The 72,089-nt window shown below is 37.7% G+C and overlaps 1 non-coding gene and 2 pseudogenes across 1 annotated transcript; 1 reads left to right on the forward strand and 2 right to left on the reverse strand.

Annotated features, from left to right (window-relative positions):
* The first annotated feature begins 29,211 nt into the window (after nt 1-29,211).
* On the forward strand, nt 29,212-29,318 carry LOC146954640 (small nucleolar RNA R71). Its single transcript, XR_015025158.1, has one exon. It is a non-coding gene; the product is annotated as a small nucleolar RNA R71 (small nucleolar RNA).
* A 1,756-nt stretch (nt 29,319-31,074) lies between these two features.
* LOC146954641 (uncharacterized) lies at nt 31,075-32,742 on the reverse strand (annotated as a pseudogene).
* Nucleotides 32,743-41,510: 8,768 nt separating this feature from the next.
* On the reverse strand, nt 41,511-43,282 carry LOC146954642 (cell division cycle 20.2, cofactor of APC complex-like; annotated as a pseudogene).
* Nucleotides 43,283-72,089: the final 28,807 nt, after the last annotated feature.

A 72,089-nucleotide genomic window follows, 5' to 3' on the forward strand; every position in this document is an offset into this window, starting at 1 on the left:
GGTTGTGATGACACCTTGTCATTACGTAATTTTCTATGTATTTTCATCACAAAATGGTTTAAGTTTGGGGTTTGTGTATGTTTTATTACCTCTAATGATTATGTTATTTGTAAACACTATTATGAGTAGCTAAATCCATTAGAGGTTAGGTCTGAGATGATTCGTTGTAACTCTAAGTGATACCTTATGCTGTGAAACTCTATTTATTGTGAATGATATTCTAGTCTTTATTCAATTCAATTGTTCTTAACGCTTTTTATATCTTGATCAAATATAAACATGATTTTGTGAGAACGAATGACTACTGACCATAGCTTTCGACTTAGACCTATTGAATTGTTCTGATAAACATGGTTAGTCTAGGAATAGATAATCGTTTGTTAGTGATATTAGGTTAACGTGCTTAAACCTTCAAAGAGTATTAGACCACCTAAGGGATTAGGGGCTATAGTTTGAGAAGAGGGTCCTAACTCAAAGGATTGATTAGGACTATTTTGTTAACTATCGTGGGATTAGAAGATCATTCATAAGAATAGGTGCAGCATAACAATTAGGGGAACATCGATGATTCGAAAGACCTAAACTCATCTCTCTCTTATTCTTAAAGACCAATTTTATTTTCAGCAATTACTTTTATGCAATCAAACTAACCTACTGCCTAGTGGCAAAATAAAACAACTTTTACACATCCTAAAGTACAACGTAATTGAATTATTGAGATTAAAAACAGTCCTCGTGGGATCGATATTTTACTACTTCGATAGTATTTGGTGCACTTGCCAGATTTCTATCAAGTTTTTGGCGCCGTTGCCGGGGACTGTTGATTTATTTCAACAAGGCAATTACGTTATAATTTAGGATTTCTGCAATTTAATTTTCTGTTTTTAATTTTTCTTTGTTTTAGTATTCATTAAGTATTTTGAATTGTGCAGTGCTACTAAGGTATTTTGCTGTTTATGCAAGGTAAACAGAGCGCCGACGATTTAGAATACGATCCAGAGATCGAAAGGACTGCTAGAGCACTTCAGAAAGCTGTCCGGTTACAAAGGTTATCTCAGTCCGTTCCACCGGGTGTACGAGAACCAATACCGGAGCCGGTTATTACTGAATCTGAAACTATGGAAGAAGCTGTACCACCAAGACCAAAATTGGGAGACTATGGGTTAGCTACTCACCGCGGTCAACTGACCCACACTTTTCAACCAGCTAACCTCGTTGCTTTCGACATCAAGACCACCGTCCTGAATGGGTTGAGAGACAAACAGTTTGACGGGACCGAAGCCATGAGCCCACATGAACATTTGAGCCGCTTTGCTGAAGCATGTGAGTTTTGTGTACAACCAACCACTATGACTGATGCACAAAAGAAGCTTAGGCTATTTCCTTTCACCTTGACGGGAAGAGCCAAAGATTGGTTGTTAATAATACCAAATGGGACTGTCCAAACATGGGAGGAGCTAGAGCTTAAGTTCCTCGAGAAGTACTTCCCTATGTCCAAATATTGGGAGAAGAAGATGGAGATTTCAAACTTCAAGCAAGGGGAGAATGAGTCACTATATGATGCATGGGAGCGATTTAATTTGCTTCTTAAGAGATGTCCTAACCATGAGTTCACCGAGAAACAATACCTCCAAATCTTTACTGAGGGGGTGACACCAAACACTAGGATGTTCTTAGATGCTTCCACGAGAGGTAGTCTTAAGAGTAAAACTGATCTTGAAGTTCAAGCTCTAATCGAGAACATGGCCAGCAACGAATATCGTGCTGAAGCGAAAAAGAAAGAAAGGGGAGTGTTTGGGGTGAGTGAACAAACAGCAATTTTAACTAATCAAGCAGCCATGAACAAACAAATTGAAGCTCTAACTAAGGAGTTTCAAGGTTTCACTTTGGCTCATAAGCAACAACAAGTGGCTGCAATCAAGTGTGACTTGTGTGGTGAAGGACATGCTAACGGAGAATGTGTTCCCGAAGGATCTAGTGAGGAAGCCAACTATATGGGGAACTACCAAAGGCAAAATCAGTACTACACTCATGGCATCAACAAGCATCCCAACTTGAGCTACTCGAGTAACAATGCTTTGAACTCTCAGATGCTTACTCCTCCACAACAACAACCAAGAAAGCCTTCAGCTCTCGAGGAAACTATGATAAACTTTATGAAGATGATTCAAGGCAACTTTGAAGAGATGAAGAAGAGTCAAGAGGCCGAGAGAAAGAACAATGAAGCCTCTAGGAAGATGCTTGAAACTCAACTAGGGCAATTAGCTAAGCAATTGGCTGAACAAAACAAAGACGGATTCTCAGGTAACACTAAAGAGAACCCTAATAACGAATCTTGTAATGCTATTGAGTTGAGGAGTAAAAAGGTTTTGACACCTTTAGTTCCAAAGAAGGTTGATGAAGTAGTAGTGGAGGTGGAAAAAGATGGTGAAGTTGAAAAAGAAAGTGAAAATGGTGTAGTTGAAAAGGAGAATGATCAAGGAGTAATTGAAAATGAAAAGAAGAAAAAAATAGAGGGAGAAAAAAGTGAGAAATTGATAGATGAAGATTCAATCTTGAGGAAGGATAATTCAATCATATGTGAAGCTTCCTTACCCTCATCTAGAGAAGAAGAAAAAGAAAGAGGAAGGATAATTCAAGAAGTTCATGCAACTTATCTCACAACTTCAGGTGAATATTCCCTTCAGTGAAGCTCTTGATCAAATTCCTTTGTATGCCAAATTCATGAAAGATTTGTTAACGGGAAGAAGAAAGCCTAAAGATGATGAAAACATTTCTCTTTCCAAGAATTGTAGTGCTATTCTCCAAAAGAAGCTACCACCTAAGCTGAAAGATCCTGGAGCTTTTACTATCCCTTGTTCTATTGGACCGGTAAACGTTGGAAGAGCTTTATGTGATCTAGGGGCAAGCATAAACTTGATGCCCCTTTCAATGATTAAGAAGCTTGGATGTGGGGAGCCAAAGCCAACAAGAATGACCATTACTCTAGCTGATCGATCAATCTCTTATCCTTTCGGTGTGCTTGAAGATGTGCTGGTCAAGGTAAATGATCTAGTGTTTCCAACAGATTTTGTGATCTTAGATATGGCTGAAGATGAAGATATGCCACTAATTCTAGGAAGACCTTTCCTTGCTACTGGTCGTGCTTTGATAGATGTTGAGATGGGAGAGCTAATGTTTAGATTCCATAATGAGCAAGTGGTGTTTAATATCTTTGAAGCAATGAAACACCGAGAGGAAAACCCCAAGTGCTACCAGATTGATGTTGAAGAAATAGTAGAAGACAACTCGCATGAACCTCAACCTCAACAGCCTCTTGAAAGGGCAATGGAAAAGTCTATAGAGAGTTGCGAGCTTGATGGAGATCATAAGATGAGTGATTGTGTTAAGAACCTTGAAGCAAGCAAAGAACAAATGCAACAACCAACACCTGGAGACATCCTTGGCAACAAGTATGGGGGAATGGAAACTTTGAATAAAGAAAAAGAAAAGACTACTGGCAATGGTCCATTTGGTATGTTTGCTTACAGAAGGATGCCCTTTGGGCTGCGTAATGCGCCGGCGACCTTTCAGTGGTGTATGCTCTCCATCTTCTCTGACACGATAGAGAAAGTTAGGAGATATTATGACAAGGGGTTAATAAGGAACAATTCTACTTATGAAGCTATGGAGCTGAGGAAGCTTGGTGAACAAGAGACTTTCAAGGGTAATGCACAAAGGCTGAAACCATATCTTGGAAGTGATCTCCCAAAGAATGGAGCGGGAGCGGTGTTGAATGATCCTTAGGGGGTCATCATAAGTCAAGCTAGTGACGGTTGTTTTATCTTGGTTTTCGGGTGTCAAACATTGATTACGTTTGAACCTTTTTAACCGGTGATATCTCATTTTTTCTTGGGAAGGGAAAAAATAAGCAAAACCCTTGAGAATCGAGGTCCGGGAGTTGTTTTCGCTACGGGAAGGTGTTATAGTAACCTATAGGAACCGTCTTTACTTTCTACGCGCGCGCTTTGTTTTTAAATGCTATTTGAAAAGAGATATTTACACCTAAAGTTTGCTAAGTGAAGAATTGGAGGGAGAAGGAAGTGTTTGAAATTTTATTTTATTTGAATTGAAGGAATTTTGATTCCTTGCCTACGTACCCTTTTAAGGGATCAAATCCACCGTAGTTCTCTTCCAAAAAATGTTTTGTTTTTTTGTTGGTTGATTTTAAGTTTGAAAAATTGGAATTTTGAAGAGTGGAGATTGAGAGGCCTTAAAGGCATGAGACCTTAAGAAAAGGTGAGGTTTGATTAGTTATTTTGCAAAAGAAAGTCTAAGTATGATTAAGATTCATTGAAATTTGATTAAGAAAATAATAGGGAAATCAATGGGATTTTGGATCCCAAAGTTTATTAGGAAAAAGATTTCAGTGATGTTGTTCATGTTTTTTTTGGGAAATTGATTTTTCTAAGTGTGAATCTTAAGCATTCATCTAAAACATTCAATCCTAAACATACATCTAAACATGCATATCCTAGCCATACATCTAAAATATCTATGTGATGTGTGTGCATGTGTTGGTGCTTGTGTCGGTGTACATCATTAGAGTCCATTGTCCTTTACATCATTGGCCTAGATACATTCTATGGTCTTGCAAGAATTTTAAAATGCATAAGAAAAATATTACAAAAATTCCTAAGTTTTACATTCTAGCTTTTGCATGAAATTTAAAGTGTAAGAAATAAAAGGATGGGAATGTGAGATGGAGGATGAAATGCTCATGATGTATGAAACATGAAGTAGAGTGGTTAGTGAAAATAAGGCATAAAATGATAGAAAAATAGGCAAGGAAACACTAAACAAAGAATAGTAAAAAAAATGACAAGAATAAAGTGTTAAAATGTAGTAAAAATTCACCATAACCTCTCAATAAGTACATGACCTATAATCCTCCCATCATAAGCAATTTTTCAAAGACTTCATTGTATTATGAGTGTGAGAATTATAGGGCATATTCAAGTCAAGGATCATGACATATTTTTAGGTACACTTAGCACTTTATATTCACATACACACATTTACATGACTTGTAAAACAAGAAACTAATTACACATATTCACATGCAGCAAGAAACACATACAAACAGTAGCTAAAACTTCCCAAAATCATATGGTATAAGTCACAAACATTTATCAAGAAATTGGAACTAGAATCAAGCAAATTTTCACAAATTTTTAATACAAAATATCACAAAATAGCAAGAAAATCATCTCATTATTATTTCTAAGTTTTAGTATGCAAAAATCATCACAAAAATACCACAAAACTATCAAGAAATGTGTATGAAAATTTTTAGAATTTTTAAAGAATTTTTGGACACAAGAACTTCACAAATTTTAACAAACATAATAAACAATTAACTAGAAAATACCACATATTTTTTAATCAAGGTTTAACACATAACAACCTCCCAAAAATATCAAGAAAAAGATCAAGAACACATAGGAATTTTTTAGGAATTTTTATGAAGAGTTTTGGACAGGTAAGGGTGCAAATAGCAAGAAAACAGTAAGAACATGCAGGAAAGGGGGGGCGCATAGCAAATCATGGAAATTGGGCCTAAAAAGCGGGTTAGGGTTTGGAGGCGGGTTGAACCGGTTCAGTGGCCTATATAAGGCCATGAACCAGTTTTTGGTTCATTTTCACTCTCTATTTCTCTCTCTAGGTCAAAAACTCTCTACTCCCTCTCACTCTAGAAATCTGGAACGTGAATGAACAGACAGAAGATCTTCATCTTCTTCGCATGGCTTCTGGAAACGAAACAATAATTTCAACAAAAGTTCCGGCGGCGGTTAGGCTTCCGGTGACGGAGCCGCCGCGCCGGTACCTTTAACTCATCTTTTTCGAAAACTTTTTAGACTGAAACGAAGCTCTCTTCGTTCTTGTTTCGAATCCAGTAATGTTTTTTCAAAATGGACTGAATATAGGTGTAGATCTATTTAGAACCGAATTGACCAAAAAATCCAGAAACAAGGAGATTCGAAAGGATGAGGCATACCTTTCGTTTCTGTGTTCAGATTCGTCCAGATCCAAGAGATTGTGATGATATCGGTTCAATTCCGTTCAGGTGAGACACGAATTCGTCTTTGAAGCGTTGTGCTTCCTCGACTTGTTCTGGATTCACTTTGTATCACCCTTGTTCTTGCTTGCGAATCTGTAGTGTTGAACCTTGAATCAGTTGAATTTGTTACAATCTTGTGACAACTTCGAGTGGTGATTACGGTTCGAATTTGTGTTCTGATGACTCTTTGATGAATTGACGGTTGGATCTTGTGGATTTGCGTTGGAAGTTGATTGAATTAGTGATGAATTTGGTGGAATTGTGTTGGTTTTGGACGATTCTGGAATTGGTTAGGGTTTTTGGATGATGATTCTGTTATGAACATTTAAGAACATTGGCCTCTTTGGTGGAGTTTGATCGAAAATTCAGAGAGAGAGAGAAAAGAAAATCTGTTTGTGATGATGTGTACTGAAAATGATTGGTCAGAGAATTTGACTGCATTGACTGCATTTATAGGCCTGTTGACTGGACCTTTGGACTAATAGCATTTGGACACGTGGCACTTGGACAAAATATCTGCAAGATGAACAAACAAGGACCAAAATGCAAATATAAAACTAAAAAGGACTGAAATGTAATTAAAATAAAATTGGTAAAAAAAATGTAATTTGAAAATAACGTAAAGTGAAACGATTAAAAATGACAAAACGGACTAAAACAAACCAATTACTTAAATGAGGTACTTTAAAGTAACCTCTCTCTGCCGAAATTTCGTGTGAAATGACCAAAATGCCCCTGGGGACGAAACGACTCAAAAACGACTCAGATGCAATTTTAACATGGGTTTTGTCATGAAATTAAAGCAAGAGTTTATTTAAACCAATTGAAAAGACTCAGAGACAATTTTTAGAATTTAAACAGAGTTTTAACACATGAAAAGACTAAAATGCCCCTAGGGGCTAAACTGACTCAATAATGACTTCAAATGCAATTTTTGAAATGGATTTTGACATGGAATTAAAACAAAGACCTATTCAAACCAATTGAAAAGACTTAAACAATTTTTCAAAGATTGAAAGAAATTTTAACATAGGAAATGACTAAAATGCCCCTAGGGGCTAAACTGACTCAAAATGACTTAAGATGTAATTTTTTGACATAGATTTTAACATGAGAATGAAGCAAGGACTTTATACAAATCAAATGAAAAGACACAAACAATTTTCAAGGATTAAAATGAATTTGAATGCAGGAAATGACTAAAATACCCTTTTTCATGAATTTTGCAAACAATATTGAAATAAGATGCAGAGAAAGGTGCAATTGATCAGAGACAATTTCAAATGACTTAAAATGCAAGAAAAGAAAATTTGAGCTAGTATTTTTAGGTCCAAAATTAGGGTATAAAAGCTGCCCCTATTTAAGTTTCTTTGTCCGACGAGTCAAGAGACGAAGTCTTTGATTTGACGGGACGAAGATACTTAAATATTAACATTTGCACTGTTTTTGGACGTAAAAATACGCTCTCAGATTTTTTTTAAAATATGAATGCCATGCAACATTTTGATTATGAATGCAAGACAAACGAACTGGAGTCTACAAAGCATGTCATATCACTGGGGATTTAGGTAGACATTGTCAAGGTAGACAAACCAGGGGACAAAAGATAGGTACAAGCTGTTCTTTGGATCGAACTCGACACTTAACCATGAAATACAAACAAGAGATGGGTACAAGCTGTTCTTTGGATCGAACTTACTGCTTGACTGGAGAATAGAAACACAAGATAGGCACAAGCTGTTCTTAGGATCGAACTTGTCACTTGACCGGAAACATAGACATATAGGAAGATACAAGCTGTTCTTTGGATCGAACTTGTCGCTTGATTGAGAATACAAACAGGTAGGCAGGTACAAACTGTTCTTTAAATCGAACTTGCCATTTGACCTGGAGGTATAGACAAAAGGATGATACAAGCTGTTCTTTGGATCGAATTTGCTGCTTGATCAATTATCAATCATGTAAGTTGGTGCAAACTGTTCTTTGGATCGAACTTGTCGTTTGACCGATAACAAAACATAAGCAGAGTACAAACTGTTCTTCGGATCGAACCTGCCGTTTGACCGAAAACATAGGCATATAAGCAGGTACAAGCTGTTCTTTGGATCGAACTAGCCACTTGACTGATAGTAAGGCTTAAATTGGAAGCTTGATTTAGAAAGATACAAATTGAGAGTAAGTTGATGTTGACTTGACTTGGAAATAGACATGACCATTTTGTTGGCCCAAAAGCAAATTGAGAGTGAATTAACATTGACAAAGACATTGAATTGAAAGTTTGAGATTGAAAATTGGGATTGAAAATTGAAATTGATCAGAGACATAGACATAGACATTGAATTGAGGGTTGAAATTGAATTGAGAGTTTCACAGAGACATAGACATTGAATTGGAGAGTTGAAATTGAGTTGGAAGTTTCACAAAGACATAGACATTGAATTGGAGAGTTGATACTGAGTTAAATTGACATTGAGATTGGATTGAAAGTTGAGATTGAATTGAATTGGAATTGAGATTGGATCGAAATTGGAGATTGAGTCGAATTTGAAAGTGAAGATTGAGTTGAGTGGGAAATTGAAGTTGAGTTGAATTGAAAGTGGAGATTGGAAATGCAACATGTATGTATGGTATAACAAGATTATTGAATGTATGAGCACATAAAATGCATGATTATGCGTGTATGAATGCTTGAAATGCATGATTGGTTTGAAGTTTGACAGAGAAGTTTCACAGAGACAGACAAAACATTGGAAGATTGGGCACGTAGTGGCTCGTGCCATAACATATTCACATGGAAATCCTCTTTGGAGAGACCGTCGTTGGAAGACGTATCAAAACCATGGTTGAGGGCAATAAAACTTGTAGAGGAGGGACCCTTGGAAGATTCTTGGATACCGGTCGCCGTTTGTTAGGCGTGTTAGTGCTGGGTAAATGTTGGATGTTCGCATCTATGGTCAATGCTTTTCATTCTTTCGTTCTTTCTTTTATTTTCAATCCCATTTTTGCCTGAACCACCCTTTCGGGTTTTCGATTCACCGGGGAATAAATTTTTTTTCATTGTCCCATTTTTGCCTGAATTGCCTTCATAGGTTGTCAATCAGCGGGGTGCTCATTTTTGCCTAAGCCGCCCTTTCGGGTTTTCGACTTATCGAGCTTTTCATTTGCATTTTCATTTTTCATTCTGTTTTTTCATTCTTGCCATTGACCACAGATCATCCTGGGGAGTAACCTGCTCGTAACATGTATTGAAATAGACATTGACATTCATTTATTCATGCATGTTTCATTGAAATGTACCCTATTGCTCAGGTTTGCTTTCAAAATAGACCAAAAAAGATTTTTCAATCTTAAAAGATATTTGTTTCAGTCATTGGCATTATCAAATAGAAAGGAAATATTTTGTATATATCATTGAAAATAGAAAGAAAAATAGAATTTCAAACAAAAGCACAGGCTCAAATTGATGTAGAAGAGTGAATGTCAGCCAACGGCATAACTCCACGGATTTACAAAGCTTGGAAAATGGTAATTTTATTGGTTGGTGATACATTGAACACGATGACCGCTACATTTCATAGAAATTTTGAATTCACAAGTTCAGAAGCTTCTGATGAAAACGATCATTGACAGCTGCAGATGCCCCAAGGGGTGATGGTGACTTGCCAGATATAGTTACTTGTCTTCTATTGTCAACCTCATTTTTGCATGAACCACCCTTTCGGGTTTTCGGCTCATCGAGGCGTTCATTTTTGCCTGAGTTGCGTACAATCTCAGCGAGCTTTTTCATATTCATTTTTTTGTCCCTAACTTTTGCCTGGATCGCCCTTTCGGGTTTTCGATCCACCGGGAAGCGCATTTTTGCCTAGGCCGCCCTTTCGGGTTTTCGACCTACCACGCTGTTCTTTTTCTTTTTAGACAAAGTATTTCTTGACTATATCGGCATTAACAGGATTTGGGAGTTCAACACCATCCATGTGTGTAAGAATCAAAGCACCACCAGAGAAAGCCTTCTTGACAACATAAAGACCTTCATAGTTAGGTGTCCACTTGCCCCTTGGGTCGGGTTGCTGACTTATCCTTCTTTTCAATACAAGTTCGCCTTCCTTGAATTCTCGAGGTCGGACTTTCTTGTCAAAAGCATTCTTCATTCGCACTTGATACAACTGTCCATGAGCCATAGCATCCATACGTTTCTCTTCAATCAAATTCAACTGATCATACCGACTTTGACACCATTCAGCCTCAGTTAATTTTGCTTCCATGATTACTCGAAGAGATGGAATCTCCACTTCCAGAGGGAGAAATGCTTCCATGCCATATACCAAAGAGAAAGGAGTTGCCCCGGTTGAACTGCGTACTGTAGTACGGTAACCATGCAAGGCAAATGGTAGCATTTCGTGCCAGTCTTTGTAAGTAGTGACCATCTTCTGAACAATCTTCTTGATGTTCTTGTTAGCGGCCTCGACTGCACCATTCATCTGAGATCTATAAGGAGAAGAGTTGTGATGTTCAATTTTGAATTCTTCACATAAAGCTTGCATCATGCTATTGTTCAAATTCGAACCATTGTCAGTGATGATCTTATTGGGAACACATATCGACAGATGATGTTATTCTTGATAAACTTCACTACCACTTGCTTGGTCACATTTGCATATGAAGCAGCTTCAACCCATTTGGTGAAATAATCAATTGCCACTAGAATGAAACGATGTCCATTGGAAGCCTTTGGTTCAATTCTCCCGATCATGTCAATGCCCCACATGGAGAAAGGCCATGGGGAAGAGATAACATTGAGGGCATGTGGAGGCACATGGATTTTGTCAGCATAGATTTGGCATTTGTGGCATCTCTTGGCGTGCTTGTGGCAGTCACGCTCCATAGTTATCCAGTAATAGCCTGCTCTTAACAATTTTCCTGACATAGTGTGACCTGTAGCATGGGTCCCAAAGGTGCCGTCATGTACATCATGCATCAATTTCTCAGCTTCTTGCTCATCAACACATCTCAATAAGACCATATCATAGTTCCTCTTGTATAGGATTTCTCCGTCCAGAAGGAACCTGCTAGCCCATCTTCTCAAGGTCTTTTTATCCCTGTTGGAAGCACCAGGTGGATATTCATGATTCTGCAAGAACTGTTTGATATTATAATACCAAGGTTTTTCATCATTCACATCTTCTTCAGCCCGATCTGGCATATTTTCAATGACAAACACATGAGCGGGTCTATCAAGACGCTGCACTTTGATTACGGGCATATCATTCCAATGATTCACATGAAACATGGAAGACAAGGTAGCAAGAGCATCAGCCATCGGGTTTTCATCTCGAGGGATATGGTGCAGCTCAACCTTGGTAAAGTATGTCAACAGACGTTTTGCATAGTCACGGTAAGGGATCAGCTTCTCATGATGAGATTCCCATTCACCCTTTATCTGATTAATAACAAGTGCAGAGTCTCCATAGACATCAAGGTGCTTAATTCTCATATCAATGGCTACTTCAATGCCCAAGATGCATGCTTCATATTCAGCTATGTTGTTCGTGCATTCAAAGGTTATTCGTGCAGTGAAAGGAATGTGGTGCCCCTGCGGAGTTACAATGATGGCCCCAATTCCTTTACCATAAGCATTAACAGCACCATCAAACACCAATCCACATTTGCTATTGGGATCCGGTCCTTCATTGATCAGTGGTTCTTCACAGTCTTTTGCTTTCAGATACATAATCTTTTCATCAGAGAAATCGAACTTAATCGGCTAGTAATCATCAAGAGGTTGACAAGCAAGATGCTCAGCAAGGATGCTTCCTTTGATTGCTTTCTGAGCTTTGTACACAATGTCATATTCAGACAACAACATTTGCCAACGTGCAATCTTTCCAGTAACAGCAGGTTTCTCAAAGATGTACTTGATCGGATCCATTCGGGATATCAACCAAGTTGTGTGATTCACCATATAATGACGCAGGGGTTTGGCAGCCCAAGCTAAAGCACAACAGGTCTTTTCAAGCATTGTATACCGAGTCTCACAGTCGGTGAACTTCTTGCTCAGATAGTAGATAGCATGTTCTTTCTTTCCAGTCTCGTCTTGTTGACCGAGGACACAACCCACATAATCATCTAAAACTGACAGATACATAATCAAAGGCCTTCCTTCCACTGGAGGGACAAGGATAGGTGGTTCCAACAGGTATTCTTTAATGCTATCAAAAGCTTCCTGACATTCATCATTCCATACAACAGGCTGATTCTTTCTGAGCAATTTGAAAATTGGTCCACAGGTAGTAGTCATGTGAGATATGAATCTTGAAATGTAATTCAGGCGTCCGAGGAAACCTCTGACTTGTTTTTCAGTTTGAGGGGCCGGCATCTCTCTGATGGCTCGGACTTTGTCAGGATCAACTTCAATGCCTCTTTGACTGACAATGAAGCCTAGCAACTTTCCAGATCTTACACCAAACGTGCACTTGTTAGGATTCAACCGCAGTTTGTACTTTCTTAGTCTTTCAAACATCTTTTTCAAATACACAACATGTTGCTCTTCATCACTTGATTTCACAATCATGTCATCAACATATACTTCAATCTCTTTGTGAATCATATCATGAAACAGAGTGGTCATACCCCTTTGATAGGTAGCACCAGCATTTATCAAGCCAAACAGCATCACTTTATAATAGAACGTTCCCCATGGAGTGATGAAGGACGTCTTTTCTCTATCTTCCGGTGACATCCGTATCTGGTTATAGCCAGAGAAACCATCCATAAAGGAGAACACGGATTGAGCGGTACTGTCAACAAGCACATCAATATGAGGCAATGGGAAGTTATCTTTTGGACTGGCTTTATTCAGATCTCTGTAGTCAACACACATTCGAACTTTCCCATCTTTCTTTGGTACTGGTACAATGTAGGCAATCCACTCAGGATATTCAGCTGTCATGAGGAAACCCGCATCAATTTGCTTCTGCACTTCAGCTTTGATCTTAAGAGCCATGTCTAGACGAGACCTTCTCAACTTCTGTTTGACAGGTGGACATTCAGGTCTTGTCGGTATCCGATGTTCCACAATCTTGGGATCTAGACCCGGCATATCTTCATAGGACCATGCAAAGACATCTGGATAATCGTGGAGAAGCTGAGTGATCTTCTTTTTCACTTCTGGCTCAAGTGCAGCACCGATCTTAATCTCTCGCTTGTTTTCTTCAGTACCCAGGTTGATAAGCTCAATCTCTTCCTGGTGAGGCTGAATGGCTCTTCTCTCTTGCTTAAGCAGTCGAGTGATCTCATACGGTATATCTTCATTATCCTCCTCATCTTCAGCTTCATATACAGGGAATTCAAAATTTGGAGGAACCATAGGGTCACTGTGTTCAACGGGTTTGTTGTGGTTCAATCTGCATAATATGATTGGGATGATTTTAGAAAAATGTTTTTCATGCAGATTTTTGAAATTAATAAGAAAATACAGATGTTTTGGTTTTTTCTGGCATTACCATTATTTCCAAAAAAAAAGGCACTAAAAAGTAAAAAACAAAGAGTCGTGAAAAAGACGACAACTTTTATTGATAACGGCAATGCCGAAACAAACATGCCCTTACAATGGTATCACTTTCGCCTCGGGCAGAGCGAAAGGATTGTTATTTTGAAAACAAAGAAAAACATGAGCAACAAGACACATTACATGGAAGCATGCATGACTAAAGGAACATCAATGGCCTCCCAATTTCTCACGGTGCCTCCTGGTACAACAAATGTAGGCACGTAACTACTCTTAGCAGCATCTTCAGCAATAGCATTGATAAACCCAGCACTGTAGAAAGTTCCTGTTGAAACGCCTGAGGTCGGGGAGAATCCAAGGCTCTCTTTGCGCTTATTCTCCAAAATCTGTATCACTTTGCCCCAGCCGGCAGCTTGCCATTCTTGAACAGCCTTCTGGGCGTCTTTCAATGAAGCCATACTAGCACTAGCCCTCCGGGGTTCTGCACCTTCAACAGTCAAGCCTTGAAATGGCGTCCCTTCAGCGGACCCTCAAGAGAAAGATGACACTTGGCTAACCAGATATGCTTCTTCACCATGTACAGTGACAAGCTTACCATTCCTTACAAACTTGAGTTTCTGATGTAGAGTAGAAGTTACGGCCCCAGCATCGTGAATCCACGGTCTTCCAAGGAGGCAACTGTAAGAAGCATTGATGTCCATGACCTAGAAAGTGATCTGAAATGTCTCAGGACCAATGGTAATCGGTAGATCTACCTCCCCAAGAACATCTTTGCGAGATCCGTCGAAAGCTTTGACCAAATAGCTGCTTCCCCTCAGAGAAATTCCATGATGACTCAACTGTCTTAGTGTAGACTCGGGCATTACATTTAAAGATGATCCAGTGTCCACCAGCACATTGGATATCATGTCAGACTTACAGTGTACTGAGATATGTAAAGCCAAGTTGTGGTGTTTCCCTGCTTCAGGGAGCTCATCGTCACCAAACCCCAAGTTGTTGCAAGCAGTAATGTTACCCACTATTCCATTGAACTGATCTACGGAGACTTCATGATCAACATATGCTTGTTCCAGTACTTTCATTAACACTTTCCTGTGAGCTTCTGAGCTCAAGAGCAGAGACAAGACGGATATCTTTGACGGCGTTTGCAGCAGCTGGTCAACAATCTTATAATCGCTCTTTTTAATAAGCCTTAGAATTTCGTCCAGATTAGACTCTTCAATAGATTGACCTGATGGGCCGGGGTTCTTGTCAACAGGAGGAGCAACTGGTGGAGTTATTGTAGCAACAGGTGTAACCACCTTCTTTTGGAACAAGGGTGGACGGACTTTTCCGCTTCTCAGAGCTGTAATTTCACTAACAACGTTATCAACCGTAGCTGGGGATACCAGAGGCACTTCCACTCCATTCTCAACCATGGTTGCATCGTACTTGTAAGGGATTGCTTTTGTAGAGGCATAAGATACCGGACCAGGTAACCTGATCACCAAAGGTTCAACATTCTTTGTCTGAGATGCAGTTTCAACCGGAGAATCATGGAACACTGGCACAATCACGCAAACATCACTGGCAATCAAGTGCTTGTCATCCATCAGGCTCTGTATATCATCTTGCACCACACAACAACCCATAGGATTTTGAAGACATTCTGAACAAGAAGCATGATCGTGATTGAACAAAGAAGCCTGGCAAAGTTTGACATGTAGTGGCACCAAAGGAGTAGAAACATTATGGACATCTAAAATGGGATCCTTTTGAGGAACCCGAGCTTCTTCGAAAGCCTCAATCATATTAACAGCAGCATGGTTTGGAAGTGGATTGTCAAGAACATGCGGAACACTATTCTCAAAGGTCAGCCTTCCTCTGTCTATCAGATCCTTCACAACATATTTCAAAGCATAACAACCTTCAACATCATGACCCTGAGCACCCTGATGGAATTCACATGTAAGATCTTGATGGAACCTGGGAGGCAATGGCGTAGGCAGAGGTTTGCCCGGCCTAGTGACACAATGTCCCTTAGCAAGTAGAGTTGGGAGCAGATCAGCATACCGCATCGGTATTGGTGGAAAATAAGTCCTGGGCCGAGGACCCTGTTGTTGCTGCTGTGGCTGTTGAGTAGGAGGCTGCTGTTGTATCTGCAGAGCAATGGCATTAACGGGCACCGGTGGTTGACCCAGTGGCAGAGGATATTGCTGGTAGAATGGCGGGAAGAAAGGATGTTGAGAGTACTGCATGTATTGGTAGGGCAGGGGTAACTGAGCAGCAGCTGTAGATGGGTTACCAGATACCATCCCTACTTCGGAATCTTTCTTCTTATGGTGGCCATTACCATACTTCTTAGGTGTACTAGCTGAAGATTCTCCCTTTTCAAGAACAATGATACCCTCTCTGACAGCCTCCTCTAGACGAGTTCCCATAGTAACCATATCGGAGAAATTATTTGGAGCAGAGACTATCATTCTTTCAACATATTCCTTCTTCAAAGTTTTCAGGAATGTCTGTGTTAGCTCTTCCTCATCAAGCCGAGGAGAAACACGGGCAGCTGCCCCTTTCCACCTCTGAGCATATTCACGGAAGGTTTCATCTGACTTCTGAGACAAAGACTTAAGAGAACCCATATTCGGCTTCAAGCGGGTGTTAAAATCATAGTGATTTTCAAAAGCAGCAGCGAGTTCCTCAAAAGTATGGATATTGTCTTTGCTTAAACCAGTGTACCAGTCTGCCGCATCTTCCATCAAGCTATCCAGGAAGCAGTGGATCATCAGAGCATCATTATCGGCGTAGTTGGACATCTTTCGAACGTACCGAATGACATGGCTATGTGGACAAGAAGTTCCATTGTATTTGTCAAAATCTGGCACTTTGAACTTCTTAGGAACCTCAAATCGGGATATCAAGCATAGATCACGAGCCTTAGCAGAAACACTGTTCCCACGGCTAGCTTTGACCTCACGGAGTTCTCCAGCTAACTCTCTTAACTGTCTTATCATAGCCTCCATTATAGGGTCTTGTCCACGTGGAGTGTCGACATCAATCACCTGTTGCACAGTATGTATAACAGGGTCGGTAACAACAGTAGTTACTTGAGACATAGAGGTACTTGTACCAGCAAAAGTTGTCATAGGAATCTGTCCCTGACCAGCAAAACCAGAGATACCCGCAGCAGTATTAGGAGAATAGAAAGCTGAGAGTCCATAAGGACGCCCATTGGGCATAACAAAACGAGCATCAGTAGCCACAGTAGACAGTGGGATAGACGGGATCCCTTCAGTAGAAACTGGAACAGATGTGGCTGGTTGTTCTTGTGCAGCCATCATAGTGGACATAACGTCACGAGCCTTAGCCAAGTCTTCTTTCATAGCAGCCAGTTCGGCACGGAGCTGAGCATTTTCTTCATCAAAGTTAGCCATGATTCTTCTCTTGTAAAATCTTGTTTGATGAACTCTATCTGGTTGGTAAACCTTACGAGTACGAGCCACTTTTCAGACTGCGGCGGAAAAAACCAGGAGGCAATGAGCACGAGAGAAGTTTTTTGTGACCAATGAATGCATATGATGCATGAGATGTGTTAATGCATACGCAAAAAGACTCTTTTTAGTGTTATCGAAGGGTTTTAGACAAATTAGAAACTTGTAAACATTACTAAACAACTGAAACATCAAAACCAGACAAAAACAAACAAACATCGTAGAGCCTTACAAGATGACTCCCTTTGAAATACTAAGTCAAGGGACAGACTTTAAAATGTAAAACAACATAAACAACTGGTAATAACAACAGGAAACGGAAATCCTCAAGCATAGGAAGTGGAAGCATCATCCTCAGTCTCAGACCCAGACTCATAGCTGCAGTATCGTGTATAGAAGTTACGGGCCCCCCTAGCCCTCTTGGAGTCCCTCATAAGCATCCTATCCTTTTCTTCAATTTCTTTCCTAGCTTTAGCCAACTCTTTCTTCAATGTCAACACATCATGAGTCTTTTGCTCATCCTTTCCATCCAAAGTCATGATCAAATTCTCAGCCTAAAAATATCTAGTCTTCCACTGATGCTTCTCCCGACTCTCCATAGCTAGATGCTCCTGATACATCTCCTGAGTAGGTGGGAGTAGAGGCAAAGGCATGGTTGGAATAGATGCAGCCACATATCTCATGGAGGGGTAAGGCATGCCAATCTCCTCAGCTCGGTTTATCACCCACTGTGTATAGGCCTCATGAGCAACACCGGACCTTACACCCATATGCTTCACCTCTTTCTTTCGAAGTTTAGACCAAGCTTCTATGAAATCTTCTCTTATTCCTGTGGGAGCATTGGAGTAGTGAAAGAAGTAAGGAGATGTAGCAAGATTGATGGGCTTTTCTTTCATCGGGAAACCAAATTATCGCAAGGCGAGCTCCGGGTTGTAGTTGATTCCACCCCGGGTACCAAGAAGAGGTACATTAAGAAACTTCCCGCCACCGAAGATGATTTCTTTGACTCTGGAAGCTGGAGTGAGCCAAACCACTTCATTAGGAGTGAGAGCCATGATCCTCTGTGAAATAGACCAATTCTCTGGGTTATCATGGAAAAACTTCGGAAGGTGCGAAATAAACCACCTATAGAGGAGAGGCACACAACAAAGAATGTATCCACGACCCTTGCCGGATCGATCGTGAAAAGCATGGTATGTGTCAGCTAGCAAAGTAGGAACCGGATTCTTGGAGTGGAAGATCATAATAGCATTCATGTCCACGAAGTCATCAAGATTTGGAAAGAGAATAAGCCCGTAGATGAGAAGTGCGAGAATAGCTTCAAGAGTGTCCTGACAAGTGGTCTTGAGGTTGGCTTTCTCAAGTAGATACTTCGAAGTGAACCCTTGGATGTGAGCCTTAGTGACAAGATTCTTGGAGACATCGATGGTCTTGAGATAGAGATCTTTAGCAATAACCAATGGAGTAGGAGGATGCTCAAGCCCTGAGAAAGGTACCCCCTTAGCAATAGATAGGCCCATCAAGCAATAATAAGCCTCTAAAGTGGGCACCAACTGAAAGTCGGGAAAAGTAAAGCACCGATACTCCTGATCATAGAATTGCACTAGAGTGTGCACAAGCTTCTCATCCACATTAGTCTGGAGAAGAGTAAGTAGAGCCCCGTAACAATGTCGGAAACCAGTCGGATCCTCGATCTTGAGTGCCAAATCTCTCAAACTAGCCAAATCCACTTCCTTGAACTTGTAGGACTTAGTCTTCCCCATTCCTACAATGCTTACAAATTCAATTTGTCTAAGCCCTTCGATAAATGCATGGAAAAAAGTTTATGCATGTATGCATGAATGCATGATTATGTTCAAGTACGGAGAAAACATGGTGGGTTGAAATTCAAAGTCGAGGAGTCATGGGTGGACACGGTGTCCGGTGAAACTAGGGCTTTAGGAAAAAGTAACCGGGTTCTAAAAAGGTTCCCAAGTTGCAACCTCTCCGACGTATATCATGGTGCCAGGAGACGACACTCGATCCATGATTATCTGTAAGAAGGTCTAACTTGAGTGTAGTATCGCGTGACGACTAAAACTCGAGACAACACTCGGTTTAGCCTCCGCACTACATCCTAGAAAATGGCCATGGTGGGTTTGGTTATCTACGGTTCATAGCGTCATAGAACAATTAGAAGTAAAGTGCCTAAACGCGACAACACGCGCCGACAACATCACCCCCAAAATGCCTTAGCTATGTGGGATTGATCGCATAATCCAAAACACGAGGCAACGCCCGGAATGAATTGTCAATTATATCCCTCCTAAATCCTAAGTTCACTCAGCCCGGGTGTAGGACTTTTGATATTCTCACCCCACACGTTTGCAAGAATTTAAACATTTATTCACATAAAGAAGCAAGTAAAAGAAGCAAGTAAAAACGAAAGCGCAAGCGCGGAAATAAAGACTAGGCGTAACTCTCGAATCCCCAGTGAAGTCGCCAGCTGTTTTATCTTGGTTTTCGGGTGTCAAACATTGAGAATCGAGGTCCGGGAGTTGTTTTCGCTACGGGAAGGTGTTAGGCACCCATAACGACTATAGTAACCTATAGGAACCGTCTTTACTTTCTACGTGCGCGCTTTGTTTTTAAATGCTATTTGAAAAGAGATATTTACACCTAAAGTTTGCTAAGTGAAGAATTGGAGGGAGAAGGAAGTGTTTGAAATTTTATTTTATTTGAATTGAAGGAATTTTGATTCCTTGCCTATGTACCCTTTTAAGCGATCAAATCCACCGTAGTTCTCTTCCAAAAAATGTTTTGTTTTTTTGTTGGTTGATTTTAAGTTTGAAAAATTGGAATTTTGAAGAGTGGAGATTGAGAGGCCTTAAAGGCATGAGACTTTAAGAAAAGGTGAGGTTTGATTCGTTATTTTGCAAAAGAAAGTCTACGTATGATTAAGATTCATTGAAATTTGATTAAGAAAATAATAGGGAAATCAATGGGATTTTGGATCCCAAAGTTTATTAGGAAAAAGATTTGAGTGATGTTGTTCATGTTTTTTTTGGGAAATAGATTTTTCTAAGTGTGAATCCTAAGCATTCATCTAGAACATTCAATCCTAAACATACATCTAAACATGCATATCCTAGCCATACATCTAAAATATCTATGTGATGTGTGTGCATGTGTCGGTGCTTGTGTCGGTGTACATCATTAGAGTCCATTGTCCTTTACATCATTGGCTTAGATACATTCTATGGTCTTGCAAGAATTTTAAAATGCATAAGAAAAATATTACAAAAATTCCTAAGTTTTACATTCTAGCTTTTGCATGAAATTTAAAGTGTAAGAAATAAAAGGATGGGAATGTGAGATGGAGGATGAAATGCTCATGATGTATGAAACATGAAGTAGAGTGGTTAGTGAAAATAAGGCATAAAATGATAGAAAAATAGGCAAGGAAACACTAAACAAAGAATAGTAAAAAAAATGAGAAGAATAAAGTGTTAAAATGTAGTAAAAATTCACCATAACCTCTCAATAAGTACATGACCTATAATCCTCCCATCATAAGCAATTTTTCAAAGACTTCATTGTATTATGAGTGTGAGAATTATAGGGCATATTCAAGTCAAGGATCATGACATATTTTTAGGTACACTTAGCACTTTATTTTCACATACACACATTTACATGACTTGTAAAACAAGAAACTAATTACACATATTCACATGCAGCAAGAAACACATACAAACAGTAGCTAAAACTTCCCAAAATCATATGGTATAAGTCACAAACATTTATCAAGAAATTGGAACTAGAATCAAGCAAATTTTCACAAATTTTTAATACAAAATATCACAAAATAGCAAGAAAATCATCTCATTATTATTTCTAAGTTTTAGTATGCAAAAATCATCACAAAAATACCACAAAACTATCAAGAAATGTGTATGAAAATTTTTAGAATTTTTAAAGAATTTTTGGACACAAGAACTTCACAAATTTTAACAAACATAATAAACAATTAACTAGAAAATACCACATATTTTTTAATCAAGGTTTAACACATAACAACCTCCCAAAAATATCAAGAAAAAGATCAAGAACACATAGGAATTTTTTAGGAATTTTTATGAAGAGTTTTGGACAGGTAAGGGTGCAAATAGCAAGAAAACAGTAAGAACATGCAGGAAAGGGGGGGGGGGGGGGGCGCATAGCAAATCATGGAAATTGGGCCTAAAAAGCGGGTTAGGGTTTGGAGGCGGGTTGAACCGGTTCAGTGGCCTATATAAGGCCATGAACCGGTTTTTGGTTCATTTTCACTCTCTATTTCTCTCTCTAGGTCAAAAACTCTCTACTCCCTCTCACTCTAGACATCTGGAACGTGAATGAACAGACAGAAGATCTTCATCTTCTTCGCATGGCTTCTGGAAACGAAACAAGAATTTCAACAAAAGTTCCGGCGGCGGTTAGGCTTCCGGTGACGGAGCCGCCGCGCCGGAAGCTTTAACTCATCTTTTTCGAAAACTTTTTAGACTGAAACGAAGATCTCTTCGTTCTTGTTTCGAATCCAGTAATGTTTTTTCAAAATGGACTGAATATAGGTGTAGATCTATTTAGAACCGAATTGAGCAAAAAATCCAGAAACAAGGAGATTCGAAAGGATGAGGCATACCTTTCGTTTCTGTGTTCAGATTCGTCCAGATCCAAGAGATTGTGATGATACCGGTTCAATTCCGTTCAGGTGAGACACGAATTCGTCTTTGAAGCGTTGTGCTTCCTCGACTTGTTCTGGATTCACTTTGTATCACCCTTGTTCTTGCTTGCGAATCTGTAGTGTTGAACCTTGAATCAGTTGAATTTGTTACAATCTTGTGACAACTTCGAGTGGTGATTACGGTTCGAATTTGTGTTCTGATGACTCTTTGATGAATTGACGGTTGGATCTTGTGGATTTGCGTTGGAAGTTGATTGAATTAGTGATGAATTTGGTGGAATTGTGTTGGTTTTGGACGATTCTGGAATTGGTTAGGGTTTTTGGATGATGATTCTGTTATGAACATTCAAGAACATTCTTGAATGTTCTTGAGATTTTTGGCCTCTTTGGTGGAGTTTGATCGAAAATTCAGAGAGAGAGAAAAGAAAATCTGTTTGTGATGATGTGTACTGAAAATGATTGGTCAGAGAATTTGACTGCATTGACTGCATTTATAGGCCTGTTGACTGGACCTTTGGACTAATAGCATTTGGACACGTGGCACTTGGACAAAATATCTGCAAGATGAACAAACAAGGACCAAAATGCAAATATAAAACTAAAAAGGACTAAAATGTAATTAAAATAAAATTGGTAAAAAAAATGTAATTTGAAAATAACGTAAAGTGAAACGATTAAAAATGACAAAACGGACTAAAACGAACCAATTACTTAAATGAGGTACTTTAAAGTAACCTCTCTCTGCCGAAATTTCGTGTGAAATGACCAAAATGCCCCTGGGGACGAAACGACTCAAAAACGACTCACATGCAATTTTAACATGGGTTTTGTCATGAAATTAAAGCAAGAGTTTATTTAAACCAATTGAAAAGACTCAGAGACAATTTTTAGAATTTAAACAGAGTTTTAACACATGAAAAGACTAAAATGCCCCTAGGGGCTAAACTGACTCAATAATGACTTCAAATGCAATTTTTGAAATGGATTTTGACATGGAATTGAAACAAAGACCTATTCAAACCAATTGAAAAGACTTAAACAATTTTTCAAAGATTGAAAGAAATTTTAACATAGGAAATGACTAAAATGCCCCTAGGGGCTAAACTGACTCAAAATGACTTCAGATGTAATTTTTTGACATAGATTTTAACATGAGAATGAAGCAAGGACTTTATACAAATCAAATGAAAAGACACAAACAATTTTCAAGGATTAAAATGAATTTGAATGCAGGAAATGACTAAAATACCCTTTTTCATGAATTTTGCAAACAATATTGAAATAAGATGCAGAGAAAGGTGCAATTGATCAGAGACAATTTCAAATGACTTAAAATGCAAGAAAAGAAAAATTGAGCTAGTATTTTTAGGTCCAAAATTAGGGTATAACAACGGTAAAGAAGTGTTTTGTGGGAGGCAACCCACATGTGTATTTCAGGTAGTATTTTTTTTTAATTTTTATTGCTTTCAAAAAATTCAAAAACAAAAAAAGATTTTTGCTGAAACGAACAGAGGAACAAAAATTTTCAAGTCCAATACTGGGCAAAATCGTGACACGTTTTGGGCTAAACGTGACACGATTTGCCTCACCTCTGAAGCTCTTCAAAAAAATTTCTAAGTTAAAAATGGTGCCCATTCGACATTTCGTAAAACGTGTCACGATACTGAAATCGTGACACGAATTTTGGCACCTAAAATTTTTCTAAGTCTCAAACTAGTGGCATTCGACAATTGGAAATCGTGACACGTTGGCCAAAACGTGACACGATTTCTGGACAAGAAATTTTTCAAAAATGAGCAATCGTGGCACGTTTTGCCCAAACGTGACACGAGTTTGGCAGTTTCAAAAATTTAACCGTTACAAAACCAAATCGTGACACGTTTTTGGCCAAACGTGACACGATTTCCCTAGCCTATAAATAAAACCAACACGATTTTCATTCCATTCACTTCCAAAAGTAGCCAAACTCTGCCAAAATTTTCCCAGAACCCTAACCTACGAATTTCTAACCTTTCTCTACCAATATTCTTCATCTTTTCATCTTCCAAACACCAAACACCAAATGATCATCATCTACCTTCATCATAACCAACGAACAACCAAATCTCCCATATTCATCATCTCCACCCTGACCCTAACCCTAATACTCATTTTTCTCCAAACCCTAACCCTAACCATGGTTGAGATCCGCAACAAAGGCAAGTCCCAAGCCACATCCCAGCCATCCAAAAAGGCCAAGACCGCCCCCAAACGCAAACAAATCGTTAAACCTAGCCCTAACACCGCCCCACCACCATCTGTCAACCACCGGTTTTCCAACAACGCTGCCCGAGACCGTTTCAAAGACATCCGTGGTTTTAGAGTGATCCCCGAGAGAGGTTTTGATTTCACCAAACTTATCTCCAACCCCGAGTTTCATCAAGTGATCACTGAGAGAGGGTGGGAGTCCCTTGTGAGTATGATATTTGAGCAGGCCAACAAGACTATTGGGATAGAATTCTATACCAATGCTAGGTACATGGGGAGGAAATATGTGTCCTATGTGAGGGGTAAGGAGATTGATTATAGCCCGGAGAGGATCAATGATTTGCTTGAGATTGTGCCACCGGAGACTTGTGATGTGAAGAGAAGGATGGAGGAGTGCAAGAATTGGAATGATGATAGGTGGGAGGAGTTGTTATTGCAGATTTGTGTTGAAGGTGCTAAGTGGCATGGAGGGTCACATATGCTGTTGAGGGCTGACTTCAAGCCCCATGCAAAGGCGTGGGCATCTTTTGTGGTGCAGACTATTGAGGGCACCACTTGTACTTCAGAGATTCCGATGCCCCGCTTGCTTACACTGTCTGCTATTCTTGATGGTGCACCCATCAATGTTGGTGAGTTAATTGCCAACAATATTTATATGTTTGCGTCAGGTACCAAGAAGGCGCTTCCTCACTTGAGCCTTATCAATTGACTTTGTGAGGAAGCGGAGTGTGATTTGTTTGGGAACGTTCTAAGTGCAGCCATGATGAAGCCCATCACCGACACTTACATGGATGGCTTTGTCAAGGATTATCATGACCACATGCATGCTATCATGGTTGCCGAGGCAGCAGCAGCAGGACAGCCACAGCCACCGCCACCACATCAGCCTCAGCCACCACCACAGAGTCAGACAGTTGCTGGAGAGGGGAACAGTCAGCAGGGTGCCTATGCACCTATTCATACTATGATGCTGGACTACATGTTCAGCCATGCTAACTGGATGAATGAGGTGTCAGATCAAGAGTATTGGAACCGTCTGAGGTCTGGTCAGGAGTTCACTGAGGCGGTCTGCCTCAACAGAAGGAAAATGACGGGCTCTTTTGAGCGCTTTGATGGGTCCGAGGAGGCTATGGACCATTACTTTGATGTCACCAGAGGTCGAGCTCAAGATAGAGAGCAGGAGATCAGAGCTGACTTTGCTGCTGGTGGCGCCCAGTCTAGGCAGCACTTTGGGGATGATACCTATGCAGAGGAGGACCCCAACACTTGGTTTCTGGAGGACCAGATGCAGGATTGAGTGGGCTACTGATGGCCCATTCTTTTATTATTTTTCTGTTTTTTTTTCAGCACTTTGGTTTTGTAACTTTAACTTTTATGTTCGAACAATTTTATTTGCTTTCATTATGTTTAACCCGGTTGTACCCCCCGTTTATGTAATTATTCCTGCACTTGTTTATTATTGATGAATTTGTTTGTTTAGTTGATTTTTTACAGTTTGATAACAAATGTGTGTTCAAGTGGTATTCCAAAAGTTCAAAAGGAGGAGTGACTTGGTTTTCAAAGGCGAAGTATACGGCAGTAAAGATAGGTAGTCACAACTCCCAGAAATCTCAGCCATACGGTTCATTGCCAAATTTTGTTTTTCAATTTACTTATATTAGAATATTCCATGCATTTACATTTCAAGAACTTGCGATTTTTGTCTACTGTTGATTGATCTCTGTCATTAGCACACTGAGGCAAAAGTGCTTGGTCCTATGAGCCTTTTGAAGCCTACCCTGATTGTTAATTGTTATATTTTATCCTTTTCTTAACCACTTTGAGCCGGTAGGTTTAGAACTTTTTGTTCGGTGACAAACTACATTACAAGCTTAGAGACTTTTAGGACTTGTCCCTTATTGTTTTTCTGAGTTAGGCATGGTATAATGTTGCTAAAGATTAAGTTTGGGGTTGCTATTGGAATTTGCAACCAACTAAGTTTAGGGTGGGGGTACTAGAGAATAATAGAACAAAAAAATGAACTTTATCATGAAAAATACACACAAAAATGGTGTATCAAAAAAACTTTAATGAAATTGAATGATGAAAAATTTAATGAAATTGGTGGATGCGTACAAGTCAAACTAGCTCATCTTTAGCTAGTAAGGTGTTGAACTTTTGGGTACTACTGCTTGATCAGGTAATTGTTATTTTACTGTCAATTGTCAGCTTTACAAGTAAATTCCTTAAGGACAAGGAATGGTTTAAGTTTGGGGTTGTGATGACACCTTGTCATTACGTAATTTTCTATGTATTTTTATCACAAAATGGAGTTCACAAGAAGATTTATGCAGCAAAAAGAGAAGAAAAACTGAAGAAAATACAAAGAAAGGAAACGTGTCACAATTTGTCAGAAATGTGACATGATTTGGTGAAGACTAGAAGCATGGGTTCGACATTAAGGAAATGTGTCACGATTGGTAAAACATGACACGATTATGAGAAACCCTAATTCAGTTTATTGCTCCATAAGGTAAAAACGTGACACGATTTGGGCGATATTTTGTGCCTATTTAAGCTGAAGTCTATTCCAAAAACAGGGGTTACGAATTCTAGAGAGCAAAGTGTGGTTTTGTGACTGCAAGGAAGCCAAGGAGGACGATTTCTTCATCCTTCAACCACTTTGTGTATGTTTTATTACCTCTAATGATTATGTTATTTGTAAACACTATTATGAGTAGCTAAATCCATTAGAGGTTAGGTCTGAGATGATTCGTTGTAACTCTAAGTGATACCTTATGTTGTGAAACTCTATTTATTGTGAATGATATTTTAGTCTTTATTCAATTCAATTGTTCTTAATGCTTTTTTATATCCTGATCAAATATAAACATGATTTTGTGAGGACGAATGACTACTGACCATAGCTTTCGACTTAGACCTATTGAATTGTTCTAATAAACATGGTTAGTCTAGGAATAAATAATCGTTTGTTAGTGATACTAGGTTAACGTGCTTAAACCTTCAAAGAGTATTAGACCACCTAAGGGATTAGGGGCTGTAGTTTGAGAAGAGGGTCTAACTCAAGGAATTGATTAGGACTATTTTGTTAACTATCGTGGGATTAGAAGATCATTCATAAGAATAGGTGCAGCATAACAATTAGGGGTACATCGATGATTCGAAAGACCTAAACTCATCTCTCTCTTATTCTTAAAAACCAATTTTATTTTTAGCAATTACTTTTATGCAATCAAACCAACCTACTGCCTAATGGTAAAATAAAACAACTTTTACACATCCAAAAGTACAACGTGATTGAATTATTGAGATTAAAAATAGTCCTCGTGGGATCGATATTTTACTACTTCGATAGTATTTGGTGCACTTGCCAGATTTCTATCATTGATTAGGACTATTTTGTTAACTATCGTGGGATTCGAAGATCATTCATAAGAATAGGTGCAGCATAACAATTAGGGGAACATCGATGATTCGAAAGACCTAAACTCATCTCTCTCTTATTCTTAAAAACCAATTTTATTTTCAGCAATTACTTTTATGCAATCAAACCAACCTACTGCCTAGTGGCAAAATAAAACAACTTTTACAGATCCTAAAGTACAACGTGATTGAATTATTGAGATTAAAAACATTCCTCGTGGGATCTTTAGACAATGCACAAGAATAAAGAGCAGGACCTTTCATAACGTTCTCCAACTCAAAGCCTAGAATTTGATCACTCACTTGAAAGACAATCCTACCATTTTGCACATCAACTAGAGCTCCCACAGTCGCAAGGAAAGGTCTACCTAGGATTATAGGGACGTCATCGTCCTCTTCAATGTCAACTACCACAAAATCAGTTGGAATGTATATTCCTTCTATCTTAACGGGTATGTCCTCAACAAAACCAACTAAGTTTATAGTAGAACGATCAGCTAGCTTTAAGACCAACTCGGTAGGTTTTAACTATCCTATCCCCATCCTCTTAAAGAGGGACAAAGGTAACAAACTTACACTAGCTCCTAAGTCACACAGGGCTTTGTCAACGGTCTCACTCCCAATCATACAAGGTATGGCAAAGCTACCTGGATCTCTAAGCTTAGGGGGTGTCTTTTGGATGATTGCACTAGTGTCCTTAGCCAAAGATATTGTCTCACTATGCTCTATAGCTCTTTTCTTTGAAAAAATTTCCTTTAAAAACTTGGCATATAGAGGCATCATAGACAAAGCTTCCGTAAAGGGGATTTTAATGCAAAATTTCTTTAGGATGTTGACAAACTTATTAAATTGACCCTCCAAGTTGAGCTTAGCAAGTTTTAAAGGGTAAGGAGCTTGGGTCTTATCAAGTGGTTTCTCAGTTTTCTCACCTAAAAGCTTGACATTTTCTTTCTCAATGTTTTTAGCAATAGTTTCTCCTAACTTACTACCCTCAACAGAAATAGCATTAACATGAGCTTTAGGGTTGGCTTCGGTTTGACCAGGAAAGACTCTCGGTGTTTGAGAAAGAGTAGCCACTTGTTGGGCTATTTGGGAGATTTGTGTTTCAAGTATTTTAGAATGAGTAGAAATAGAATCAACCTTGGTATTGAGCTTGGAAAGAGAATCGTTCAAAAATCCGGTTTGGTTTTTAAGTTCTTGAAGTTGTTTATTTTGATTGGCAATTGAATTTTCCAACAAAATTTCCAAATTAGATTTCTGAGCGACTCTTTGGTTGATTGCATAGCTAGGTGGTGCTACTTGTCCATAGGGATTTTGATTTTTATAAAAATTTTGGTTTTGTCTCATCCCTTGGTTGTATTGAGCATAGTTCATTTGCTCAACACCATTAATAGCACTACCTAGTTGGCAGTCAGCACCAACATGACCAGTTATACCACATATTTCACAAGAAGAAGATGCAGGAGTAGAAGAGATAGCACTAACATTGAATTTTTCAAATTTTTGGGTTAGTGCATCAATTTTAGCAGCAAGGTGATCATAGTTAGAGACTTCGTACATACCTGCCTCCTTTTTGGAGGATTAAGAACTAGTGATGCCTCTCTCGTCGGTCCACTTGTAATGATTTTGAGCCATATCTTCAATTAAGGCATATGCCTCCGTGTAGTTCTTGTTCATTAGAGCTCCACCTGCAGCTGCATCAACAGACATCTTAGTGGTATAAGACAAGCCATTATAAAAGGTGTGGACTATGAGCCAACTCTCTAAACCATGGCGGGGACAAAGTCTGAGCATTTCTTTGAAACGCTCCCACGCATCATAGAGAGACTCCCCATCTTTTTGATTGAACAGAGTAATTTGGTCCCTTAGTTTAGCGGTTTTGGAAGGGGGAAAGAACCGGGCAAGGAATGCTTGCCTCATCTGATCCCATGAAGTAATGGAACCGACTTTGAGGGAATGGAACCAAGCGCTAGCTCTATCCCTTAAGGAAAAGGGAAAGAGATGAAGTCTTATGGCCACTTGGTTCTCCTTCATGGTTCCACTAATTCGTAGGAAAACAGAGATGTGAAGATTGGGATCCTCGGTGGGGGATCCTGAAAATTGGTTTTGCTGCACCAAGTTAAGTAGAGCAGGCTTGATTTCAAAGTTGTCATCCTCAACCTTTGGGTACACAATAATAGCTTGTGGCTCAGCCGTAGACGGTGTTGCATACTCTTTGAGAGTGCGATTAGCCATGGCGGTATTATTTCGTGCCTCTCTCCTCCTTCTATGTAAAAACCTTTCGATCTCGGGTATGAATGCCACTCGATTTCTAGTTCTTCGCATAAAAGGTTGAGAACCCAAGAAGTTAACGGTGACAAAAATAAAAGAAAGATAAAAGAAGAAAAGAAAAGAAAAAGAAATAGAATTCTAATCAAAAAGAAAAAGTTAATTAAATTAGTTAACTCCCCGGCAACGGCGCCAAAAACTTGATAGGTCAAACCGCAAGTGCACGGTCTATCGAAGTAATAGTAGTAAAAGAGTATCGTTCCGCTAGGGAGTTGTTCAATCTAATTAACTTTTAGAAAATTATTAGAGGAAAAAAGAGATTAAAAAGAGGAGGTTCAGTTGGTTGAAATTAAATAATAATAATAAAAAGAGCCTTGGGATTATTGGTTTATCGTAATGACGAATCCTTTACTAGCCAAAACCTTAACTTCTAATTCCATGTTTTATACCTAATTTCTAAAGACCGGTTTCCCTTTAGCCCCTCACCTTTCCAATCAAGTTCGATGACTTGATTAATAGAAGATACTTATAAGGATTGAAACTACACATGTCTCAAGAATTGCAAAGACTATTTCACTGCCTTTGCAATTCTTGTCTAAATTCCCTTGTTCTAACATCAAAGCTCCACTTTCGCATTATGAATTGATGTTTGAGATGATGGATTAACAATTATCAAACCCTCCACTTTCGCTTCTACAGTTTGATAATGGTTAATTCATGTTAAAACGGTGAATTTAGATTAGAAATTAGAGTTACATGAAATTAGGGTTAAATCTTGGTTCGATTAGGATTACGTCATTAGACTTACCCAATAATCCCAAGACAAAGAAGTCTACTCACTCATGTTCATTGTAGACATGGGGAAGAAGAGAGAAAGCATAAAATAAATTGCAAGAAAGAAAGTAAAGAAAAAAAATACAAGAACTTTATTAAAATAATTGTCACTAATAAATTCTAAGAAATAAAGGTGAATGTTTATGATGGAATGCTACTCTATTTATAGCTTACAATTGACTTAAAATCTAAGCAACTATAAGGGCTAATCAGTAAAACTAAAACAGAGTAACTTGGGCCCGAAGAAAAAGTAGCAAAAGGCATCCTGGAGGGTGGCACGGCCGTGCCACATGTTGGCACGGACCGTGCCAAGCTTCTGACTTGTGGGAGACATATTTTTGTCTCCGTATCTTCGTATTTTTGTACCGAATTTGTCCAGAATCCTTTCTTTTGCTCCAAGACTCCTTCCATCATATATTCGTTCCTAAAATAAAATAAAATGCAATTTAAAGTAAAATATTGAAAAAGGAAATAATATTGAAATAAAATAAAACTAAATCTAAATAAAACGATACTAAATAATATATTAAAATAGACTAAATATTGACTCATCACCCACCAACTTATCCATCAAATCGTCGATCCTCGGAAGTGGATACCTATTCTTTATTGTCACTTTATTCAACTGCCGGTAATCTATACATAACCTCATGCTACCATCTTTCTTCTTAACCAATAACACCGGCGCTCCCCAAGGCGACACACTTGGCCTTACAAACTTCTTATCAAGCAAATCTTCTAACTGCTTTTTCAACTCAGCTAATTCGGAAGCTGACATACGGTAAGGTGCCATGGAAACAGGTTTCGTACCGGGAATAAGATCAATAGAAAATTCTACTTCCCTCTCTGGCGGCACATCAGGAATTTCATCAGGGAAAACTTCTGGAAACTCGTATACTACTTGCAACTTATCAAGAACCGCTTGATTCTCAATAGACAGGGACGCCATCAAAGAAAACATTTGGATTCCATCACGCATTAACTGTTTCAACTGCTTAGTAGTCAAGAACTTAGTTTCTCTTTCTTCTTCGGCAGAAGAAAAATGCACCGTCTTTCTAAAACAATTAATATGAACAAGGTTAAATTCCAACCATTTCATACCTAGTATCACATCCATCCCACTCAACGGCAAACAGACTAAGTCCACTACAAAATCTCTACCAAACATCGACAAAGGACACTTCAAGCATATTAGATAAGTAGTCACCGAACCCTTAGCCAGGGTTTCGACAACCATTTCCCCATTCATAGATGACATAACAAGACCCAATTTCGAAACACAATCAGCAGCAATAAAACAATGTGTAGCACCGGTATCTATAATAGTAATTAAGGGAGTATTATTAATGAAACATGTACCTCTGATCAGACGATCCTCACTCGTTGTCTGAGTACCAGCTAAAGCAAACACCTTCCCACTAGACCGAGCTTTCTTAGGTTTCTTACACTGAGGGCTAATATGTCCTTCTTCACCACAGTTAAAACAAACTATATCATCATGCTTGCAATCTGCAATTGTATGTCCTTTTCTGCCACAACGGAAACACCGCTTTACATCGCCACCACAACCGTTACTCTTATGACCTTTCTCTCCGCATCGGAAACAAACAACTTCATTAGGAGTATCTCTCTTTCTGGGCCTCCTCTCATCATTCACCCTCTGCTTACCCTTATCAGCCGAAGCACTGTAAGGTTTACCATGACTTTGTTAATGCTTACCCCTCCGCTCATTCATAATCTTATAATGAGCTTTGGTGTCATCTTCATAAATTCTGCAGCTACTCACCAACTCGGAAAACTGTCGGATCTTCTGGTACCCAATTGCTCGCTTAATCTCAGCACGCAAGCCATTCTCGAATTTGATACACTTAGAGAATTCAGCAGTCTCAACATTATAGTGTGGATAAAACTTTGCCAACTCAACAAACTTAGCAGCATACTCCGTCACTGACATATCTTCTTGCTTCAGCTGCAGGAACTCAATTTCCTTATTCCCGCGAACATCTTCCGGAAAGTACCTATTCAAGAATTCTCTCCTAAAAACAGCCCATGTAACTTCCTCACCTCCATTCTCCAAAAGCGGCCGAGTACTTACCCACCAATCATCAGCCTCCTCAGCTAGCATATGCGTACCAAAACGCACCATCTGAGGTTCAGTGCATTGCATGACTCAAAAAATTCTCTCGACTTCCTTGAGTCATGTCTGAGCTCCATCGGGATCATATCTGCCTTTGAAGGTAGGCGGATGGTTCCTTAGAAAAGTCTCCAGCATTCGAACCCCATCATTACCACCAACACCATCATTAGGCTATTTCCCCACAGCTTGAGCCACAACTTGCAACGCAACAGCAATAGCAGCATCGTTCCTTTCAGCCATTCACGGTTCACTTCACAACGAACAATGATTAGGAAACACAACGACAATATTCAACCGTCACACGACACTAACGACTCGACTACTTGGCCGGACGGACCAACCTGCTCTGATACCAATTGTAACACCCCGTTTTCCCAATATATAAATAATAATAAATTAATCAGTGTTCATCACAGCAGGATGTCACATTTCGTTCTTCAAAATATCATTAAATGTAAATAGAGTTGAATACACTATTTATTTAAACAACTGCTTTCAATAATTAAAACAATGTCGCAGCGGAAAATATTCAATGTTTAAACGATACTTGGCACTAAGGCCTCAACTTCAACAACATAACAAAATTCCACCTAAAAGTGGTCCAATGGTTAACTTAGAAAAAGACACGTAACAAAGGAAAAGCAAAACACATAAATATCCCCATCCTTTTTCGTATCAAAGCATGACTCCTATGGTGACACGAGGAATCAACTCACATTAGCGGTTACTCCCGGATATCTGCACGTTACCCACGTAGAGGCAACATTCAAACAGAAGGGGTGAGATTTCACATTCGATAATAATAAGCAATAATTTTGTAAAAGAATTTAACAACACAAAACAGCAACAATTCATCAATAACAATGCTTCACATAAGTCCAACTACAAATCATCAATTAACTTTGCTCAACAATGCAACAACAACGACTCAACAAATGCAACAACAACGACTCAACAAATGCAACGTCATGCGATTATGCATGTGGTACCAACAGAGCTACAGCTCCCTTCGCTAATGCCGTGATTTGGCTTGACAGGCTACAACCCCCTTCACTTATAAACAACAGAGCTACAACTCCCTTCGCTATTGCCGTGATTCGGCTTGACAGGCTACAGCCCCCTTCGCCTGACAATGATTATGCAATGACATAACTAAATGCTACAACAGCAACATCAACTTCGCATCATAATCTCACAATTCTTTAACATGAATAACATCATATAGACATCATATTTAACAACAATAATTCATTCATACATCTTCGTAAAAAAAACATGTTAAATTATCCACAAAAGATTTTCACGTCAAACCAAGACTACTGGAAAGTTAACACAATTATTTTAGACCCACCTCTGTCATTGTTAACTATCATGAACTAACTTAATTAGATTGTTTATATTGGTCCTACAATAATTTTAGATGGCAAAGGGGTGTTAAAAAATAGCAAGGTATATAAGAAATGATCTCACAACATCGTTTTTGACACTTACTGTCAAATCGCTTCATTATTTGGGAAAATCGCTTCATGATTTTGACAGCATCAGACATACTGAAATTACATATTTTCTGTCAAAATCGCCTCATGATCACTGGAATTGCCTCATGATTTCGACAGCATCATACATGCTGAAATCAGATATTTTTCTACGATTTTCTACCATGGGAGCCTCCTTGGCTCCGTTTCTTGACCCTAAACTCTCCAAAATCGTCCATACTCATCACCATATGATTACCCTATCATTAGAACGTTAATCCCTCACTAACCTACCTGATTAACCACTCTTTTCACCGTTCAATTCTATGGTTCACTTTACCCTAGGTTATTTCTCTCAAATTATAATCTCTCAACAATAAAATTGAAATTCAAACCTAACTTCTATAACATAAAAAATTATCAACAACAACAAAATTAAACCCTTTTTCAGTGTTATAGACTCATTATTAAAGAAGGTTAGTCCCACCCTTGCCTTAGATTGATTAGATTCTGAATTCTACAAGCTTTCCCTTCTTCTCACAAAGCTCTTCTCTTCTCTGGCTTCTCACTTTCTCTTTTTCTCCCAAAATATGTTTTTACGTGTTCTGACTCTCTATTCCTAACCTCTCCTATTCTTAACCTACATATTCTCTCTTATTCCAATTCTGCCCTTATGCCTCATTAATCTAATTTAATTATATTCCCTCACTATTAATGCTCAAATTAAGCTACTAATAATTACCAACATATAACACATCACAATTACTCAAATAAATTATAAAAAAAGACACTAAACTCGATAAAATAAATGATTAATAAAATAGGGCGTTGCACCTCGTATCCACTGATGTGGATAACGAGAACCACGCCACCTCCATTATTCATTTTTATGCAAGCATTTATCATAATCATCTTTATGTCTATGTTTATGCTTCCTACAAGTTCTCTCAACCTCTAGGTCGAGGCTCTATGTTTTCCTTGCTTTCATAAATTCCTACCCGTTTACGTTAGTAATGCCTCACTTAGGGTTCTAGGTTGTTGCATGAAACTAGTTGCTTCATATACATTCCCATTTCTCTTCAAGTAAAGAAGTCTAGGGTTGCATGAGACTTGTTCTAGCAATGAGGGTTTTCTTTAGTTTATAAAGAAGTTTAAGGATGAAATCAAGTGGTTCAATGATGCACCAAAGTGATCAAATAAGCGGCAAAAGTGAAAGAATACGCGTCCAAGCTTCCAGATAGTTTCGCTATTAGCGAAACAAATGTTTCCAGCTTGAGAAATTTCGCTAATAGCGTACTTCTCTGGATTTTGCTGGGAAACTTTCGCTATTAGCGTGAAAGCTTAGCTAATAGCGAGTTTCTTGAGCATTAACTGCAGAATTTTCAAAATTACATGATAAAACCTCAAGCTTGAACCTGTTAGCAACCTTAAACAACCAGAAAACATGGCATACATGGGAATTGCAAAGCATGGCAAATAAAACACCTTAAACAACCATTAATCTCTTAGTTTTAGCATGAAAATAAAACTTGCATATGGCATCTAAAGTTTAATAGAGTGTAAAACTATCAAAGACACAACCTATAGGATAGGAATTCTAACTAAGAACTCACCTTGAAGTGGTGTTCAAGTTTCCCTAAGCTTCTACACCAAAATCCTACCAATCTCTACTTCTAGTTAAGAGAAAAATCAAGTTGAGGAAGCTTGAATCTATTCACCATCACTTACTAGAATCCTTGCTTGGAATGTTTTGAGTGAAAATTGTGTATAGAGGGAGGGAAGGATCCGAGTTTCTAGAGAGAGGAGGGAGCAAAAGTTTGTTCCAAACCCTAGTGAGAGAAAGTGAGGGAAATAATGAAGATTTTGGGACTTAAAGTCCTTATATACCCCTCAAGCTCCAATGTCAAAAATGCCCTTAACCTTATTCGAACAAATATTTTCGTTAATAGGTAATATGTCGCAACATGAAAAAGCGGGATGTTACACTCTAAAATGTTAAAAATTGGACTTTAAATCTTCTGAAAAATGATTAGTAACAAACGTGAGCAAAATATAATGTTAAAGATTGGACTTTAAATCCTCTAAAAAAATATTAGAAACAAACGTGTGCAAAAAATAATGTTAAAGATTGGACTTTAAATCCTCTAAAAACAAGATTAGGACTCAAAATATTTTTGAAAAAGATTTGTTAGCACTATATTAAATATTAATTGTCAATCAGTTTTCAGGAGAAGAACATAATTTGTTGTCATTTGATGAGGTTGAAGGGGATATATAACTTATATCAACATGAATTCCTAAACTCAATTGCACAAGGAAGTACCACCACATATTTTAAAGGCACCTTTGATGTTGTTGCGAAACATAGACCCTAGATATGGCCTGTGTAATGGGACACGATTGTTATGTCGTGGTTTATTTAAGAATATGTTGGATGTGGAAATCCTAACAGGAAGCAAATGTTGGAAAAAGTGCATTCTTTCCCAAAATAAAATTAAAAATAAATGTGAGTAAGGAGTTTATCTTGTTGAGAGTTATTAGTGTGGTAAAAGATTAGAATTGTGAAATCAAAATTAGGGAAATTGAATAAGGGGTTTAATCATGTGAGGAGCAATGTAATTAGGTAGATTGAGTAGGAATTGGCCATAGGATAATTGTAACATCCTGCTTTTCCATGTTATGAAGTAACACCTGTTAACGATAAAAATGAGCACGTTTAAGATTAAGGGCAATTTTGGTATTTGAGCATGAGGAGTATTTAAGGACTTTAAGTCCCAAAATATTCATTTGTTTTCAAGCTTTCTCTATCTAGGTTTTTGGAAAAAAAAACTTTTGCTCTCTTCCCTCTCTAGAAATCGGCCTCCACTCTCTCACCAATCCATATTCACTTAGTAATTTCTCCTTCAAGCAAGCAATTATGTAAGGATTGATTAGTTTTTGATGAAGGCAACTTAGGATACTTGAAGCAAACTTCTCCAAATTGATTCTACTATCTAGGGTTTTGGTGTAGGGCTTAGATTACTTGAGTTTCACTTCAGTTTGTGCAAGGTGAGTTCTTAGATAGTTTACCCACCTTTGGGTTGTGTGAATTTTTATGTAAGAAATCATGATTTTGTTAAGTTATGAATTAGGGTTTATACAACCCCCTTGTGCCATAGATTGTCTAAAACATGTTAGTGATTCCATGCTTTCCATTTCTAACTGTTTTTATGTATTCTGGAAGTGTAAGGTACATAGGATGCTTGAATTTGAGGTTTTGATGTAAAAATACGTTTTCTGTAGAATTCTGGACTGCTATAGCTCGCCAGGCGAGCTAGAACTCGCCATGGCGAGCTGGGAATTAGTGCTCTCTGGAGTAGCTCGCCTTTGAGCTCGCCATGGCGAGAAAACTGCTAGCCATGGCGAGTAGACAGCTCGCCAGGCGAAATTGACTGCACAACATGTGTTGTCAACTCGTTTTGTGGCCAGCAAGGGCTATCCGAGGCTCGTTCTTGCAGTATCTTATTAAACTTTGAAACCCCTCAATTCCAAATGTTTAAAGTACAATTCCAAACAAGGTTTTAAACAAGGGTAAGGCATGGCAAAAAATTAACAATGTTTGTTAATAAAGGATATGCAAGAGAGTTTAATAACAATTACCCGGGTAGTGATAAACTAAGAAAGGGAATGAATGTAGAGCCTCGACATAGCTTGTTGAGAATTAGAATGTTAAGTATGCACTTATGTAAGTTAAGACGTGAAGCGATTAGTTTAATCTATTCACTAAAAATGTATAAGAAAGACGTAGGTGTCGTATCTCTTGTGATCCTCATTAGGTTGGGATCTCGAGGGGTTTTCCCGCTATGGGAAACGGGATAAGCTTCGCAAGGCGGGCCCGCACGATGTTGAGGGAGTCTGATACTACCTTAGATAGGTCTTCATCGGTTATGTATGGGATTGTGCTCGGGAATACTCCACCCGGGGCTCTCCGTAAAATGAATTTAGACAATGTTGTTGTCCAACGCTAACCTCTAGCTTGTTAAATGAATATGACTACGTATAATGTGATATAAATATGATTATGTTATGATGATAGACATGAGCAAGTTATGAAATTATATCGACGACGAGATCAGGTTTTCCTATTCGTCTGGTTTAGGATTGTGTCATGAATATGTTAAGTTTAGGCCTTGATGCGATTAACGTATCTCAGTATAGCGGTCTTAGGTTCCCTTGATCGCCATGACACGTAAGATGTAAGCTAAACCTATGATAAATATGATGATCCTACGACGGTTCTATCATACACTACCTTCTAGGCAAGCATGTCCACACACGTATAATCAACTGTCAGGTTGTATTGTAGACACGTGGTAACCGTAGGTTTTCCCCAAGGTTACCTATAACTTAGGAATAGGTAGAACTCACTGAGACATTATGTCTCATCCCTTTCCTTCTTTGTTCAGGTTCACAGGTTTCTCGTGGTAAAGGTAAGGAGAAAGCTTTGGATTGATCGTGCTTTCGTGGAACCAACTTTTTGTTTATCTAGTTGATGCATATGTTATATTATAAGATGTGTTGTAATGAACTTTGTAGTCAAGTTTCGTTCGGCTATCTTGTGTAAAATAATGTAACATAAGACTCTGGATGTCTTTTATATCTAAACTCTCGACTGAAGTCGTTTCTGCATTGTATAATTAATGTATCCAATATCAGTTTTAACGCACTTATTGAGTATTCTAGACACTTTCAATTTGGGCGTTACAATAATAAGGTAACCTTAGGGAGTTGTTTGGGGACGAATTGGGGGAGTTTAGGGTCAAAATTAAACGGAGTCCAAAGAGGTCCCCCAAAGTGAAATCGCTTAAAAACTGTGATTCATGTAACCTGTCAGATGTGCACATTCGTACGCCTACATGGCAAAACCCATGCGCAAGTCTCTTCCTAAAACGTGTTTTGTGGTGATTTTGGGGCGCACGGTCGTGCATCTTTCCCAGACGTAGAAAACCCTACTTTTATTCTTTCAATGAGTTCCTAAAGTGAAGGTTAGGGTCCTAAAGCAATGTAACTAAGTGAGAGCAATTTGGTTAGATATTTTAGAAGTCAACGTCCTTAGTAGAAGGATGCCTCACATAAGCTAAGATGTGATCTCCACAGATTCTGTGAAGGACATCAGACATAGAATATGACTGGCTACTTGGATCTGAGGGACCCTGAATCCATGTAAGCTTTTGTCTTATTCTGTGAGCTGTCTCTATCATAAAATCTAATCGAGCAGTTCTTTTGTCTTCTTCTGTGTACGTGTACAACCAGACAAAGGACATCAAGAATGAAGAGATCAACAGATAATTCTTCTTTCAACAAAGGAAATACAAAGGACTTTCCAACATGATTATCCATATCAGGAAAATGACCAACGTTCTTGATCAAAGTTTCTCAACATCTATATTTGCACTGACACTCTTCTCCAACATCTCTCAAAACACTGCCTATAAAAGGAGTTGAAGACCTGAAGAAGAAGCAACAAGACTTTGTTATTGTTTTGTGCCAAAACTCTGTCAAATCAAATAGTGAAAAATACTTAGGATTTATTTTCAAGGTTATATCTTAGAATCCTAAGGAGCGAGTCTGTTCATTTGTACAGTTTACATTAACTAGTTAGAAAAATGGTAAGAACAAATTAACTTGTTTGCAGTTGGGGCAAACATTTTAGAAATTATCTTGCCTCCGTGCTTGAGTATATAAGTCTCCTACTAAAACCTTGAGCACCAAGAAGTCTCAGTTAGTTGTGATTGACCAAGAGTAAAGTTTTAAGCAGTTTTGCTTAAGTAAGGGAAGTCTCTAGCAAGTGTGCTAGAGCAAAAAAGTCTTCAGGTAGAGTCCTAGAGCATAGAAGTCTCTTGCAGTTGTGCTTGAACATTGGGAAGTCTCTTGGTGTGTCCTTGAGCAAGTTGTAATCAAGAGTGATAGTAGTGAAATCTCTTGGAAGTGCAAGAAGACTGGGCTACTCATGTGTTGTAAGAGGAACCAGTATAAATTATTTTTTGTCTATCTTCTCTCTCTCTGACTCTTGATCTTTTATCTTCGTGTTCTGTATTTTGTTGTATTCAGACTTTGAGTCAGAATCTTCAACATCAGAAATTGTCGAAAAGGGCAACACAATTCAACCCCCTTCTTGTGTGTTTTTCTCACCTTCAGTTGGTATCAAAGCACGATCTGTGCTCTGTCACTTAATCGTGCCACAAAAAAAGATCCAGTGAGAAAAGCATGTCTTCCGCCTGTGAAGCCTCCAATCCTGATGTCAACAATACCTCTACCACTGAGAAAAATAATTATTTTGCTAAACCTCCATTTTTCAATGGAGATGCTACTCGATTCTCTTGATGGAAGAGCATAATGATGTATAATTACATCATAGAGATTGATGATGAACTCTTGGATTTTAATGAAGATGGACCTAACTTTGAGATTGAAGAACAAGGAATAGTGACAGCCAGGAAAAAGCTGACTGTCATCCAAAAGAATAACTATAAAAAGCACCACGGAGTGAGAGGGATTATGGTGGAAGGTTTACCTCATGTTAAATACATGAAGATTGGGGATAGATCTACTTCAAAAGCCATCTTCGAATCACTGTGCCCTACCTACGAAGGAAATCAGCAATAAAACATAAAATACTAACAATATGAACAAGGAGATGGAAGCAATTCCCCCTCATGCGACTCAAGAAGTGAGGCATGTAAACGTCAATCTTCGAGGAATTGAAGATGCATCTCTACATCCTAGAGTTCTTTGACAACAACGAAAATTTGTTTGACGACAACCTGTTTATTAGAATAATCACTTGGGCCTGAGAGACCAAAGAGAGCCTCAATTAGGTCAACAACTATAAAAGGAGGAACTTATGAGTTAAGAGATATTTTAATTCTGCCTGTCTTTTTGTTCCTTTCCATCATCTCTTCTACTAGTTTGCTTCATTGACACTCTGCCTATCTTGATAATGGGTGTATTTGGCATATGAATGGGCTTAGCTTAGTTCGAGTAGAGGTTTAGGCATTTGTTGTATGCACCAAATTTTTTGTGAGTGTTGCTTCAGTCTTTTTTTAGGGTGAACAGTGTTGCTAAGGTTTAGTGGATACTAGAGTAAATGAAGAGTAAATTTATGTTCTTTAGATTATTATTTGTTTTTCAAAAATGACAATATAATTGATAAATATAGGATAGTAACATTTAAACATCCACTTCAATATTCTGCTGCCTGTTTAGATTAATACAAGCAGTATCATCTGGACGCATAATAAATTATATAAGATCAAAAAACAGGTGGTCTAAATTATCCTAACCTAAGAGAACTAAATTGTTATGTTTCTATCATCTTATTTGTAATGTCTTCATCATCAATAAGTTATCCAAAACCGAAGTCTCTCTTGTGTCAGTAACAGGCAGTCCCAAAACATCCCAAAAACGAAGAGTCTCGTCTTCCCCAGCTGAAACCATCGTTAACCCATCCGGACTCTGCAAGACATAAGATCGTAAGTGTAGCTTAAAAGAAATAATTACCTTGATAAAGTTTAAGTGGGTTCTTTCATGTTTATATGTTTTAACGAAGTTGAATTTGTCAGCATATATAATGTCATTAGTTAAAAACAATCCCAAGCAAAGCAACTATATCAGATGCTCTTGTTAAGTGAATGACTCACATTACTACATGCTTTAAAAATTCAATATTCATCATCTTAACATATGATCTGAAACCTAGCCAAACCACCATCCATAAAATAAAAATAAAAAAATTAACAAATTTCAAAAATCAAAAAGGAAAAACCAAAAAGACAACAGAGATTGAAGAAGACATTTTAGGGGGAAAAGAGTAAAAGTAGGAGGAAGAATAAGATATCAGAAAGGGAGACGTGAAGTTGAGAGAAAGAGAGACTAAAAATATTCAGAGAGAGAGAGAGAGCGAAAATGATGAGGGAGAGACCAAATTTAATTAACTATCTATATTGTAGTACTAAGTTTTCAATCTCTTTAATCCACTTGATTTAGCTTGATGGTGTTGGCTTAAGACCTTCGAGTGTGCTCCTCTCAAGGTCTCATGTTCGATTTTTTCCGGATGCCAGTTTTGGTGGACTAGTTTGACTTCTTCAATTTTTTTAATTAAAATAACGTTAATAAATTAGTAGTTAAGCCAATTTCTAGGAATTGAACTATAGACATTCTAACTAGAACTCATTAAGCATACCTGAGAAAGATGGAGGACTCTGGAGGAAGTATGAGGGTCCAAGCCTCCAAGTTTGGTCATAGATGGATATTGCCACAAACACAGTTGGAAGCAATAATTTTTATGGTGTCTATTCCATTGTAAACCATAATTTTTAGATAATTGGAAGCAACTATCCAGCAAAATAGTGTTTTTTTCTGGTGAATAGGAATTCTTAATCCTTACCTGAGCTTTGGTATCTATGCTGCAAATGTTGGTTCCCTTTTCTAGATTCCACAACTTAATACATCTATCGTCTGCTCCGCCTCCAGAAGCAAGCCCAGCTGAATCATAAGGGCACCTATGGTCCTTAAAACAAGAGCTTTGACTGCAGCACTATGGTCCTTAAAACACTGCAAGAAACTTGATATATATTTGTGTCCCATACATAGAGGTGATTTTCATTGCCACCACTTGCCAATAAATTGTCGCTTTTCGACCATTTTAAACCGCAAACTTCTGCTTTAACTGCATACAAGAATAAAATACAACAAAATGTTACTCTACAAGTTTTATCAAAAGCTTTCTATATTCATATACATTGCACTTTTTAAAAAAAAGAAGAGCTAAATCTAATTACCATCATGGTTGATTATCGATTTGCCATGGCTTCCGGAAGTTAAAATATGACGCTTATTTGATGCTAGAGTTGCTTACTAGCCTGGAAGTCTCAGCATCCCAGAGTTGAAGTTGAGAGTTCACAAATCCTGTTGCTACATAATTTGCACCCTCTGACCAAGAAAGACTTGTTGGATAATTATTGCTAATGAGTTTTAACAACTTAGATAGATACATCAGTAGTAACTGAGTTCCAAAAATATATTTCTGTTCCCATAGCAACAGCTAGAATGTTATTTATCCATATTGTTTGTGTAGTAATCATTTATTAATTTTGGTGCATCCAATGACCTTGATTCCTTAAGTACATTTATCAGTTTATACAAGATTAGGAAAATACAAGCCAACCTTACTTTTCCTTTTGTTTATACAGTTATTAAAACACTTGCTCACTGGTTCCTTCTAAAGGAATGTGAATATTTATCTATATTATGATTTACTTGTAATACTATGAGAATCCCTACGGTACAGACAAACATAAATGATATCAAAATAAAATAAAATCAAATTACATCAATTTCTGCGTTCTTCCTCAAAGAAACCCGAACTCTAAAACTTTACTAAGTAGCAGTCATCATGTTCACCTAAAGAAATTCAATTTCGAATTGATAAAAGTTGGTGCAATTGATCTTTACAAAGAACTATACTACAATGTTGGAGGATACAAATCACCTAATTCCTTGGAGCAGTAAAAAATGAATTTAAACATTTTGCAAAGGTGGTATTAATTTGATTGTGTGAACTAGTTCTTCATTGGTCATAAAAATAGAAACTGTGTGCTTTCAATTCCAAATCAAAATTGTGTGCTTTACAGAAACACAATTCCTTTAATTGTTGATCCAAAAATGACGACAATCCAATAAAAACAAAGAAGTTACCTTCACAATCCATTCTAGATGCAGAGCTGTAAAACTGAATAACTAAACCCAAATAAGCAAGGATAAGTTGATCACTTGCAGAAAGTGAACAAACCGAAATAAGTACCAAGCTTCAATCGAAAGAATCGATAAAAAACAAAACAAACACAATACACATATACATATACAAAATAGAGAAAAAGAGAATGAGAACCACATTGGAGGCTAGGGTTTCATAGAATACTAATAACTTTCAATTCCAATAGGAAAGTTGAGATGCTCGTGTAACAGACGCAAATTCCAATAGTAAAATAGAAATCTGGATAAAAAAATTTCAAGGTTAAGTTCACCCCTCATAAGTATTTATCAGGGATGATGACATACAAACATTCATATAATATATCAAATGCAAAAAATTGTCTCTTATAATTAGATGATATGATGATAATATGTGAAGATGCGTTTGCTTTTTTTACGAGTGTTGGCAACACTTTGTTCATCAATTTTCATCCTTGTAAATTTATCCGTTTCTCTCCTTATAGTTATCATTCAAAAAGGTTTAAGAAGAAAGAACATCATCGTCAAAATCATTTGAAAAAATAGTTTTTAAATGGTGAATACAGAATTATAAAGAGATATAGATATCAAAAAGAGAATTAAAATTAAACCGTAAAAGATGTCATCATAAAAGAAAACCTAAAAACAGCGTACAATTAAAAAATAATCCTAAGGTTTGTCTAAGATCTTCTGGACTAAACTGGTAAGGTTCTTGATAACATCAATTGTATCTGCATGACGTCTCTAATTTGATGTTTCCATAAAAGCTATCAACTCTTGTCGCCGTTGAACAACTTTCGAGAGTTTCTTCCCTTGTGACTACAGCAGAAGATCTAGAAGTTGCAGGACGATCAAACTTAGGAGGTTCCTTAGGAATACCAAATGAAGATGCATTATCATCTAATACCTTAGATTTCTTGGAAGGCACTTGATTACTTAAAGATGCTGATCTCTTCTTTGACTCAGGTGCAGATGCTTTTTCTTCTTCCATCTTCTTCATATACTCCTTTACTATATCTTTGTTGTCCTCGTCATAGTCTTCATACCGAACAGTTGGAAATATGTAATTTGGATTAGCTCTGAGAAAATCTTCAACTATAATTTTACGGTACTCCAATATGACTTCTTCATTGTCTTCTGGAAAGATGACAGACAATAGAGGCGATGTACCAATGGGTGGAAGTTCATCAACTGCTGTTCTTCTAGTCACTCTCCGGGTAGAATCAGATGCAACACTCTTTTTCACCTTTCTATTTTTCCTTGTTGGTGTGGCAGAAGCTTCTCTTCGTTTTACTTCATCATCTTCTTTGAGAAGTTTTTCAACAACATCACGCGAACGAACTTTCAACCTTGCCAGAGTTACTTGGTTAAAAAGTGGCCCAAAAGAAGGTTTTAAGGCTTGTACGATACTGAAGTCTTTGGATCTTTGAAGACTATCAATGATTCCAAAAGTTTCAAGACAACCAGAAATCACTCTTCCAAGAGGGATAGTCTTAACCTTTCCAGATCTTGAGGACCAAATAGCTCTCTTCAAAAAATCAAGTATCAACTTAGGAAGATTGATACTTATCTTTTTGGCAAAGTGCCACATGATAAACTTGTAACTCCGAGTTACTATTTTTGAAGAATTTCTTAGAGGTAAGATACATCCAGAGATAATTTTATATAGAACCTTGTATTCCGGATTCAAGTCCGAATAACTCTTTCCGTTTGGCTTCTCGAAAATTATTCCTTGAAGTTCCTCTTTGATTTCTTCCTCATTCCATTCATCAGAAAACTTCACACCTTCAGCGTAGCACTTAATAACCTGTGGCAAAAATTCCAAAGAGATTATAGCCACCTTTCCTTGAACATAACCACAGATGCTCCCATTATTAACTCTTGCACTCATCCAAAATTCTTTAACAAGCTCGGTGTAGATAGGTTTCTTTTCTGCATAGAAATATTCCATCCAACCCATATTTACAAAACTCTCTCTGAAATCGAATTCATTTGCAGCAAGATCATACAGGTCAACCCTTGGTTCCAGTAGAACTTCTAGTTCTTCAAATTTCATATCAGTCATGGTCACAGGATACTTTTCACTGACTGAGAAAGCCTATTTATTTATATATTGTGGAAGAAAGGGTTTGGCAACGTTATTTGTTCCTTCAACCGCAAACTATATATATAAGTAGTTGTTGTGGAAGTAATTGTTCTATTTTTCACTCGTATCAATATATATCTTTTATGGAATTTTGTTTCAAATCTTTTTTAAAATCTCTCTAATTTTGTTTCATATCTTTTTTAAAATCTCTTTAATTTTGTTTCAAATCTTTTTTAAATTATCTTTAATTTTGTTTCAAATCTTTTTTAAAATATCAATCATATAAGAAAAACAACAAGCAAAGCTTATTTTTCTTAACTTAATTTAGGGCCGTCAAAATTTTAGCCATAATAAAACACAGTGTTTATGCCTTAAAATTTTAGCTCGATTTTTTTTAAGGCTTTTTAGCCTGATGCTTTATAGCCTGCTAGGGGACGCTCGTAGAAGCCACAGGTAATCTGTTTGGCTCGCATATTTTTTTTTTTTTTTTACAAATTGGCCAGCATAACTTTTTTTTAAGAGAAAAATCTTAAAGCATTTCATTAATCAATATGTGTTCAATACAATCAGGTTTTACATATAATAACCAGAAACTAGCTGACAATGTGGCCGTCTTAGCTAAAGCGTGAGCTGCCTCATTTGCTTGTCTCCGTACAAACTCTACCTTAGAGTTTTCATAATAATTCCTAAAAAGAAATTGCAATTTTGAATGATATTTCCGAACTCAGGTACATCATGTTTTATCGATAAGAAACTATCGACAACCTTTTTCGCATCCATCTCAAAATATATAATTTAGAAATATTTATATAGAACTCAAACTTTATCTTTCTTTAACCACACACATATTTTATTTGATGGAATCAATTACAAGGTAGTTCAAAGCCTTGATATTATCTAATAGTAAAAAAAAATCAAATATTTTGTTTAAAAAAAGTGAAAAGTTGGTAAGTTTGAATGGAGTTGCGCCAGTCCAAATCATTAATGTTTTTTATTTTCTATTTTCTCTTTCGTTTTTTTATTATAATTTTTTTGATAAATCTATACAATCTATCTATTCTCTAATTATGAAACTTTTTTTTTGACAAGAATTATGAAACTTAATGTCTACAAAATATTCTCTAATTATGAAACTTAATGTCTACAAAAAATACAATCATACCCTTTAATTTTTGACACATCATCAAAATTATATCCTTTTGTGTCTTTTGCTTTAACTTCCCCCTATAATTTCTCTCCTAAAAACAAATTAAAACAAACTCAGTTGATAAAGAAAACTAACTTAATATTTTTTTTAAACAACAAACAAACTTAATCTTAATCTCAATCAAAACAAATTTTCATATAATTCAACTTCTAAATATCTAAAGAGTTAGAAAAAATTATAATCTTCTATTCTCTAATTCTCTAATCACGAAATTTTGTATGAAAAAAATTATGAAACTTAATGTCTACCAAAAATATAATCTTAACCCTTCTTAATTTTTTGACATGTCATCAAAATTATATCACTTTTTGTCATTTGCTTCAACTCCCCCCTATTCTTTTTCTCATAAAATCAAATTAAAACAAACTCACTCAATAAAAACACACTAACTTAATCTTTTTTTAAAGAACAAACAAACTTAATCTTAATCTAAATCAAAATAAATTTTCCTACAATTCAACTTTTAAATATCTAAATAGTTAAAAAAATTACAAAATATTTATTACAAAGCATATACCTACTTTTCAAAAAATTACACATTTTGAAGATTGCTTATTTTCTAAATATAATTTGCCTTTGTTTTTTCTTTATCTTTTTTTTTAGTCAAAAGAAAAATTAAATTAAACAAAAAGAAATGGATAAAGAGTCTGAGGACATTAGACCTGACTCAGGTACAACCAAAAAACGGGGATACAACATAATAAATCGGACCAAGTGGATCGACCCAAATCTATCCTAACAAAAATTCACTAATCAGCAAGCGAACCTGTATACGGGCGCGGAATCGGGTTTAAAAAAAATGAAAAGTGAACCTCTGCGAAAAACAATTAATGGATCGAAGAATTCAGGGAATCAAAGAAACAACAGGGAATCAAAGAAGTCAGGCCACCATTTCATATTATAAAATATTATTTTTTATTGTTGTAGAGTATTAATTATTATATCTTTTAGAAAGATGACTATAAAAAACACCGAAAACATGATAAATAAGTCACTAAATAATATTGTTGTACAATTCATACACGAGACTCATAACGACATCTTTATCAATAATCAAATATTTACTATTTTAAATATTTCTACATATTTTTAGTTTACAATTTCATAATATTTAATAACAACTATTTCAATGATTTTATAATGGGAAAATTACACTAACCTCTCTTAAGGTCTTCTTAAATAACACAAACACCCGTTCTATTTTTTAACTAAACACTAATCTCCCTTTTTTTTACTTTATCAAATTGACAAGCACTTCTCTTATAATATAACACGGTTTAAACTTTCTTAATTTCATTTATTTTAAACCCACTTATAAGGACTTACAAGATTCAATTAAAGAAATGCATGCCGAATCTCTAAATGCTTTTGAGAAACTAATGGCTCCAAAGAAAACTATTTTGAAATTAGATTCCGAAATTTCTAAACTTAAGGAAGCATTTGAAAGTTTAAGAGATGAGCATGCTTTAATTGTTAATGAGAAAATTGCAAGTCCCACAATTGAGTCACCTAAGACAAAGTCTCCCAAATATGAGAATTGGATGGACTTTGCTAGTTGTGAGATTTTCCCTAGTCTTCATGAAGAGATAAATTCTCTAAATAAGAAACTAGAGCGCGTCTCTAAAGGTACCATGACTTTTGCTATGAATTCAAAAGATGAAAGAACTCCTTTTAAAAGACCTTACACCAAATATTCTTATGTGAGGAAAAATGAGAATCATAACAAAACTTATGTTCCAACAATTAGTTGTCATTATTGTGGTATAAGTGGCCACACCACACCTCATTGCCAAATTAGGATAGTTGAAGTTCCTAAAAGGGTAATGATGTGGGTGCCAAAAGTCACTTGTTGTGAAACTCATCCCAAGGCTCCAACTTGTGTTGGAAGCTAAAGGAACCCTAATTGATTTGTGTAAATGTGTCTTGCAACTTTGAAGGAACCTATTCCCTCTAGGGTGTCCAAGACTCTAGGTTGTCCAAGACACCAAAACTAAGATGCGCTCCTTTTTCTCACTTTCATACTTCTTAGCGCATCTTAAATCTCACAAATCAACTATGGTATTCCTTGTTTTATCTTACTCCCAAAAGATTGGGAAAGGTGTGTTTGGTTTAATGTGTGTGGGTTTGATGAAGAATGAGAAAAGTCAAAGATGATGCTCCACTATAAGCTCCTTAATTCTTAAGGACATCATGGGCAAAAGTGTGATGAAGACGAGGACTTTAAATATCTTACCTCTCCATTGTCTTATCATGTTGGTTGATCACGAGTGACCTCTCAATCTTCATTATCATTGAAGCACTCTAACAAGGGAGTAAGTATATTTTGATAGTAGGTAAAGTTTTCTTGGAAGATTCAAATGTGTTTTGATCTTTCCTTGGAAATCTTCTCTTATCTCTCTCGTTTTGCTTGATAGTATGTGTTCATGTTTATTGATTGCCTTTCATCCCTTATTGCATGCTATTTGTATTTTCTCTATGCCTTGTCTTGCATGATTGCTTGTAATTCAATTGTGATTGTTTACATGCTATTTGTTTTAGGGGTGTTATCTAAAAGCTTGTTTGTTCAAATGTTCACAAAAATAAATTGCACGGTAACTCCTTTTTCTTGTGTTGGGTATGTGCTTTGTAAAAAGCACCTTTGCACCATCTCTCTTTGACATTGTTAAAAGAGGAGGTTATGTCATCATGATTATTGTCTCGTTCATGAAATTTGGTTTTCATGTTTATGCACATTATGGTTATTGGTATCCATGCTTGTTGTTATCTTTAATGTAGATTTTATGCATGTTCATTGGTATCTATGCATGTTTATGTCCCTTTTTTGACGTTGTCAAAGGGGGAGATAATGTTGATATATTTCTTCATACGTGACTATGTGACTATATATATTTCCATATTTGTTTGCTCGTGTTGGTGCGTTTCTTATATGCTATGTTTCAGGGGGAGAGATTAGCCCATATCATCAACATGTGTTTGACATCATCAAAAAGGGGGAGAATGAAGATAATATTGCTTATTGCTTTAGTTTATGTTTTGATGATGTCTAAGATATCTAGGTTTATTTGATGATGTTCTTTTATGTTGATTAGCTTTAGCTTAGAAACTTGTTAATGCACCCTAGCAAACCATGTCTCATAGTGTCATGTGATTCTTTGATGTCTTATGTGTTGTCATATATGGAAAATCCTTCCGTGAATTGCCTGATTCTATTCATGATTCATTGATTCATATCAAGCATTCCTTTTGTCCATTTTCCCTGTGTCACTCCTTTTGAATCGAGTCAATTTTTCATGAATAGTATCGCAGTGAATCTATTCACAGTTTTCCTGAATAGATTCACAGGGAATCGATTCACAGTTTTCCTGAATCGATTCACAAAAAGTCTGAATCGATTCAAATGTTGTCAGCATCTTTTTTCACTTCTTTCTTGCCTGAATCGACTCAAATTTCAATGAATCGTATCATGAAACTCTCTGACTTTGATTGAATTGATTCGTAAGAGTTTGAATCGTATCAATCTTCATCTGGGGAGATTTGAATCGATTCAATTTGTGTCTGATGCGTATCAAACTTCATTGTTCATTTCGCTTGTCATCTAGCTGTCTGAATTGATTCACACAGTAAATGAATTGATTCACTATGTTGTTTTTCGCCGAAATTTTGCACTTTCCACCCTTCCTCATACCACCCAAATCATTGAATCATTTGAATCTATTCTCTCTAGATCTCAAAAACTCATTGTTCATATATTCTTCAAGATTAAACACTTTTTCTTAGAATCACTTTGTTCTTTGAGTGTATAGATTCTCTAGGGTGCTAGTAGGGATTGTAAGTTGGTTCTCTCAACAAGATTAATTGGGCTTAATCAAGGCTTCAAAGGAAGTGAATAATCTCATTCCACATCCAAAGGACTTGGGGGTCTTTCTAACCGTTCTTGAAGTTGAAGGGGGTTCATTTGCCGGACGTAGCATTGAAGACTCGAGTGAAGAGTTCAAAGGAGTGCACGGGTAATTCAAGGATCCGAAGATTCAAGAAGCACCAAATTCAAGGGGTACTTGAAGTTTGGGGGAGTATTTTACATAGGAGTTGAAGAATTAGGGCTTTAATTTGAAGGAAATCTTGTAAACATTGTAATCAACATTAGTTACATAGTGGATGACCTTGGTGAAGGCGTACTTCATCAAGTAGAGTAGACGTAGCCCTAAGCGAGGACGAAAAAGGGTGAACTACTATAAACACCGATGTTCTCTCTCTTTCCTTATCCTTTTTACTTTTTGATATTGCTTGGGATTAATTGAATAATTGATAGGTTAATTGCTAGTATTGATCTAAGTTGTTTTTCAATTGATTGCTTAGGTCAATAACCAAGAGTGGGAAAAAGAGCCCGCCATAACTTTCTTGTCCATAGACTTCGAGGGGATAGTCCCTCACGACGACGATCCAATGTGGTGACTATTCAAATCTTCAAGTGGGACGTCAAAAGAGTATTAATTGATCCAGGGAGCTCGGCTGATATCCTTTATTATGAAACACTTGAAAGAATGGGACTCGACCCAGAGCAGCTGCAGCCATTCAAAGGAAATTTACCCGGATTCACAGGAGAACAAGTACATGTACGCGGATACATCACCCTGCGAACAACCTTCGACACCGGTTCTCAAGCAAAGTCAATACGAGTAAGGTAAACTCTCCCTACTCCTATAACATAATCATTGGGCGTCCAACATTCAATCTGTTGGGGGCTTTTCTCTCCACCAAATTCCTAGTAATGAAGTATCCCCTAGACAATGGGAAGGTAGGAACGATCAGAGGCTATTAGAAAGTCGTCAGGGAGTATAACAACTTGCGCTTACTGAAAGGGAAGAAGAAAGTAGGCGATGGCGAAGGGCATAGTGTAAACATGATTGACTTGGATCCCAGAGAGGAATTCCAATATGAATGCTTTGAGCCTACAAAAGACTTGAAGGAAATCGCCATAAGCCCTTAGGCCCATCAAACCACAAAGATTGGCACATCTTTAGACCCAGAAGAAGAAGCAACCATCATTACCTTAATACGAAGGAACCTTGACTTATTCGCCTAGCAGCCCTCTGATCCTGGAATCGACCCAGACATCATATGTCATCACCTCTCCATCAACCCCAATGTTAAACCAGTGGTGCAGCGCAAAAGAAAACTTGGCGAAGAAAGAAGGAAGGCGGTCGACGAGGAAGTTAAAAAGCTAGTGGACGCCCGCTTCATCAGCGAGATCAAATACCCAACTTGGCTAGCTAATACCGTGTTGGTAAAAAAAGCGTCAGGAAAGTGGAGGATGTGTGTGGACTACACAGACCTGAACATGGCATGCCCAAAGGACCCATACCCCCTTCCCAACATAGATCATCTCATCGATAATGCGTCGGGATTCAAGACTTTGATTTTCATGGACGTTTATTCAGGATATAACTAGATAAGAATGGACCCTATGGATGCCCCAAAAACTGCATTCATGACAAACAACAAGAACTACCACTACAAAGTCATGTCTTTTGGCCTCAAAAATGCGGGCGCAACTTTCCAATGATGTATGGACTCAACATTTGCGCGCCAAATTGGGCAAAACCTGTAAGTATATATATACGACATAGTGTCAAAAACTACAGAAGGATCCAACCATGTTGATGATCTAGAAGGCCACCAGCGGCCATTTCGACTAACTCATGTTCAGACACTTGAGTGAAACATCTTGCCTTTAACAATCTGAATCTATTGAGGTAATCATCAGTAGATTCAGTGGAACTTCTCTTAACACTCGCTTTAGACTGATCTTAGATTGGCCCATGTAGAATTGTTCAAGGAATAACCTTTCCAATTCAGTCCAATGTTGGATCGAATGCGGTGCAACAGTAATAAACCATGTGAAGGCATTCTTTGTTAGAGAATTGGGGAAGAACTTCAACCTCAAATTCTCATCATTTGCTAGGTCTCCTGCCTCCGTCAAATATCTTGTGATATGTTCGACAGTGGACTCACTGGTATCCCCTGCAAATTTGGTGAACTTAGGAATTTTATAACCCCTTGGAAGTTCAGTTTGTAATACTAACTCCGACAAAGGAGAAACAAAGTTTGGCCTATGTAGGCCAATATTTAAACCATTTTAAGCCATTATATTTTCGACCAAATTGGTTATATTGTTATGTACTCCTATGTTTTGTTGTCGGACATTCCGAACTTCATCGACATTATAATTTCGATCTATCAAGATCACTTCAGGTTGACCCTGTATTACTGGTTCGACCGGTTGGGGTTGAGGCACATGTTGTTGCCTCTGAACCATCAGTTCAACTAACAACAATGGTTGTTGATTTTGTATTTGTGTAACCGGATGGTAAACCGGTTGTGGGGTGCAAAGAAATCTGCTATTCTCCCCATTTGTGTGGTTAAGGCTTGGTAACTCCGGTTTGTGTCCGTTATCAAAGGATTAAACACGGTACCAATTCGTTGTGTTAACAAATTGACCATTTCGTGGTTACTCTCATCCATTTGTTGTCTTAACAAATTCATCGAATCTATTGTCAACGGTGGTCGAGTATTCCGACCAAAAATGCAAGAACTTAAGGGACTGTGTACGTTGTGCATTGTGAACGGATTTGCTTGGTCTGCAAAAACGGAAGCACTATTATGTACATTTTCCATCATGGCAGTTGGCATACCATACAGTTGTTCGCTCGAAATGTTATGCACATTTACTTTTCGATCATATAGTCTAGGCCTGTTTGGAGGAGCACTAGTACTTGGTATGCTGGTAGTCGAAGGAACACCAGTGGTGAATGGGGGTATAACGGTTCCCATTTTTGGTCGTGTCATTTGAGTGGACGTAGAAACGGTTGAAGGAGCGGTTACTCCCATTTCCGTCGAGCCTGGCATAGCCATGGTTGCCCCCACAGGGGTTGACACGTTTAAATCTCCCAAAGGAGAGGTCGCTTACAAAGGTTGTGCTTGTGAAGATTATTGTGAAGAGGATGAACTGGCACGAGCCATAGATTAACCACTTCTCAAATACATACACAAACAATCTTGGTGGTTTTAGCAATAAAGTTACCCGAATATAGTAACAAAATTCTAAAAACGGATCTCTTCAAAGAGATAGATATTTTAAAAAGTTTTTTGAAAACGGTTTTTGATTTTGAAAAAGTTTTTCGAAAATCAATTGCATAAATTGGGTCCCACTGGGAGTTCCAATTTGTTTGCCTGTGATTTTGGAAAACTGGGGCAAGTTCTGATTATTACAAGCGAGATCGAAGCAGAAATCTCAAGACCGTTGTGCAAAGGTTTTTTATAGGAAAAAGGTTTGAAAAAAGGCCACGAAATGCACTCAGGTTGCTTAGAGAGCAGGACAGGTTTGAATGAAAAGGCACTATCTCTCAACAGGTTTGAGTTTGCAAGTAAAAAGCTTAAAATAAAGCAAGATAAAAGTAAGTTTACACACATAAACTTAAGTAAAAGGTAAAATGCAATGCATTAAAATAAAATGGGTGGTCTACAAATCAGTTTACATACATTCTGTATAACTCGTTTCCCTAGACGCTGGTAGTTTGAGTGCTGTAGGATTCTGTATATGATTTGCGACCCACTTTCCGGCTTGGAAACTACTATTTATACTAAAAAACTAGATGGCGAACCACTAAGCCCATGATCAACACTTCCTCTATCTTGGACAACTACTTGTCCCACGTTTTCCACTAAAAGGAAACCGCCTCCTTGCTTGAAATCGTGATTTCTCGTCCTTTTGCTTGTCTTTGACGGGAAACACCCTTTCAGCCTTTTTTTGTCGAGATTTTGACCATACGCTCTAGGCTTGATGCTTTGTCGAAAGCTCTTCAATTTATATGTGAAAGCTCTCCGATTGCTGCAGAGTTAAAGGTCAAACAAATGTGGACCATATTAAATGAGCCTGTCAAATTTGCAGGCTAACACCTGGCGCGTCCGTTTTAAATTCCCTTCGCAATAATAAGTTCATATGTTATGAACCTTTTAATTCTTTTGTTGTTTGTGACTCTTGTGTTTTAGGCAAACAAGTTAAATTGCCATTTTTTGATTCTCAAAATACTACTTCGATGCCCTTTGATATTTTACATAGTGATGTGTGGACATCTCTAATTTTAAGTTATGTTGGTCATAAATATTATGTCCTTTTTTTAGATGATTTTACAAATTTCTTGTGGACCTTTCCTACTATCAGAAAATCTCAAGTATTTGAAATGTTTAAGTCACTTACAAATCTTATTCACACACAATTTTTGCAAAATATAAAATATTTTCAATGTGATAATGGCGGTGAATATAATAATGAGCTATTTCAACAATATTGCACTAATCATGGCCTTGTTTTTCGCTTCTCTTGCCCTCACACATCCTCACAAAATGGGAAAGCGGAACGAAAAATAAGAACCATTAACAATATGATATGCACTATGCTAGCTCATTCTTCTATTCCACCATCATTTTGGCATCATGCTCTCCACATGGCAACTTATCTGTTAAACATTCTTCCTTGTAAAGCACTTCAAAATCAGTCACCAACATAACTCTTATACCATCGTGATCCCACCTACACACACTAGGAGTTTTTGTTTTGTATGTTATCCGTTATTCCCGTCACCTACCATTCATAAGTTACAACCTCGCTCTACTCTGTGTGTCTTCTTGGGTTATCCACTGAACCATAGAGGTTACAAGTGTTTTGATTTGTCAAACAGAAAATTAATAATTTTGAGGCATGTTATCTTTGATGAAACTCAATTTCCCTTCACCAAGATAAACTCACCTTCACCTCACTCTTATAACTTCCAAGACGATGACATGCACCCTTACCTTATACATCAATGGCAAAATCAAATATCACCACCGGTTGAACATAACCAACCAACACCAACAACCACAATTGACCAGCCACTCTCCTTAATAAACCAACAATCCTCACCTCTTACCTCTCCAATCAACTCACCCACTACAATTTCCTCTACCTCACCCCCACCAATCCAACTACATCCCCCTCCACCTACACGTACTATCACCACCCGTAGCATGAAAGGCATTACCAAACCCCAAAAAATATTTAATTTATCAATCTCTCACTCAAACCACATGATCTCTCCCATACCTAAAAATCACAAAATGGCCTAATCAGACCCGAATTGGAAATCCGCAATGCAATCTGAATTTGATGCACTTATTAGAAATAAGATGTGGGATTTAGTTCCTCGTCCTGGTGATGCTAACTTTATTCGATGTTTGTGGATTTTTAAACATAAGAAAAATTCTGATGGCTCCTTTGAGCACTATAAGGCTCGTCTTGTAGGTGATGGCAGGTCACAAGTTACAGGTGTGGAATGTGATGAGACTTTCAGCCCGGTGGTCAAACCCGCTACCATTAGAACAGTACTCGCCATTGCTCTCTCTAAATCCGGGCTCATTCATCAGCTGGATGTCCATAATGCCTTTTTACATGGTGATCTTCATGAGACTGTTTACATGCACAAACCATTGGGTTTCCGCGACTCTCACCATCCAGATTATGTTTGTCGTTTGAAGAAGTCACTTTATGGTGTCAAGCAAGTGCCTCGAGCATGGTACCAACGCTTTGCTGAGTCAAAGCATCTATGCTTCTGAAATCATTGAACGTGCTGGAATGACATTCTGCAAATCATTTGCCACCTCTGTTGACACCAGGCAAAAACTCAACACTTCATCTGGCACTCCTTATGAAGATCCTTCTCTCTATCGCAGTCTTGTAGGAGCCTTACAGTACCTCGCCTTCACTAGACCCGATATCTCTTATGCGGTTCAGCAAGTCTGTCTTCACATGCATGCATCGAGCACTGAACACCTGCTTGCTCTCAAACGCATTCTCCGTTATCTTCAGAGTACTATACACTTTGGATTACATTTATCACCATCGCTCGTCAAAAAGCTTATCTCCTACACTGACGCTGATTGGGGTGGATGTCTTGATACCAGACGTTCCACATCTGGGTACTGTGTGTTTCTTGGTGACAACCTTATCTCTTGGTCTTCCAAAAGACAGCCCACTCTCTCTCGTTCTAGTGTTGAAGCCGAATATAGAGGTGTTGCTAATGTTGTATCCGAGTCATGTTGGATTCGTAATCTTTTACTAAAGCTTCATTTTCCTATTCCTCAGGCCACTTTGGTGTATTGTGACAATGTTAGTGCCATTTATCTCTCTAGTAATCCTATGCAACATCAGCGTACCAAGCATATTGAAATGGACATTCACTTTGTACGGGAAAAAGTAGCTCGTGGTCAGGCACGCGTACTTCATGTTCCCTCTCGACATCGAATTGCAAATATCTTCCCCAAAGGGCTTCCTCGCATTCTCTTTGATGATTTTCGGACCAGTCTAAGCGTCCGTGAACCTCCCGCTTCGACTATGGGGGCATAATAGAATATAATATTTTGTAATAATTGGCTATAAATAGTTTCCTGTAATTATGTTGTAGGATAATTAGATAGTTGACCAAACGTTACACAAGAGCTGTATATATATATTCTATTCATGTGAATGAGAAAAGCAAGCATTCCATTATCTTATAGACAATGCTTAATAGGTCATACTTACTGCAAATCAAATAGAGAACTCTTAAAATGAGTTTTTAAGTGAGTCTGATATTACGTCATCTCATATGCTAGGTCGCAATATCATGATCATATGTCATCTTAACAATGCATGTCCTGTCAATTGAGTTATGCTCATGGGGATGTATCCAGTTTGATATTATAAATGAAACGAGTTAATTTGACTCCTATTAAAAAACATTCAATATTATATTAACATTCAAAATTATACAAACATATCCCTGTGAACTTAGATCAGTTGATAGAGATATTGCGTATTATATGCAGGGGCCGGGATTCAAACCCCAGACACCCACTTCTTCACATTTAAAATGCGCGAGTTCTAGCCACTAAACAACTTGACCAAAACAATAAAAAAATTATACAAACATTCTTTTTTACATTTATTGCAATAAATGAAATGAGTTAATGTGACTCCTTTAAAATCCAAAAAATAAATAAATTATACAAATATTTTTTTTACATTTATTGTAATAAATGAAATGAGTTAATTTGACTCTATAAAAAAACATTCAATATTATTTTTTTGAGGGAACATTCAATATTATATTAACATTCAAAATTATAGTACAACATTCTTTTTTACATTTATTGCAATGCCTATTTGGTCAAATGATTTTCACAAAAAAAAAGGTCAAAAGATTAATTTGCATTATTACACCACCTTCGTGGTCTAAATATCAATTAATATATGTAATTTTCGAAACATACAAAGAAATCACCTTCATGATCTTCGGCGATATATAACAAGCAGATTATATGTTCCATTACTCTACTATGCAAATACAATGGGTTCGGTCTCCAAAATTGTATTCTTAATTTCAATGTTAGTGACTATTCTCGTTGCTCTGCAGTTTGGAAAAACTAATTCTCACCGTCCCACCGTATATGAACACATTATCAACAACATGAGCAATACTGTACTCGGTGTTCATTGTAAAGACAAACATCATGATGCTGGATTTCGAAGAATAAATTTTCAAGAAATTTACACTTTCAATTTGAGGCCTCATCCCATTGTTAGTGTAACCTTATGGTTTTGTCGATTTACATGGAATAATGATTTTCAACACTTTGATATTTATGTACAAAAACGAGATGCTAAAATTTGTGAAAAAGAATGTACTTGGTTTATAAATTCGTCTGGACCATGTAGGATTAGGGGGACCTCTTTAGATTGTTTTCCATGGAATCCAAAAGTTGCTATCGTTTATGAACATAGGCAACTTGGTCATGAAAATAATACTCTTACTGTGTAATTTTATCCTCAAATATATTTCCTTGAAATTTATATAGTTGGAATAACAAAAATAATGGAATAATTTATTATAAGTTTTGCTATAGTTTCTTTGACTTGTATGAGATTTGGTATAGTTAATTGTCAAATATTAAGCATTAAGATTAATGAGTTTGATCTTCCTTTCTTTCTCATTTTTTTTATTTCATTTGTAAGTGAATATTTCTTCTATTGTTTCGTTTAAAATTTAATATGTTTTTGCTTCCCTTTGCTTTGTCTTTTCTTCTGTTTGTAAGACCATTTTAGGATTTGTTTGCGTCTTTGGAGGAGAAGGGGAGTGAGAGAAAGCCCTTATCTTATTTGTGAGTTAAAAAAAAAAAAAAACAGCGAAGAAATGTATGGAGGGTTTATGTGATAATTTTACTATTTTACTCTTTTTTTTTTAAATCAATAAATTGTATTATACTTTATAATTTATCTTATAAAAAAAATTGACAAATCTTGTAAAAAAAATCTTTTTTTTGTTGACAATTTCTTATAAAAAAAATAGAGTAAATTACACTTTTTCCCCTCCCTTAGGGCTTTGTTTGCGAGTTTGGAGGCAAAATGAGGGGAGGACTTTGAAAAAAAAATGAACAAGTGGAAGAAATAGAGGACATTGGAAGGGGAGAGATTTAGGGGGTTCATTTTTCTTCATTATACAAAATTCTCCTCATATGGAGAAACTCAAAAATTGTATTGGAGGGTTTTGGTGAAATTTGGAGGTTTCAAATGAATTCTTCAAATTTAATCTATGTTGTTATAATATTATTAAAATTAAAAATATATTAATCATAATCATTAATTTATCATTCTCTAAAAAAAAAAAAACAGTCTTTTCAACATATCCTAATATATATCAAATCTGCAAATTTGCCAACTCCGAGACCGCATGTTCTAGTCGTCGTGTTGACGGATACAATAACAATGTCAACTTCGTAGAAATGCTTTTCAACATCAATGCTAAAGCGGTTTCTTGGGTTTCTTGGGTTTGGTTGTTGAGTAGGTTGAAGATAGCTTCTTTCCTCTTCTATGAGTGGACTTGGAATCCTAGAGCTTGTCTATCTAGAAGATGAATGGCGCTGTCTTTGGTACCTACCGGTTTTGCTTATGGGGCTTTCTTGTGGTTAGTTCCTAAGCATAGGAGTGGTTTTTAAAGGGGTTTTTGATCGAGCCACGTTATATACGGCAACCGATTTCCCCTTCTTTGTATTTTTTCTCCACCCAAGCTTGTTAGTGCGCCTTGCACGGGCTTGTTGGTAATAATATATGCCGATTCAAAAAAAAAACATCAATGCTAAAGAAAAGGTTTTTGCTGTGGCATTGCTTTACTACATCATTAGACTTGGCTATTGTTCCACACTGCAATGCATGATTTCGAGATATTGACGACTGCTACTTCAATGGATGGACATTTTAATGCAACGACTGCCATTCTTGGACTCCTAACATATCCAGTACCAATGCATCACATCCTCACCACAAGAGTGTTCAAGCACATGTGCTTTGTCAATCATGTATGAAGGGATAGGTTGTTCCACATCGGACGTTTGAGAATCTTATAGATGGTCTTTAACTGCTCTAAATAGAGTGTCAATTCACTCTTTTGAAAGGGATAAAGATCAACTTTTTAGAGTGTCAATCTAAAACCTAGAGTGTTAAGATTCTCTAGCTGGACCAAAGATTTCAATCCCAACAACCAAAAGTTATCTCATGCTCAGGTTTTGATTATGTTCCTTAATCTCCCTCAACATTATTTGAGAAAGAAAAAAAAAACCTTGTTTGAGATAGCTTGTAGCATAGGAACCCCTTTGGCTATTGATGAAAATACTAAGAACAAAAGGTTTGGCCATTATGCTAGAATCTCGATGGATATAGATCTCTCTCAAAAGATCTATAATTATGTACTTGTTGAGAGAGAGAGAGAGAAGGCTATGATTTCAATGTTGAAGCTTTATAATTATGTACTTGTTGAGAGAGAGAGAGAGAAGGCTATGATTTCAATGTTGAAGCTTTTTTTTGAAAATATCCCCAATTTTGCAACAGCTGCAAGTGTTGGGTGGGTCCCTCCTCAAGTGGGGGCCATACATTTATTTAAAGAAAAATTAAATAAATAAAGTGTGTGTTTTTTGGGCTTATTAGCCACGTGAGTGTGTGAATGGGTTAATCAAACCCATGTGTGTTATTATATAAGGGGAGTTGTTTTCCCTAATTTTGCAACAGTGAGTGCGTGAAATAAAAGTGGTCGCAACACTGAAAATATTTGAGAGAGAGCTTTGCGAGACAGTGGAGGTAGACTTTGTGGGTTCCGGTGACAAAAGTGTATTCGACAAACGACATTTGTTTCGGGTGAAATTTGAGTACGTTATTTTTGTTACCTAGTTTGATACTTAGATAATTTTTGTAAGTAGTTTTGTCTTCTCTTTGTGTCTTTTGGGATACCTATTTAGCGTTTGCTCTCTGGTTGTTAGAATCACCATAGTTGGTGATTATTTGATGATTGTCAGTTCCTAGAGGTTTAGGAAGACATTGATTGTAACTATTATTGTGATAGTGGAAGTTTTTGGCTGGACTAGTCCTGTGGATTTTATTCTCTCACGTTGAGAGGAGTTTTCCACCTTAAAATTCTGGTGTACTCATTTATAGTTTTTACTCCTTTTATTGTTGTTATTGTTGTTGTTGGTTGTGCTGGTATATTGGATTGTTCAGGTTCCACAAAAAGAGATAATTTAAGCTTCCGCATATTCCGCATTGCGCACTCTGATCCCAACAACTGGCATCAGAGCTTCGGTTCTTTTTTGTGGAAATTAATTGGTGGTGAACAATGGAAGTCAACACAACTCGTATGCTGTCTTTGAATGGATCGAATTATACCCTTTGGAAAACTAAGATGGAGGATCTGCTTTATGGTAGGAAATATCATGAACCTGTGTTTGTTGCAGCGAACCCTAAGGATAAGACTGATGATGAGTGGACTATACTGCACAGACAGGTGTGTGGGTACATTCGTTAGTGGGTTGATGACAATGTTTTGAACCACATTAGTGGGGAGAACAATGCAAAATCATTATGGGATAAGCTTGAGCAACTGTATGCGAAGAAGACAGGTAATAACAAGATGTTTCTGATAAAGAAAATGTTAGGTTTGAAGCTCCAAGAAGGGCTTTGTGTGCAGATCATTTGAATACTTTTCAAGGAATTATGAATCAGCTATCTGCTATGGGTATTAAGTTTGATGATGAAATTCAAGGTTTGTTTCTTCTCGGTTCTTTGCCGGACTCGTGGGAAACTTTTAGAATGTCGTTGTCTAATTCTGCTTCTAATGGTGTGTTGTCAATGGACCTTGTCAAAAGCAGTGTTTTGAATGAGGAAATGAGAAGAAAGTCTCAGGACTCATCTTCAGGGTCAAGGGTATTGGTTACTGAATCACGGGGGAGAAACATGAACTGGTATTCAGGTAATAGAGACCAAAGCAGAAGTAATTCCACGAAAGTTATTGACTGTTACAATTATGGTAGAAAGGGGCATAAACAGAGATTTTGTTGGGATTTGAAGAAGGAGAATGAGGACAAAGGTAAAGGTAAAAAGAAAGAAGAAGATCCAGATGGTGGCTCGACTAATCTGACATATGATGATGAATTGCTTCATGTTGAAGAGCATGGTATTGTTGATAGTGCATCTAGTTGGTGTTAGCCTATATTTTCAAAGGCTATCATTTAATGCAGTATTAAATGCAGTCAAAGAGAGTTCACCTTGTCATCGAAGAAATGAATTATTGTTCTCAAGTTTCATCGAAGTTGGACTTGCTGGGAGCACGTGTTCCAGTTCGACAGACAAAACTTATCGAGGAACGGTTATTGTTTTGGATAAGGATAAGCAAGTAGCCATTTTTGAAGGCGCGTTCGAAATTCAAATTAAATGGATAAGGCTTGTTAGTTTTCTATAGTTATAGGTTCGAATTCGAATTTAGTTAGTTATTCCTATTTGTATAAATAGTAGTTTTTCCTAAGGAAAAGTGGTCACAATTCAATCATACAAAACTTATACTCAAATTATCCGTATGGAAGCGAGAAACGAGTCACAAGTTGCAATGTATGAATCTGTGTACCAATTTACTTTCAATCAATGCAATTTAAGTTCTTTTTCTTAAATGTCTTTGCATTTTACTTGTTCTTTTTCTGAAATGGTACGTCCTCCTCCCATTCCAAATGCAGCGGCATCGAACGCCGCCAGTTCGTCAGGAACATCAACCAACCCTCCTACATCATCTAGTGGTACACAAGCAATTCCAAGTAGTACCACGACAACAGTATTAGAAACTGTCGAATCGACGATGGCCATGCCAACATCTCAGGCCATTCCAGCGGTCACGACGTCCGCTCAAACCACTCAGGCCATTCCGACAGGATCGACTGTCCCTGGCCAAAATACGCAGGTCGTTCCAGCGTTTTTTAATCTTGGCACAAGCCTTCGAAATATGCAATACGGTATGCCAACTTCTTTAATGCAAGGCCTACACACAAACCCGTCTTCGTTCTCAGAAATTTTAAATGTGCCAATGCCCCAATTGTTTACCCCTAGGGTGAGCGTTCCTCTCGCAACACCACAACAATCTTTAACAAATGCATCTATGATGGCATTAAGACAACAAATGGATGAGGCCAACCATGAGATGGCCAATTTGGTAACACAACAAATGGGTGCGGTAATTAATCCTCTAATTCGAGATACTAACAACAGTTACCAAGTGTTGTCCGCTCAAATGGAGCGAATCGCCGATTTTTTCAGTGCCCCTGCGGCACGAAGCACACCACTAACTCAAAATTTAAATGGTGGGTCAACAGAACCCCCTGCCGTTAGTCAAGATGTCCAAATTCTTGAGAATCAAACGCAACCGCCAAGGGAACAGGCACAGAGTCCGGAAGAGCCCGAAAGGGCACCAATATTGGTTAATAGACACCAAGATGCAGACCAAGTGGTCATGCAAGCCCGTCGAAACAACTATGAGGGGCATAATAACATAGCGAATGTTGTCGAGGCTTTGTTAGTCCAAAATGGTTTTAATATGGGTTTACATAGGCCCAATTTTGTGTTGGCTTTGTCTGAATATGTTTTGGAAACTGAGTTACCAAGGAATTGGAAAGTACTAAATTTGCTAGGGAAACCAATGAATCGACAGTCGAACATATTGCTCGATACCTTATGGAGGCGGGTGAAATGGCAAACAATGAAAACTTAAGGTTGAAATATTTTCCATGTTCTTTGACAAAAAATGCCTTCACTTGGTTCACCACTTTGCCTCCACATTCCATTTTTAGTTGGAATCAATTGGAAAAAGCTTTCCATGAACAATTCTACATGGGCCAATCTAAAATTAGTTTGAAAGAACTGGCCAGCGTTCGACGAAAGACTCACGAATCAATTGATGATTATCTGAACAGATTTCGTCTTCTTAAGGCTAGGTGTTTTACTTCAGTGCCAGAACATGAATTGGTCGAAATGGCCGCTGGTGGTCTCGATTATTCTGTTCGAATGAAATTGGATACTCAATATCTTAGGGATATGGCACAGTTAGCAGACAGAGTTCGACAAGTCGAAAGACTTAAGGCTGAAAAAGCCCGGACGAACAAATTCCCTAAAAGGGAAAGAGTCGCCTATGTAGATGCAGGAGACAGTGACCCTGAGTTCAATTGGGGATCAGATATTGTCGAAGAAAACGAGATAAATTTGGCAGAATTAAAAGATGGACTGCCTTACACATGTAAATTGTTAAGACCATCGAATGGAAAAAATCCTGAAGAGCCTAAAAATGACAAATACCCTCCTAAAACATATACTTTTGATGTTTCTAAATGTGAGGAGATCTTCGATCTCTTAGTTGCAGATGGCATAATATTGGTGCCAAAAAACATGAAACTACCTCCTTTAGAACAAAGGAAGAAACGAGGATTTTGTAAATTTCATGGATTTTTAGGCCATAACTTATCTCGTTGTACTCGTTTCAGGGATTCTGTGCAAACAGCTCTCGATGAGGGAAGGTTGAAGTTTGGAGATAAGACCAAACAGTCAATGCAATTAGATGCAGATCCTTTGAAGAACGCTGATTCAATGTACGCTGATGTGGTTGCCATAAACATGGTAGATATCTCTGAAGAATGCGGCACTGAATCCCCTTCCTTGGCCCCTGTATCAAAAGAAAATTTAAAAATTGATGAGAAGATTGTTTCTGAGGACCATCAATCTGAAAACACAGTGGTTACTGAAGACCAATTTGCTGAAAAAATGAAAGTGGCATATCCCAAGGTTGAGGAAGATTTGATAGATTTTCTCAACAGGTGCAAAATTTCCAATGCACATGCCATGCTTTGCCCAAGATGCAGTGCAGTTTTCAATAAAGAAGTTGCAAAATCCGTCGAGGGATTTCGACCCCAAGCCAAGCGCAAAGGCGGATGGGCTGATAATCGGCCAAAATTCGGGTTCAACAAACGAGGGGTTCCTTATAAGATAAAAGCCTCAGAGAAAAATCCAGGCAAAAGCCATAGGAAGACTTTCAATCCTTCTTCGAAAGCTCCTACAGATATTTGGGTCTTTTCTGGGGGCAAGAAATATGGCTACTCCGCCCCACCAACGAAATGGGTGAAGAAAGTGGCCATAACATCTCATCATCAGGAGACATCGAATTCCAACAAGTATGCCTACAATAACAATTACAAAGGTAAGAACCCTATGACAAAAACACAATGGCGAAGGTATCAACGACAGAAAAAGGCAAGTGCTTCGAAAGACGTCACTAATGTGGAGAAAAGGGAAGAGAAACAGGAAACTGTTTTCGAAATGGTCAAAAGATCAGCCACCGAGAGAATATTCCCCCTTTATCAACTTTGAAAGAAGACCTTCCAAAGGAGGATGAGGAAATGACTTCAAATTTCTCTGAATCCGACCCAAGTCTCGACATAGTGTGTAATGTTGTGTCGGTACTGCCAGTTGAACATGATGTGTCTTCTGAGATTAATGAATTAGAAAGTGATTTCACTGAAGAAATGGCCATTCACAAGCCATTATGCTATTATGTTATGAACAATGGTTGTGTCGAGGATCAACATGCAGTGTTCGAGAGGCCTGATGTATCAATGATGCATCACCTTAAACCTTTATTTATCCAAGCCAAGATAAATGGTGTGGGGGTGAATAAAGTATTGGTGGATGGAGGTGCCACAGTTAATTTGGTACCCCAATCCTTCTTGGGAAAAATTAGGATTGTTGATTCTGACTTGAAACCACATAACATAGTCCTCACTAACTATAAAGGGACCACTAGTAACTCCCTTGGGGCTGTCGAAGTTGATTTGATAGTTGGAAGTGTGGAAAGAACAACTACGTTCATGGTAATCTCATCTAAGGCTAACTTCAATGTGTTGTTAGGCAGGGAATGGATTCACGGTGTGGGGGCAGTGTCTTCTACTGTACATCAAAGGATTGCTATCTGGAGAGAAGATGGTCTCGTAGAAAATATCGAGGCCAATCAAAGTTATTTTCTGGCTGAAGTAAATACCATCACCAAGAAAAACTTCGATAAACAACTTGTAAACATTTCTCCGATCCTTTCTTTGGGTCCCAAATATGTAGTTTCAGAAGATGAAAATCCTGATGGTTTTGTATGGGAAAGAGAACTCGTTGATCACGATTACATAATGGTGAATCATAAGGAAGTTCCCCTAGGAGAGAAAGACGTGCTCAGAACAAGGGCCTCAGCATACAAGAAGGTTACTGACGACCTCACTCCAGGATCGACGGAGTATGCAATCTCACCAACTGGGTGGGATATCGAAAAGTAATTCATGATTAAGCCCAATTTTTGGGATAAAATTACAGCCTACGTGGCCGAAACCCAATTAAATACGGCCAAAGAGGCCGAGATCTTGCAAAAAGAGGTGATCGAAACTCCGGTAGAAGATGCTACTGATGACCTCCTTGACGATAAAAAACTGGATTGTATATATGATGACGAACCTTTGGGTTTCGAAGAAGATCCTATGGGTTCTACTATTAAGATGAAGGCGCAGGATCCTCTCGAAGAAGTAGATTTGGGAGATGGCTCCATCAAGAGGTCAACGTATGTTAGCGCCAAAGTTCCCAAGGAATTCAAAGATCGAATTGTAGTGCTCCTAAAGGAATATAAGGATTGTTTCGCCTGGGATTCCAATGAAATGCCCAGTTTAAATTGAAAGGTAGTAGAATTGAGACTGCCGATTCGGTCAGATAAAAAACCAGTGAAGCAGATTCCCAGAAGGTTTGCGCCACAGATCTTGCCAAAGATTAAAGAAGAGATTGAAAGACTCTTGAAATGCGGTTTCATCAGACCGGTCAGGTATGTAGATTGGCTAGCAAATGTAGTTCCTGTTAAAAAGAAAAATGGGACCATCAGAGTCTGCATTGACTTTAGAGATTTAAATCTCGCTACTCCCAAAGATGAGTATCCCATGCCTGTGGCAGAAATGCTAGTAGATTCAGCAGCAGGCTTCGAGTATCTAACTATGCTCGATGGGTATTCAGGCTACAATCAAATTTTTATTGCCGAAGAGGATATTCCTAAAACAGCATTTTGATGCCCGGGGCCATTGGCTTAAAAAAATGTTGGTGCTACATACCAAAGAGCAATGAATTTGATGTTTCATGACTTCATCGAAGATTTCATGCAGGTTTACATCGATGATATTGTAGTAAAATCATCATCAGAAGATAAGCACTTAGACCATTTACGCCGGTCATTCGAAAGAATGAGGCAATATGGATTAAAAATGAATCCATTAAAATGTGCATCTGGTGTTTGTGTAGGTGATTTTCTAGGTTTTGTTGTCCACAAGAAGGGAATTGAAATTAATCAAAACAAAATCAAAGCAATAATGGAGACTAAAGCCCCTTCAACCAAGAAAGAGTTGCAGTCTTTATTAGGAAAAATCAATTTTCTCAGAAGGTTCATATCAAACCTAAGTGGCAGAACACAAGCATTCGCGCCACTGCTTCGCCTGAAGAAAGAAGATGTGTTCAAATGGGAACCAGAGCACCAGAAGGCTTTCGATGAGATCAAATCTTATTTGATGAACCCTCCTATTTTGTCACCTCTTTTAAAAGATAGAAAGATGAAATTGTATATACCAACATCTGAAAGTACTATGGGAAGTATGCTATCACAAGAGGATGAAAATGGCGTATAAAGAGCCATTTATTATCTTAGTAGGGTATTGAATGATGCTGAAACAAGATATCACCCCAGTGAAAAATTATGTCTTTGTTTGTATTTTTCATGTACAAAACTTAAGCATTATATAAAGCCTTTTGATGTTTGTGTTTATTCTCATTTCGATATAATTAACTTTGTTTGTGTTGTCAAAACCTATTTTGCATAGTAGAGTAGGAAAATGGACTTTAGCGCTTACGGAATATTCATAGATGTATCAGTCTTTGAAATCCGTTAAAGGCCAAATTGCGGCTGATTTTATAGCTGGTCATTCGATGGAAGAACCGGTGCCTGGGGGCATCGAGAACCAGTGCCATAAATGCAGTCAAAGATAGTTGGCCTTGTCATCGAAGAAATGAAGAATTGTTCTCAAGTTTCATCGAAGTTGGACTTGCTGGGAGCACGTGTTCCAGTTCGACAGACAAAACTTATCAAGGAACGGTTATTGTTTTTGGACAAGGACAAGCAAACAGCCATTTTTGAAGGCGCGTTCGAAATTCAAATTAAATGGATAAGGCTTGTTAGTTTTCTGTAGTTATAGGTTCGAATTCGAATTTAGTTAGTTATTCCTATTTGTATAAATAGTAGTTTTTCCTAAGGAAAAGTGGTCACAATTCAATCATACAAAACTTACACTCAAATTATCCGTATGGAAGCGAGAAACGAGTCACAAGTTACAATGTATGAATCTGTGTACCAATTTACTTTCAATCAATGCAATTTAAGTTCTTTTTCTTAAATGTCTTTACATTTTACTTGTTCTTTATGAACATTTTTACTTGTTTTTATTCAGCAAAACTCGATTGGATTCAATTGGGTTGAGTTCGATTGCTTTTATCATTCTCATTTATTTAATCTTTTAAGAACATTATAATTTTCTAGAAATACACAAAAGCATAAATATGCTCCTAAGATTTACTGGTTGATCTTGCAAGTAACTGTGTTTAAACCAGCGGTTGTTTACCAAAAATCAGCGTAAACAGTTGGGTGATTGATAGTGGTACTTCAACACATGTCACTTCCAGGAGAGATGTTTTTTGCTCATATACTTCAGGTGAATTTGGTGATGTGAAGTTGGCTAATAAAGGTGAGTTAAAGTGTGTTTCCCTTGGGGATGTTAATTTAGAGATGTCCAATGGGGCAAAGTTAACTCTCAAGGATGTGAAGCATGTTCCAGACATCCGATTGAATTTGTTTTTTGTGGCTAAACTATGTGATGAAGGTTATGACAGTTTCTTCTCAAGGGATTCTTGGAAACTTACGAAGGGATCTATGATTGTTGCAAGAGGTACGAAATGTTCTAACCTTTACTTGACATATGCAAACATAATTAAATATGTGCATGTGGTTGAATCAGCTGAGAAAGTTGAGTTGTGGCATAAGAGGTTCTGTCACATGAGTGAGAAAGACATGGTTAAGCTATGCAAGAGTAATGTGTTGTCTGACATGAGTAATCCACACTTGAAGAAATGTGATCACTATTTTGTTGAGAAGAAAAGAAAAGTTTCTTTTGAGATTCACTCACCTAGAAGACCATAAATTCTTGATTTGGTGCATTGTCATTTATAGGGTCCTATGAAGACAAGAACAATTGGGGGAAGCGCACATTTTCTTAGTTTTGTTGATGACCATTCAAGAAAGACTTGGGTTTACACCTTGAAGAGTAAAAATGATGTTTTGAGCATGTTTAAGAAATTTAAGGTTTCAGTTGAGCGTGAAACTGGGAAGAAGTTGAAGTGCATACGCATAGATAATGGAGGTGACTTTCTGAGAAAAATTGGAGTTTATTGTAGAGAGAACTTGATTAGATATCAGAGGTCTCTATGGTTTAATGGTGTTGCTGAACGGACGAATAAAGTATTGGTGGAAAGAGTTAATTATTTGTTGTTAGATGGAGAGCTTCCATAATCATTTTGGGGTGAAGCATTGAGCACAATTGTGCATGTCTTGAATCTTTCGCCATGTGTGTCCTTGCAACATGAAGTACCAGAGATGATTTGGTCAGGTAAGAATGTTTCTTATGACCATTTACGTGTCTTTGGATGCAAAGCTTTTGTGAAGAGTCAGCAGTGTGTGTTTTTAGGCTATGGCCTAGATGGAGTTGGTTGCAGGTTGTATGATCTTGTTTTGAAGAAACTTATCAGATGTTGTGAGGCGAAGTTCATTGAAGACCAGCGGTTGAAAGACATTGATAGAATTATTGTTGATGATCCAACTCATGATGAAGACCGTGAAAATTGTCACGGGGGAGAGGTGCAGTCTGAGGTTGAGCATGTTGCACAAAAGAAAATCACCCAAGTTAAAAAGCCTTTGAAGAGGTACACTGTTGAAGGAGTTGCTATTGCAATTGATGATAGAGCACCTGATTTAGATTCTCAAGAAATGGAGAATGTTGATGTTTGCAGCATAGTTGTTGGAAAGACAACTGATTGCGCCACTTGAGTCGTGAGGGGGAGAATTGTTGGGTGGGTCCCTCCTCAAGTAGGGGCCACACATTTATTTAAGAAAAAATAAATAAATAAAGTGTGTTTTTTGGGCTTATTAGCCACGTGAGTGTGTGAATGGGTAATCAAACCCATGTGTGTTATTATATATAAAGGGAATTGTTTTCCCTAATTTTGCAACAGTGAGTGCGTGAAATAAAAGTGGCCGCAGCACTGTGAAAATAATTGAGAGAGAGCTTTACGAGACAGAGGAGGTAGACTTTGTGGGTTTCGGTGACAAAAGTGTATTCGACAAACGACATTTGTTTCAGGTGAAATTTGAGTACGTTATTTTTGTTAACTAGTTTGATACTTAGATAATTTTACTAAGTAGTTTTGTCTTCTCTTTGTGTCTGTTTGGGATACATATTTAGGGTTTGCTCTCTGGTTGTCAGAATCATCATAGTTGGTGATTATTTGATGATTGTCAGTTCCTAAAGGTTTAGGAAGACATTGATTGTAACTATTATTGTGATAGTGGAAGTTTTTGGCTGGACTAGGTCCCGTGGTTTTTATTCTCTCACGTTGAGAGGAGTTTTCCACGTTAAAATTCTGGTGTTCCTTTTACTCCTTTTATTCTTGTTATTATTGTTGTTGGTTGTGCTGGTATATTGGATTGTTTAGGTTCCACAAAAAGAGATAATTTAAGTTTCTGCATATTCCGCATTGCGCACTCTGATCCCAACAACTGCCATCAGAGCTTCGGTTCTTTTTTGTGGAAATTAATTGGTGGTGAACAATGGAAGTCAACACAACTCGTATGCTGTCTTTGAATGGATCGAATTATACCCTTTGGAAAACTAAGATGGAGGATCTGCTTTATGGTAGGAAATATCATGAACCTGTGTTTGTTGCAGCGAAGCCTAAGGATAAGACTGATGATGAGTGGACTCTACTGCACAGACAGGTGTGTGGGTACATTCGTCAGTGGGTTGATGACAATGTTTTGAACCACATTAGTGGGGAGAACAATGCAAAATCATTATGGTATAAGCTTGAGCAACTGTATGCGAAGAAGACAAGTAATAACAAGATGTTTTTGATAAAGAAAATGTTAGGTTTGAAGCTTCAAGAAGGGACTTCGTGTGCAGATCATTTGAATACTTTTCAAGGAATTATGAATCAGCTATCTGCTATGGGTATTAAGTTTGATGATGAAATTCAAGGTTTGTTTCTTCTCGGTTCTTTGCCCAACTCGTGGGAAACTTTTAGAATGTCGTTGTCTAATTCTGC

The sequence above is a fragment of the Medicago sativa genome, chromosome 1, assembly GCF_051527215.1.
Source record: "Medicago sativa cultivar Bolivia chromosome 1, Bolivia_mono, whole genome shotgun sequence".
In the NCBI taxonomy this organism is placed as follows: Eukaryota; Viridiplantae; Streptophyta; class Magnoliopsida; order Fabales; family Fabaceae; genus Medicago; species Medicago sativa.